This window comes from Limanda limanda, chromosome 8 (genome assembly GCF_963576545.1).
Source record: "Limanda limanda chromosome 8, fLimLim1.1, whole genome shotgun sequence".
Lineage (NCBI taxonomy): Eukaryota > Metazoa > Chordata > Actinopteri > Pleuronectiformes > Pleuronectidae > Limanda > Limanda limanda.
This window is the reverse complement of record NC_083643.1, coordinates 28,669,389-28,741,477: the sequence shown is the minus strand read 5'-3', so window position 1 is coordinate 28,741,477 and position 72,089 is coordinate 28,669,389. Positions and strand designations below refer to the sequence as shown.

At 39.8% G+C, this 72,089-nt stretch overlaps 2 protein-coding genes across 2 annotated transcripts in view; one reads left to right on the top strand and one right to left on the bottom strand.

Moving 5' to 3' along the window:
- LOC133009562 (transmembrane protein 263-A-like) overlaps positions 1-6,572 on the bottom strand; it is a 7,871-nt gene extending 1,299 nt beyond the window's left edge. Inside the window, exons 1-3 of the mRNA XM_061077084.1 lie at positions 6,488-6,572; positions 4,199-4,328; positions 1-3,595 (exon numbers count right to left, since the gene is read on the bottom strand). The exon at positions 1-3,595 is cut by the window's left edge and continues 1,299 nt beyond it. Of these exons, the coding sequence (XP_060933067.1) occupies positions 3,315-3,595; positions 4,199-4,328; positions 6,488-6,493 (417 nt within the window). The 5' untranslated portion in view covers positions 6,494-6,572 and the 3' untranslated portion in view covers positions 1-3,314. The remainder of the gene's footprint in view (positions 3,596-4,198; positions 4,329-6,487) is intronic.
- Positions 6,573-17,826: 11,254 nt separating this feature from the next.
- Positions 17,827-60,177, top strand: LOC133009763 (anoctamin-1-like). The gene is made up of 24 exons (XM_061077297.1): positions 17,827-17,931; positions 22,590-22,967; positions 29,841-29,939; positions 30,234-30,385; positions 31,541-31,595; positions 31,902-31,950; positions 33,061-33,116; positions 33,570-33,611; positions 34,023-34,087; positions 35,740-35,874; positions 36,930-37,090; positions 37,283-37,365; positions 44,373-44,447; positions 46,543-46,611; positions 46,779-46,980; positions 47,531-47,642; positions 47,809-47,866; positions 48,658-48,758; positions 51,028-51,170; positions 54,082-54,234; positions 54,944-54,996; positions 56,375-56,559; positions 57,777-57,882; positions 58,782-60,177. Exons 1-24 carry the CDS (start codon positions 17,827-17,829, stop codon positions 59,034-59,036), a joined length of 2,892 nt encoding a protein of 963 aa, XP_060933280.1. The 3' UTR covers positions 59,037-60,177.
- The last annotated feature ends 11,912 nt before the right edge of the window (positions 60,178-72,089 follow it).

Here is a 72,089-nt window from a genome sequence, read left to right as displayed (position 1 = left end):
CAGTCAACCCATAAGATGGCAAAAAAGACAATGTTATAGAAATATGCCGTAAAAATACACATCATGTTCCAGGAAATAAATTCCTCTCAATACTAAATAAGACCATAAAGTCACTTTGAAAAACAAAAAAATGATAGTTGAGGTAAGAAAATGTTCATCAGCAGTCAATGGCTCCTGAAAATAAGCTACATGTACATATAATGTTCTGCAATGGAAAGTGACACAAACTTCTTTCATTATCTGCTTCGTCTGTATTTGTCACTGATAGTCCTCTAAGTGAGAAACTGCTGGCTGCGTGTTACGCTGCAAACAGTGAAAACAAAGGATGGAAGCCAAACAGTAAGCTTGGCAGAAATTACCCCGACACTCAAGAGCAGAGTTTTTGTTTCAACATTTGTGGGTGTATTTTGTATCAAATAAGTATGTGTGTGCGTTTGTGTGTGTGTGTGCACTTATCAAACACACAACAACATTCCTACATTGTGCAACATACATTTGCTTTTATAATTAGCCCAAATGATGCTTTATCTTTTTACCACCACCAAGTAGTTTCGGTTTTCATCAGCATTTGTTTGTGGAGGGGATGGGGCATGAACCAAGGTACAACCCAGTACATTTTGGAGTGGATCCAGATATATAAATTTAATCAATTATTTTTGTTTGTCTATGACTTAAAATGTACTTCTGATATAGAGTCTAACTTTACTTCATGGTATCATACACTTTACTAAGTGGCTGCTGTTGGATACTTTCAAACCTCATTTTAAATAGTGTTGTTCTGTTCTTTTTTTCTGTTTGCTAATGTAATGACTCAACTCAAGAGTTTCCAGCAGATAATATTCTTCAATCTATCTTTAAAGGTGCTAAATATAAGAGCTTCAGTCAGAATTGTGGTGACAGGACAAGCTGTAATGGTACGCCCTCAGAGTAGAGCTACTTCTTCAAAGCAGACTGAATGCTACAATGACTCATTTTAGAGAGATGGGCCTTTAAGTCCTAGTGGACCTTGCTCCAGGAGACAGCACATGGTGAGGAAGGAATGAAGTTTGATGCTGAACCTGCAACTTTCTGACAAGTATAAATAAATAGATGGAGCAATTACAAAAATCCCAAATCACCTTCTGGGCTTTACAGACAGTCTTTTTCTATTTAAACAAATGATGCATGACATTCACACACATGTCAGTTGGACATGCTGTAGCAAATTCTGCATAAAACTTCTGTTTACATTAATGTTGTGATGACCCATACAGTTTAACTGTACTGCTGATCTACACATGAACAAGGAGAGGGGGATGTTTAGTAATCATCAGGATACAGGGTTGTACAAGTTCCTGATGCCTAAGATGACATTAAATTAGAGACACTTTTGCTTACAATTTGATTCTTAAAAGGAAAATGTCCACTGTCTTAAGGTTATATGGGGGAATTTTGGGGCATCAGTATTCAATTCTTCTGTTTACCGCAAAGGTCTCAATCATTGTTAACATGCTTCCCAGGAAAATGCTGTTTTTATAAACCAACAAAAAACAACAGACTGGTCTAAATAAGTCTTATTTTCCCATGTGGGAAAAAAATATGCCATGTTCCGGTTAACTTCTACATCAGAGCACCTAATGGCATTATTACCTCAGCAAACGTTTTTTCACCCTTGTCCATTTGTTTTTTGTTAGATTGTTCATTTTGTTGTAGTTTTTTTTGTTTGTTTGCCTGTTTGTTAGCAGGATTATAACAAAACGACATCACCGATTTCCATGAAACTTGGTAGAAGGATGGGACTTTGGCCAAGAAAAAATCTACATCTATACATTTTGGCGCAAAAACAGACTTTCTGTAACATTGCGAGACTGCGTTATGGACTCTGCTTGGTGCCACTCTTGTTGCTCCAGTATTATTTACCCATCCAACTGTCCCTGATGAACCATGTATTTTCAAAAGACGTATGCTAACTTGATGCTGACAAGACCAAATATATTTCTAAAGAGAAAATACACAGGATTCATCAGATTCAACAAAGAGCTTTGAAAAAAAATATATAATAATTTAAACACTGATACAAACTAAAAATAAAAGCGAAATATTTAAGGATTTGGTCCATTTGTTAGGATTTAGACTCAGTTTGATTTTCTTGGTAAATCATTTAATACATCTCCGAAGTTATTCCTGTCTCTAATGCTCAGGGGCCCTGTTCGCACCTGCTATTAACATCTCCTTCTGGTGGTTTCAATCACAAGTGGGCAGCTCTATATATCAGTTCACCTCTTGCATTAGAATGTGTCTCCTTTGAACAGATCTCACTTCACCCCTATATATGTAAGTAAACACTAAATACTTAATTCGTGAATACCTAAATATGTTGTAATCAGCCAGTCTGACGAGTGGGTCAAAAGACGCCAGCTGAGCAGGCGGTCTTTCAATTTGGCCTTCACACATTTGTGTGCATACTGCTCAAACAATGTGGCAACTTTCGAATGAGGTCTGAGTGATCAATGTTAAATGCGTCCTCAGTGAGTGTTGGGGGTTTTGACACTTGCACTCACAGCTGTCCACTTTGATTGTCAGAGGGTTAGGGTTAGGGTAGTGATGTTAATACCAGTCCTGAAGAGGATCAGTATGTCTGATTAATGGATGATGGTAACACTCTCCCCCCATTTATTTTTACATGTTTGTGCTCTTGGTTGTGCACAGTGTAGGTAAATGTGTTCAGACCATGTAACAGCAAGTACAACCAAAGTAAAACTGAGCTGTACTCAGACTCCTTAGTAACATACGTGCAACACTGTACTTGGATCCTATCGAGTTGAGGGAAAATTTTACGGCTGTGTTAGGCCTCTCACTTAATCTTGAGCTTTTAAACATGTGTCGATGACTTGCACTATGGCACATTTACATGAAGTTATACCTTTCCCTACTCTCCAGTATTGAATACTTGTTTCACTTGATTTGTATCTTTATAGCATGTCAAATCTTCAAAAATTAAAAATAAATAGCAACAATCCTACATGGTCTTAAAATATAAATTCTGAATTCAAATACAGGAGGTGATTTGATTAAGAGAGCTCCTTGTCATCTGTCTTCTCCGCCTGCGTGTTAACTGTTTCTTGTGTCATCCTACCTATAGCTAACTTGTCTTCTGCCTGTTGTCAGGGTTGTCTGTTGTTTGTGTTGGTATTTGCTGAAGTTGTATCACTGTTTTAATGTTTTGTGGTTTCGTACAGTTGTGGATGGGAAAATTAATGATGACATGTTGATCCATTCAAAGCTTCCGAGGTATTTTGTATACACACACACACACGCACACAACCCATCACACATCAGTCAGCTTTGTCCTTCTTCCTTGTTGTGACTTTACTTGCAACCGCAGATCCTACTGCTCCAACACCTCCTGTAACCACAGAGACACTTCTTTTGACCAGTCCTACACTGGCTGCTGGCACACTGGTCACAGCTGTCTTGGTGATCTCAAAACTTTTAGTTCCTACCCATGCAACACCGCCCAGGGTTGCACCAACAACGTTTCGAGTCATGCTGAACAGTCCGCCGCCCATTCTCCAAATGACTCCTGCCTCTGGCCTGGGGTGGTCCTTATCTGGGTCTGAGATAGATGAAGACAACACAACTACATAAGACATACAGGGTTACAAAATGTTTTCACTGAAAAAATGATCAATGGAAATCAGATATAGGGATCATAGATATTTTTATCAACCATTCATATGAATAAAAAAGCTTGGGGCAGAATTGTTGCTAAACAAATGCAAATACTGCCAACTCAATCGAGCCAAACTGAGCGCCCCTCCATCTCCTCCTCAACCATTCATTATCTAAGTTTACATATTCTGTTGTTTTTACCCACTCTGAGTTTACATTTGTGTCCGATAACACTGTGTGTGTGTGTGTGTGTGTGTGTGTGTATATGTCAGCATGAGAAAAGACAGAAGGAGAGTGAGCAGAGTCAGGACGAGCTGTATTAGGAATGGATGAGCACAGCTATGAAGAAAGACTTGACTAATTTAATAAAAGTATCAATCATGATATGGTGATCAGTGTTGATATTGTGGCGTAATTTCAAACCATTCAACATTTAAACTGTAGCAGGTCAGAGACATCAGCTGAATCGGTGTCAATGAGTGCGACTCTGCTCCCTGACCGGACTGAAACCTGTGAGTGGGACTGGACACATGATGTGTTTCCTTACCATGTGTATGTTCCTCTTTGAGATTGTGGAGAACTTCCTCCTGCTCTCTGTCCTCCCAGCTGTGATGGTTGTTGGATTCAACAGAAGGCGAGCAGCTCTCCTCATCTACCTCCTGCTGTGAAGTCAGCACCTGAAAGACAGCATGAAGTGTTGATATTACAGAGCAAATGGCTCTACAGAGATAAGGAGAGCACCAAAGTAGATATGACCATAAAGCATTGTCCTGACAAGCTCATCCAAACATGGGAACAAAAACACCTACTCAACGTACATCATAGAGTATGACACACATGAATAATATCTGGAATAGAATAGATAATATAAATAAATGAAACCAATGTTAAAACAAATAAAACATCTACCCTTAATTGATGGATAAGTAATTTATTATATAACTTCTTATAATACCTTTTATTATATTACTTTAACATAATTTTTACTGCACTGCTAAATAACAATACTTATTTATAATCCTCCTTTATAGTACTTTATTATAATACTTTATCATATTACTTAATAATTGTTTACTGCTTTCTAGTCCACTTCACAGTTGGTGCTCTTGTAGAGTATTGGCTGCAAGGACACGAATTGGAATATAGACGGACACGTCCACCCTGTGATGATAAAATGTACCCTATATAGATATATATATACAGACTGTTACGGACAGTGTTCTGTATGTCCTGTATGTATACATGTGTTGTGTTCTGTCTTGTGTTGTTGTTTTGTTCCCACATCCTTATAGACTGGTGATGCCGCCAGTGACTGGAAGGGGGAGCTCTCGGGCAGGACGTGCCAGTGAAGTGGCCAGAAGAAGAAGCATCATGGCCGCTCATCTCACCTGCATCCAATCTTCCAATCACCCCACCTGTGACAGATCTCTCGTCAACCCTTCCCCTTTAAATAGTCCTGTGTTTGTTTTGTTGGAGAGAGGAGGCTTTTGTGGTGAGCTGTGTCAGAGCGCTGATTGTTTTGTTTGGTCCTGATGTTTGCTGGTGTCTTGAGTTTTTACCAGTAGTTGTTTAAGTTGTAGCAGCCTACTTTTGTTTTGTCTTTTGTCTTTGTTGACTTTGTTTGTTGTGCGCACAGGGACTACAAGGGCAGGTAAGATACTCCGGGGTTTACATATCACACTCACGTAGGTTTACTGTTTGTTAAAACCTCAGGTTAGAGTGAGCACCACCCGCTGTACTTTTGGGTGCTAAGCACCTGTAAAGGGGGGGGGGGATTTCTTTGTGTTCTTTTTCTTTGGTGCCACTGTTAGTCCTTGTTGTTCCCTGTGTTGCTTTGTCTAAATAAATACTGTCTTTATCTTATATCTAGTCTTGTGTTTTGTGTGATTGCACCCTCACTTATTCAGACCTGTTGCATTTATGTTATGTCCAGCTACGAGCCACCAGAGGGCGTAACACAGACATTGTGATAGTAAGGACCAATCCTGATCGTGGTGGCTGCTGACCATGGACTATGATTACAACAAGACTGCTTGATATACGTACAATATTTCTCCTCAGATACTCGACCATTCCTGACAATAATTCATAAATTCATTGACTTTCCATTATGCTACAAAGTGTTTATTCTAATCAATGCTACAAATACCCTTATCTTTCTGATCTCCATTACTCGTGACATCTGTTGCACTTCTGTCTGTCCTGGGAGAGGGATCCTTAACATGTGGATCTCTCTGAGGTTTCTACGTTCTTTTTACCCTGTTAAAAGGTTGTTGGTAGTTTTCCCTTACTTGTGTTGAGGGTTAAGGGCAGAGGATGTCACACCATGTTAAAGCCCTATGAGACAAATTGTGATTTGTGAAAATGGTCTATACAAATAAAATTTGATTGATTATTGATATATTTTTAGAAAGGGGAGATTCATTTTATTAGTAGATAATTTGTCTAATGCTTTCAGTTAACCTGTTTTATGTTTCTATACGGCGCAGCCATACTGCATCACAATATCACATCTGTTTCTCACATAACCAGAGATATGAACATGGAGCCTGGCCAGAGTTCGTTCTGCATGAATTTGAATGCATAAAACACACACACACACACACACACACAAACGGAAGAGAGAGGGAGAGAGAGAGTACAACAATAACGAATACATAAATAAGCCTAACCCTAACCCAAAGACACAGAGGTGTGTTGTGTGCAGAGAACACTGTGACTGCAGCTGCGTTGACCTGACGCATTGTTACGTTACTGAGCATCTGCGGCTGTCCAGCTCCAGCTGTGGCCTGTAGCTCCAGCTGTTGCTCACATCAAACCAGGCGCTCTCTCTTACCTTCATCCCGTCACCGTGGCTGCTGCTGTTCACAGACGTGTCTCCGCTGTGAGCCTTGGACGACGCTTCTTCTGTTGTTGTGCTGTCAACCTCGGAGCGGAAGTGACGTAGTGTTTACTAAGTGCCGGCAGCTGTAAGGGCGGCCCACGGCCACACAGCGTCAGTAGTGAGTTACATTGGGTGGCTACTTGGGTTTATTGTTACAACGGTATACCGTATAAAATGTTACTTTGCTGAATATTAGAGGCATCAGTTATGATTGTGTATGAGAAGCGTCATCAAGCTGCTCAGGAACTCGTTCAATAAATTAACAGCCATCTGCTTATATTCTGAAAGTAAATGGTTTAAGAAATCAGATTCTTCTTCCGTGTCAGCAGAGGTGGCAAAAGTACTCAAATTCTTCAATCAAGAAGAAGTACAGAAATTCGTGTTCAAAACGATTCAAGTAAAAGTATTAGTACTGATTCAACCTCTTTACTGTAAAAGTAAAAAGTTCCCCTCTGAGGGCTATCCTTGAGCAAAACAAAATACAACTCATGTCACAATAGTAGTCGATGTAACTAACTTAAACCACTTTTACTTAAAAATATACTAAAAACTGAAAAAAGCTGTTAAAGCAATATTTTTTGAGAATTATAAACTATCCAGGACTAAATGTGTAAAATGTATTCAATTAATCATTCTTCGTTTAAATAAGGCCAAGGATGGGGAATTTTTTATTCCTCTGCATTATTGTTGACATTGTCGATGCAGATATGTTGGCTCTTTTCTTTCTTCCATGTTCAATAATTTCCAAAATTGGGATCAGTAAAGTACATCTTTTAAGTTGTTACTGCTTGTCATGAACATATGTCCTGCTCCTCTTCTCTGTGGTTGAGCCTCCCTCTCTTGGCTGTTTAATCCTGATATCTCATCTTTGCTTTTTTACCTTTACTTTTATGTATTCAAAGGGACATAAATTAATATTAGCACAATGGTTCATATAAATGTACCAGAGTTGGTCTCTTAGACAGATTTTCATCTGCAGTCCTTGGCAGGCTAATGTTACATTTCATTTTTTAAAGCAAAACAACAGACGCCACAATATACAACAGTTAGTCAAATGTTATCCTGATATGAATTATCTTGGCTGTGTTATTGTCAAAACTGCAATATTAAATGTTTGAGTCACGCAGCTTGTCTGGCCCAGGGGTTACACACATAATTCATTCAACAAAAAGTGACAAAACTGTATATAGATATACTGTAAATACTTTACCTACTGAGGGGGAGCCAAACAAGACGAGACAATACTCAAACAGTTTCTTGCTAAAAGTTTGGCTACAGAAGGGCTGAACTGGCCAGAAAATGTTCCCCCTATCCTTGAGAGGGGCTATTGACAGCCTTGACTCCGACTCTGAGGATCCCTGGCCCAAAATGGGCCCTCAAATTTACACTCACCAACTGGGACATTGACACTCTCCTTTCCATACGAAGACAAAGCAGAAAAAGAAACACAAAGGGAGTTCAACCTCCCCAGGATATATTTTCGTTATCTGGCTGAAAAAATCCAATCAGTCTTAGCATTGAAACATCTTTGGTTACAAAGATTGTAACTCAACTTAATTAATATAATTAATATACATAAAAAGACACCTCAAAGCGGTAAGTGAGCTGATGTTCATATCTTTAGAACAGTTACAGCACTTTTGTTCAATCCTGCTGTATATTGATATCAGCATATAGATGTACAATGACGTTTGTAAACAAGTCAGTTATTAAAGGACCCATATTTTACACCTTTCTGGGTTTTCATTTTAGGTATTGGTACCCCTAAGATGATATATCAGTGGTTTAAAGTCGAAAAATCTGCTGCATTGTGTATTTCCATGTCCTCATTTTCGTTCATTGGTTTTGAGTTGATGAGGACATGAAACTCAGCTGCGCAGCCAGGCTGAAAAAAGGAGGCCCTGCCCAGCTAAAGGTAGACACACAGGGAAAGAAAAGGGAGGTACAAAACCTGGTCCTACTAGAACCAGTCATTATTAAGAGTTAGGGGATGATGGCATTTCGATGATGAGTTAAAGGTGCATGGATGAATGGGTCAGAGAGGAGTCAACCACAATCTATGGCCAACCAGCAACAATATGGTCAGGAAGAGGACCCAAATGAAGACAGGCAGCAGCAAACAAACATTGCAAAATACATAAAGTGGATTGCAGGGCAACAAACCCAATTCTTACATTAAGCCCAGGATATGCCCTTAAAATATGCCATGATTACTGACAATGTATCTGATGAATCAATGCTCATTGTTTGGCTGCTGTACACCTGGAAGGTTTGGTATCTCTCACTAATCACCATCTACCTCTTTCTTACATTATAACTATTACTAACTAATATAAATAACAAAATATTTATATCAGTGTGAGTTGTCCTAATTGAAAGTGTATGTCTCCTTGTGCAGATCTGACACAAACACTGGATTCTTCTGTAAGAATGCAGACCAGATTGAAGGCAGTTGCAAAGATTTCCGTGTTTGTTTCCTGTACCCTGACACATTATGTACAACGACAGGTAAGTGTTGTCCCATCCTGTAACTTTACAACATACGTTGTAAAAATCTGTATCCTCTTTTTCTGATTATTTCCATTATTGGGAATTTTACCTAATATCCCTTCAAGTTTAAGGGATATTAGGTCAAATGTCCTTTTCCTTATCATTTCTATCCACTTTATTGTAAGTATTATTTCAAATGGCACATCTTCACTTATGTGCTCCTTCCTGGATGATAGCTCCAAATTGCTGGACACCATGTTTGGATCGAGATAACCCCTGTGGAACTGGAGACCCTGGAGATGCTCAGAGCTTTGCGGGGTGAAAACCCAGGAAAGATCTGTAATAATCCACTTCAAATCCAGGTCCACTACATCTGTGGCCAGTGTAGCTTCTACAGGAAATGTTATTTCTTTGTGAGTACTCGATTCACCCATTGCTTATGCAATTTTACGAACAATATATTTGATTAATTTGGACTTCTTTTGTTTTTGTAGTACACCTGGTAGATTGTTTTGTCTTTCAATCATGTCCATCAACTCCAAAACATATTGTTTATATGTTATGTGTTCATAATCTTCTACATTTAGTCGCAAGCTTTAAACGTAGATTGGCTTCTTTTGGCATATCGTAATCAACCAAAACATTGTATCAGTGTGTGAGTGGTCCTGAATGAACACCCTTGTCTCTTGTGTAGATCTGACACAAACACTGGATTCATCTGTAAGAACTCAGAACAGGCTGGAGGCAGTTGTAAAGATTATCAAGTTCACTTCCAGTGCCCCACAGACTTCTGCACTCAAACAGGTTTGACAAATGCTGTAATGCTTGTATAAACCTTTTAACATTTTTTCTTTAACTGGTGCGATAGTTGATTTTGTCATCTTCTCTTTCGTTCCAGTTTGCTTGACGAAGTGGTATGATCGCGACAATCCCAGTGGAACTGGGGACTGGGAATATCTGAGTGACATGCGAAAACAGGATCCAAAAGGAATCTGTGACAACCCACTCTACATAGATGTTGTTACAACTGACACAAATACCCCATTTACCTCTACAGGCCAGACCCACTATGTGAAAGTTGACTTGGACTTGACTAGGAAAACTAATACTTCTGACTAAGACATTGAAGTACAGTGCCTTGGGTGGTAAGCAATGTTGCTTCTTGGTGCAAACCTTCTGTATATGACACAAACACACTCACACACGCACAATGACATGTCTTTCACCATCAGAACGAGCATCAGCAGCACAAAAGAGTAGGTGTTTCATTAAAACATCCATTAAATAAAGAGTCTTGAGCAGAATTTGGCCTGAACTTGGTAGGTACTGCTGTTGTTGTGCATGTTCACGCGGTAAGCATTCTATCCTTAGGATTTCTGCAGGTTACAATTTTTTAAGACTTTCTTTAAGACCATAATTAATTAAATGTAAGACCCAAGTCGTGTACTTTCAAATTTTATTGATTCTGACTCTGCTTATCACTTCCAGTTTTGATTGACTTTTTGATTCCAAAATGGTGAAGATTGGTAAAATGCTTAGATAATAAAGCATGTAAATACTTTAAAAATAACTGCATCAGGGACTTTGAAGGAGCAGAACTTGTCACTGTTTCTTAGAGGTTGTTTACCACCTCAACATTCAAAAACCGTTTTTGCAACTAATTGTATTAACATTTAACTTAAAAATTATAGTTCACACCCTCAAGGGGGCTAAGGAAAAACGAATTGTATATGATCAGAGTTATGCCCACAAAATGATCACAGTAAACTGTCTCAAGCCCCACCCACCTACCGTGGACCAGTGGGCCCAGAGGCTCCAGGCTGTGAATTGCATGGAAAGTTTAACAAGCCTACGACTCCGGATGGACATTTACTTTGCAAAGTGGACACCTGTGATAATGTCACTAATGAAATGAACATTCTGTTGACATTTGACTGGACAAGCTGGACTGAATGTGAAACTATGTGAACCCATTGGGATAACTCTTCTGCCATTTGTGTTTTATTTTTATTTTATCTTCACTTGTAATATTGTATGACATGCTGTGTGAGACTCACTGTCAAGGTACTTGTTCTAATAAAAGTTAGAAATTATTTTTTTTAAAGTTCCACACATGTTGTATTTCTTTGAACACATTGTCCAGTGGCCTCACTGATCACTGAGAAGAAATCAGTGATATTATGTCAGTTCAGATTAGCAATGATATCTCAGCAACAAATTAAAAAACAAAGATCAAACTTTCTGAAGAGCTCGGTGACCGTATACACTAACTTTGAAATACAGGTATTTTTGCTATTGACTTTTAACTGATATAATCCCATATAATGTTGTTATTTTATATATTGATATTGATGATTATACTGTTACAATAAACAAGGAGCTGGAAAAAACAATATGAAAACCTTTTCTCAGATAGTCCCCCCAAACATTTTAATCTTTCTTAGACCATATCTTCCTAGGATCACAGATACAGTACATGATGCTTTTGTTCCATGGGATTCTAATGTGTAACTGTTGTCTCATGACTCACTTTTCTGGCTCTACTTGACTGGAGGTGATTGCATGGTCTAAGCTAAGCATCTTTCAGACCCTGTTTTGTGTGTTGACAATGGTTAAAATGAGGCCCTGACAGATACCCTCCCAAATTATTGTGTCACCAAGTTTGGTGAAAATCTGTTGATGTGTTATTTGGCACACACACGCACGCGTGCACACACACTCACACACACACACACACACACAAACACACACACAGGGAAGACAAAAAACTAAATTTCCCTTTGAGCACTGCAAGTTTATACAGTATCTTTATTAGTTTTGAGAAACTTATTTATTTACTAACTGTCTTAATTAATTTTTCAGCTACAGTCCAACTCAAGGATTTGTCTGTCGCAATCAAGACCAGGCAATATATCGGTGCCACGACTACAAAGTTCGCTTTGGATGCCCCTGCAACTGTTTTCTCGCCATAAACTACATGATAGACGCAAAATATAGCATTTACTCAGGATTATTTTTGCTGTCATCATGTTCATTTAAAAGCATACACATTAGGGTAATGGGTTTCATGTAAGGGTTAGGTACTTTTCCAAAACGAGCAGTTCTTGAGGCTATCACTGGAAGTATTGTTAGTTTTTCTTTTAACCTTTATTGTTGCACTTCCAACTGACTGAATTATTGAGTGCAACATATTTTTAACTATCAGTTGTTATGTCTGTATCTAGTCAACAACTGACCGTCACAATTAGTATAAGGCAATAATAAGTCCACAATATTTATTGTCAGTTATCACATTAAAGTGGAGGAATTTTAAACACGTCCCCTTATAAAAAAATGTATGCTTTTTTATCATGTTGTGAAAAATGTTTCATACAAAACAGCAAGCTTGTTTTTTTAAGCTTACAATGAAGTGCTTCACTTTAGAATAAAAAACATGATAAATAGTGTGAATTAGGTTAACTTATGTGTTAAAGTAGCTTTAACATCTACTTGTCTTTTTTTCTTTCCTCTTAACTTGTTCAGTGTGAGCAGTGACCAATGTTCTATAAGTGACCATCGATCAGAAACATTGAATAAACATAACCCTTTGTTACCTTTTAAAAAATATATATATATATTTGTGAGTACTTCAGGCTTTATATTAAAAACATTCTGGCAATATTTATGAGCAATTTACCTGTGTTAGAATTTCTACATTAAAGTGATAGTTCACCAAAAAATTATAAATTCCCTCATTACTCACCACTATGTCGATGGAGGGGTGGGTGAAGTGTTTGACTCCACAAAACACTTTTGAGGTATCAGGGGTAAACAGCATTGCTACCAAAACCAATACAATTGAAGTAACTACTGGCCACAGTTTCAGATGTAATAAAACAACAGAAAAACACATAACATGTCTCCATACTGCTCCTGTCGTCTCATCCAAGTGTCCAGAAGCCCAGACATTCAAAAACAACTCAATACAGCGTCATTCACACCATGTTTTTAGCATGAATGTCCTCTGATATCCTCCTCTGGAGCCACATTCGCACGCACACACTGCACACATGCCCTTGCCCAAGGGTACGCATGGGGTGCGCAGTAGCATATCACTACTTCCGATACTGGACATAGGCTACAAACATGATGTAAATGTCACCATTAGGGTTATGGTTCTAATTTGAATGTCGGGGCTCAAGGGCACTTGGAATATTTCTGTTGCTTTATTACGTCTGAAGAAGAGGTCACTTTGGCTGCAACACTGTTTACCTTTAGAATCCAAAAGTGTTTTGTTCACTCAAATTCTTCACTCACCCCTCCATTGGCATAGTGGTGAGTAGATAATGAGTGCATTTTAATTTTCAGTGAACTATCCCTTTAACAGAGGTAGCCAGTGCCCAATTACTCTTGTTTCCACTATCGGTCTGCAAAAGAAGGAAGTGCAGCAACTGTGATGACAGCACAAACAGATCAAGCTTCAAGTCCAAAGCCCTCCAAATCCAAAGGCCGAGCCCAGAAGAGTCTCTAATGTCAACTTTGACTCACTGCCACCTTTCACATACACTCACAACAGCACTGCTTTCCAAACAGCAATCACAGTAAACCAAACTGTATTAGAAAGTTAAAAAATATATGAGAAACAAGAGGAGAGCCAAGCCAAAGTGGACAACAATGTTATCTGTCCCTAAACAGAGATTTTGAATAGGCAGAACATGTCACAACTGTCAATGAGAGAAAGCAGAGGCAGACCCTGATCATGGTCCACAGATAATTCATGGCAACCAAACATAAGGAAACAAAAGATGTGGTCACTGTTGGACAGGTGAGGTTAAGAAAGCGATGCCCTTTTCTTTTAAAATGCAAACGACTAAATTAAATCAGGGGCATTTACTTAATTCAAATTAACAATTCTGCCTTTTGATGACGTAAATTATATCTCAGGATTAAAGATACTCTGAGGAAAATTAGACAGGTAATATCTTACTGCCCAATACGTATCAACACACTCACACAGTGTTTGATCGTTTTTAATAGAAAATAGTATTTCTGCCAAATTTTGCCAACACGAAACTAAAATTGAATTTGCAAGTAAAAACTCGGTGTCTCAGTTATATGATGAATCTTTCACTTATGTTGGGGGAGGGGTAAGTTATGAGCAGATAAAGATAAAGGATTATGCACTAACCATGATCTACGTTTTAACTTGCGGTTCACACAAGTCTATATGGTAATCACTTAAGCAGCTTTCGGACATTCACTCCAGAGAAACCCCTAGTAAAATATCTGTAGAAAGTCAAGACACAGCAAGAGAGCCTCCGCAGGATTTACTGCGAGCAAGTGGAAAGGTTGATGATGTTAATAACATGTGACAAATGCAACAGAAGTAATATGTTACTTTCTGGATCTGCCTGCAGCACCTCCCCTCACCTGAATGCTCTGTTGTGAACACGTTTGAGCTGTGATTTCTCTGCCTTATACACATGAACGTGTGTAAGGCAAACTCCCCACCCAATCACTAAGTGGTTGGTAAAGTAAGTAAGTCATTAGTCTAGCGCTGCTAACTCAACACTCAAGAAGAAAGTCAGGTTGTTGATTCACCATTATTTATGAACTAATCATTATAGTATTATTCCTAAATCATTAGTCGGTTCTTATCTGCTCAACTCATGATTATTATCTAATATATCATACAGGATATAAATATTAAATAGTTAATATATATTAGGACCTTCATGATTACATCCTCACTTGCTCCGTGGTCACTACTCACATTCCTGAGTACTCTGTAGTTAAGTGTACCCACTTCTCTATAGACAGTTTCATTGTGAGGCTCAGTCAAAACTTGTCTTGTATGATGTCTAAGGTTTAAGCCATTGCATTGAAAAGCTGAATCACAGCATGTGAACACAAACACCACTTCCTTCTATTTCCTGTGAGAACTGACCTTTAACCCCTACATCTTGCTCCCATGCATCCAGTCAGACACATGCTGTCCCCTGGGAGCCTCTGCTCAAGGTCCCTGCTTTCCTTTGCTTAATTCTCTGTATATTTTTTAACTCTTAAAATCTAAAAATATCCTTGAGTGCGGATGTTGCTGCCGTGTTACATAAGCTTGTAGAATTGAAGTGTCAGGAATGAGAGGTTGTACAGAAAGTTTCTGGATCTCAGTTCTCACAAAGTAAACAATTGAGGAAGAAAGAACAGTTTCCTTGAGTGGATTCACAGACAAAAATCTACACAGAATTAACTTCAATCTCAATGTTTTGGACAGTTTTTATTGCTTGAGGAAAAACGTCATAGGTTTCCTAAGCTCCACTTTAAAACCAAATACTAACAGAAATGAAGTCAATTACTCAAACTATATTTAGTCTATATTCCAGAGTTATATGAACCAAACCATTATGACCATGCCTACTGTAAATAAGAATGTCCCCTCATCCCCATAAATGTATCATGGAACATGTCCGCTTAATTTTCGTACACAGAATATTCTCTTTGCCACTGTTGTGACTAATTTATTGATGTATTTCTTCAGCCAATTAAAATGCTGTAGATAATATATACTGTTTCTAGTGCAAAGAATTACAAGTTAAAGAATTCCCCATCTTTTTAGAAAAAACTGCCAAGGATTGTTTGTGTTTTTAAACAGACTTATTCAGTAACTTTTTTTTCTGTCCCGTGGCCTCATTTCTACAACATTCTGTAGGATTGTTTTCCAAAAATATGTAAGACAATAGACAAAAATAGCCCCAAGTCAAAATAGAATCAGATTTAGTAAACTGTTCATAGATCACAATCAACTTGTGCACAGGTGTGATCTCAAAAACATGTATTACTTTTCATGTTCAATCAATAACATTTTTGTAGAGCCCATATTCACATTTCACAGTTTGTCTCATGGTTCTTAAGAAGGTGCAACATCCTCTGTCCTTAACCCTTAAAAAGAGTAAGACAAAAATTCATTTAACAAGGGGTAAACAACATAGAAACCTCAGAGAGAGCCACATGCAAGGGATCGAACTACCAGAATAAAAAGAAGTGTAGTGTATGCTGAGTAACAGAGCACATCAACAAAGAAACAATATTTATAAGAGACAGTGTCTAACAAAAATGGAGAGGTGTATCAATGTTTAAAGTATTTGTACGTAACAAAATGTATGACAGAGATGAAGGAAGCAGAAATGATAGAGGTATTGTCAGTAATGCTAGAATATGTAAATGGTTTTGTATTTATGGAGCGCTTTTCTAGTCAAAGCGCTTTACAGTACAGTTTTGCATTCACCCATTCCCACACAAATTCATACAGTGCATCTATTAGCAGCACTTTGTTGTTCTATGGGGGCAATTCGGGGTTCAGCATCTTGCCCAAGGACACTTCGGCCTGCAGATGGGGAAGACTGGGGGTTGAACTGCCGAACTTCAGGTTGGAGGACGACCGCTTTACCCCTCAGCCACAGCCACCCTATTTGAGGAGGTTATATTGTACAAGGAATATAGTTGTTATCATAATCTAGGATCAGGTGCCACCACGATCACGATCCTGATCACATCCATGATCTATGTTCCACATTGAGCTGTTACTTGTTCTCCATGCTAGCGCAGGGTGGTGGTGCATATTGAGCAGTACTGGCGACTGAACAAACCAATTAATATCTGCAACAATTACCTTCATAACTTGGTGTTTTTACTGGACACACAAATATGCTAAATGCATTAATCTGTTATTCAAGCTGCACTTCCTGGATTTAATTTCACGACCATTAGCACCTAAAATATTGATACTTAAACCGGTGTTTCAGCAACTGAAACAACACATTTAACATATTTTCATTCTGCATATCTGCAAACAGCTTCTTCAACACCTGGCTTTCTTTTTCTTTCTCCTGTTGTTTTGTAATTGACATGGTTTTGCACCTGTTTTCTTTTGTTGTGACCTCATATATTGTACCTTGTGCCTTATGTGTTTATTGCTCCTTAATTGCTTTCTACGGTGGCCCTGAGAGGTCAACGCACTGCAACTTAAGAAAACACATGCAAGTAGACAAAACACAAGCAAAGTAAGAAACATCTTCATCAATTTGACAACAAAACACAACACATTATACACAAAACACAAACTGCAATCATTCAATCCTCCTACGGGGTCCTCACAAATGACCATTAATTGATTCAGTCTGCGGCACACACACATACACTCAAATACACACATAAAAGCTCCTGTTGTCTTAGGACTGTTGTTTGGACATGTTTTTAGGTTGTGAGCCATGTAATGTATTACATTTGACCTTGCAGTGATTAGTAGCAACTTGCAAAGTGCCAAACAGAGAGAGAGAGAGAGAGAGAGAGAGAGAGAGAGAGAGAGAGGGAGAGAGAGAGAGAGAGAGAGAGAGAGAGATATGTTGGCTGTGTATTGGGATGGTTGATCTTGTCGTGATTGCAGTTGAGCAAAGACAGAGAGTGAGGGAGTTTCATCAGTTTTATCGTTGTCTAAGTTTAGATCTTGGCTCACAGACCGCTTCTCAAGTAACAGGGCTGCAGGCTCACTTCAGCCACTCCACACTGAGACAGCAACAGAGCTCCTCACAGAGCTTTAAAGGGAGGCGAGCAAAGCCCCAGACGAGTGGCAACTCAGAAGAAAATCAGAGGAGAAGCAGAGGAGGGGAGGGGTTCCTCAACATCAAACGTTGTCATATAATGAGACATTTCAAAGAGGAGACACAGACGTAGAGAGAGGAAGAGCACAAAGTGGACTATAAGGCTTGCAAAATATTCCTTACCAGATCGGTTTATCTCTGTTTTCGACCTGCGGGGATTGGACAATGACTGAGGACGCAGAAGTGGAAGTCAACCTGTCTCCGACCTCCAAGTCTGAGCTACAGGCTCCACATTTTCTACGAGATGTTATCTTCCATGGCAAGTTTAAGGTGAGCCTCTCCATGAGAGAGAGAGACAGAGCATGCAGAGGCTGACAGGCAGAGATAAGGCAAGACAGACAGAGCAACTCAATTTATTCTGCTGTGCACAGTATGGACAGTCCTGACACATTTTTTCACATGTAGTATGCCATGATTTTGGATACCTAAATTGTAACAAGTTTCAAAATATGTATATCAAATTAAACTAAGGGCCACAACAACCAGTTTAATTATTGTTGTGTCCGTCTGGTGTTTGGCCACAAATCCCAAAATCCTAGGAATTTTACAGAAGAAAGAATATAATTGGAATTTTTCATAAACAATCCTCAAGACAGCACCTAACCATTGTTCTTATTAAAAGTGATAGAAGACTTTCATTATTGTGGCAAAAGCAAAACAGAGTTGTAAAGGAGAAGTCATACGATCACATTGATGACATTCCCCCCTGCACCATCACTGCTAATTCAGTCCAATAGGAAGATCAAAACAAGTTCAGGTTCATTCTGCTGATCGCACTATACTGCTCTTTGCTGTCCAGACCGCCACTGTATTGTAGGTCTGGGCAGCAAAGAGCCCATAGAAGAGCTGGATTAAACTGCCCGAAGGGAGGGAACATGGGGCATTTTTAATGAGCCTTCTGTAAGCAAAGATGTTGCAGCGGCCTTAATATCAGTTGTGGTCAGGTGCAATGTTGAAACATTGCTATCTTGAAGCAGTAGTCGCAATGGTTTAAAAACATTGTCTCGAGTCACTGGTCATATTAGCAACAAGTAATATGCATCTACATAGACACAAAGATCTGCTACTTGACAAATCTGGCATTAAAATAGCAATCAGCAAAGGTTCTGTTAAACTTGTTTTTTAAAGAGCATGTTATATAACAATATGTTTGGTTTATTGCATGTTAAGTCTAAGCACACCCATGATTTATTCAGAGACTACGCAGGACTCTTTTGAGCCATGTATCTAGCACAGCAAACTTTTTCTGGCAATAACCAAAATAAAGTGATTTTCAGATGTCCCAAATGTGCTCCACAAACGTTATACTGTGAGCTTAGATTGTTAACACAGAGTCCTTCAAATTTTTATGAGAAATAACATGTGTGTAATAATCGGTTCTATATACCACAGATCTCAAAAGGTTTTGGTGGAAATTACCAACGGACTGAAGGCATCAGAGCTACTCTCAGAAACATGCCCATGTGGTACCCATGTTTAGGGGTGTGGTAATAATTAATCATTCTTATTACATAAAGTTGGGCTACTACCAAGGATCAGATTAAAACAGAAGATTTAAACAAAAGAATGGTCATAATCAAAAACAGCAGAAGCTGATGCTCAACTCTTAAAGATCCAGTGTGTAATATTTTGGTGAAAGGGATCTATTAGAAGAATTTGAATATAAATCATCCTTGTGATGTTTTAATGTGTGTAATCATCTAAATTGTTTGAATTGTTGATGTCTTTACCCGAGAATGGTCCCTGTAACTTTAAAAACCTTGATATTTTTATATCGGTAGCGGGATATCTCTAGGGAGGCGGCCATGTTTTTTAGTGTCCAGACTGGACAAACTAAACAACGTTTTTAAGACAACTGAGGGCTGACACAGGTTCTCTTTCATGTTTGGAAGGGTAGGTTGAGGTGAGGGGTATTCAACATGCAAATTCACCACTAGATGTCACAAAATTATACACACTGAACCTTTAAGTCAAAGTCTAAAAATGCTAGAATTATACAATATAATCATAATTTTAAGGCACAATAGCTAAATGTTTTCTAGATTACGCTTTGCTCTTCAAGGTCATTTAGGGTAAGATATTGGGTAATTCAGGTATTTTTCCAATTGCAAACTGTAACCAACTATAGCAAACCAACTCTATTCATGACATGTAAACGGATCTTCAAGTGTAAATAGGTGGAGTAAGTTCCCGTTTAAATACCAGTGTAATTTGATCTGTAGATACTTTTCCTCTCATATGCAGCCAGATGCTAAAAGTAGACTTCAGAAGAAAAATACTGCAATAGGCTCAGCTCATGACTCTCCTGACAGATCATAATTTATACACTATTTTTTTCTTTTATAAAATGTTGCCACCAATGCCAGGGCACCCAACTAATTCAAGATGGCAGTGTGCATCTGGTTACAAACCACCAATCAAATTGAATAAGAAGAAGAAGAAGAAGAAGAAGAAGAAGAAGAAGAAGAAGAAGAAGAAGAAGAAGAAGAAGAAGAAGAAGAAGAAGAAGAAGAAGAAGAAGAAGAAGAAGAAGAAGAAGAAGAAGAAGAAGAAGAAGAACCCTGCTGCCCTAGATGATACATGGAAGACATTCAGATCATTGACGAGTTTTTCTGTCAGTGAATCATTGTTCGGGAGAGAATAAGAAGAGAATAGAAAGAAAACAGAGAATTTGAAAACAGATGTTTGACGTAGCCGCATTGCTCTGTCTAATCTCGCTCTGCCTCCTCAGACTAAATTCTGCTGTGGAAACTTCTAGTGATGTTCTTATTAATTAATTCAATCTTTATTCAGAGCAGCACATTTATCTGTCGCTTGCTCGCTCCCTCTTTTCCTCTCTCTCTCTCTCTCTCGCTTTCTCTCGCTTACTTGCCCACACACACATCCACACATGATTGGACACATGCATAGATATTCAGTCTGAGTCAAAACCACGCAGTTGACGCAACGATTAGCGCGAATGAGACAGAAGCAGTAAATTGCAGACAGAGCCGATAAAAACTGTAGAAAATAACTTTTCACGGTCCAAACATGTATGAAAAGACCCTTATTGACACTGTAAGTGGACTTAGACCTGTGTATGGCTCCCTAGTGTTTGCCCAAGCCTTGGTGGTGCTGCGACCGGGCTGTGCGCCTTCTCCCGGACACGGAGCTGTCGTGGTCTCTGCGTCATTAGCCAGGGACTGTTTATGTTTATTAACCGCAAATCATATCATCTTCGCGATATTAAACAAAGTTGTCACATATTGCATATTTCCTAATATCTTGCAGCCCTAAGTTCCGCCACCATCTGGTATAGAGAATAGATTAGAATCACTACTATTTACAATATTCCCAAATACAATTTTTTTTAAATACATTTAAAAAAGAACAGACTATATATAGTTGGTATCGTATGACTTCTTTCTGCCTCAACTCCATCTGCTGGAATGTAGCTTCACAGTGCAAACCAAACTCAAAGCTCGATCCAGCATAGCTTGTTTACAAACCAATCAGAAGCTTTAACCCACCCCTGCCCATTAATGACTGAAGTTGACAGTTTTATTTTTTTCTGTCCAGCAGGTTACGCAAAGTATGAATAAATAAATAGATACAACTCGAAATATATGAATACATGTTTAAATAAATATGAAAATAAAATTCGAAATAAATAAATAAATGTATAAATAAATGTCAAAATACACATTTAGTCATTTATTCAGGCATTTATTTATAAAATTATTTATTTATTTATCCTTTTATTTATGTATTTATATAATTATATATGTAACTATTTATATATGTAGTTTTGACCCAGAAAACCCTCCATACTTTCCAGGCAGTAGCTGTTGGTGTATAACTGAACGTTTTTTGTTGGCTTTGCCAGTGATTTATATCTGCTGGTGGCGTAGTGAAGACAGTATATCACAAGGGAATGTTGGTTACTTTCGCCTTTACAATGAAAATGTTGTTACTTAGTATTACATATTGTAGGTTAACATGTAACCAAAGTGAATGAACAGTTGTCACATTACAGTTATCAATCATACAGCAACATCATAGCTACCCTGCAAACAGTTGAGTGACTTTTTTCCTCTCCATCCTAAAGAAATGCGCATGCTGACTAATCAAAAGTTGTTACGACAGGAGACTGTGGAAACACTACCACTTTTGTCCACAGAGGCGCCAAAATCAATTAACATAAGAAGATCTTTGAAGTAAAAATTTGTATAAAAAATGTGTATATGTATGCAAGCGGCTTGGCATCTGTTTTGTTAAGGATCCAAGGAAGGGTAGTGTAGAATGTGGTGTGATTTGAACATTAATAATAATTATAATGATAATGATTATAATAATAATAATAATAATAATAATAATAATAATAATAATAATAATAATATCGATGATGATAATATTGTAGAAAGAAACAATGATCTGAGACATAGAGAGCCCAGCTGGAATGTTTACATTTTAAATAGGTTTATCTTATATAAGCATTGATTATACTTGTTTAATTGAACATTAATAAGACTCCTAATGGGAGCAGTGGTGCTGTGCCTTGTGGAGTTTTCTTTCTGTCTTTGTTAGGTTTATTGGCAGGTGGCAACCAATGTCAAGGTGCATTACTGCCATCTACTGTGTTGGTGTACCGTCTTGTGCCCTGACTTTGCTGATTTATTGTCGTTCATGTTGATATGTCACCACCATCTGCTGATCAGTGAAATAGTTTAACACTATGACCTGTGCATTGATCAGAATGGGAAAACACTCAATGGGGAAACACAATTTGTTGTTTTGCTAAGTCATTTGAAATGTTTTGCTTTGTCTTCTGGATTTGTTCTTATCAACAGACAAAAACAAATGAAATCTTGCATTCATAAAACAGTGTTCATAAGACTGCATTTGAAATCCTCACCCCTCCCTTTTTATAATTCTGTGCATTCTGCCAGCTGCTGAAGGCTCTAACCCCAGAGGAAAACACCCATTGTCAGCACGGCCTCTACTTCCAGGACGGTCAGCGGCGTGTTGACTACGTCCTCACCTACCATGTGAAGAAGCCAGGTGGGGGCCGCTCCTGTCGACACTCAGCACACCTGCTGACGGAAAATGCTGTTGCCCGCAGCCTACGACGTGTCCCCCATGCCCGTGACGAACGTCTTCGACGTAACCAAGTGCCTAGGCCAAAAGACTTGACATCAGCCGGAGCTGACGTGGAGCTGGGCTGTCCTGGAGAGACATTTAATGGCCAGGAGGATCACAAGGCCTTCAGGAGGGAGGAGTTTGAGGGGAAACTGAGAGATATGGGGCTGGAGCTGGAGAAAGATGATGTGAGTTTATATCTTTATCCATTTACCCTCTCCGGAAACACATAGTCTACTCTATTAACATGTTTCCTTATTCTGTTTGCAAAGCAATATCATAATAATACAAGGTACTGTCATAAAGTGGATTATTATTATCACTTATTATTAGTAGTGCTGTCAGTTAAACGCGGTATTAACGGCGTTAACGCAAACCCATTTTAACGCCGTCAATTTTTTTAAAGCGAGATTAACGCAGAGCTGCAGCTGCAGCTTCAGTATCTGTGTTCCCCTCCAGTCTGACCTGCTCTCGCTTTTTGTTTTAATATTTCGCCAACTAAAATATATATTTTTAAGCTATTGCAGCGTCCCCGCTTACACAGGACACGGAACTTCTTCGTGGTTTAGTAACTTTTATTATCCTCTACACGAACATGTGCACTTCTCGCTCTTACTCCGTCACTCGCACACATCAACAACCCTTCACTTCCTCATTGACCCCCAATCCCCAACAAAACTAGCCAATGAGGGCCTGACATACCCAAACAACCCCATCCTATTGGTCCAAACAGTCACATGTCCCACCCCGACCCCTTCACTGACCCTCAGGATATCAGATCGCTCCTTCAACACAGTGTTTTACTGAACATACGTGAAAACCAAACATAAACATAAACCCAGTCCGTTACACTATTAGGCTGCAGCTATGTGGTTTTATTTATTTAAAAATAGGGTACTTCTTATTTCATACATTTTCCACAAATATGGGGAGGACTCAAATAGCCCTACAAAGTTCTGTGTTTAATTTATTTCAAAGTAGGCTGACACTTGCCTGTGTATTTTGTTTGTTTGTTATTTTGTTGCTTGTCTGTTTGAGTAGCTGGCTGAAAGCAAAGAAGTAGTACGCTTACCTTTTATTGGTAACCAAACTGTTACGGTTCATTGTTTCTGAAATAAGAGGCCTGACTGCTATGTTCACAGCAAACTTGAAAAAAATAAAATATTAAGCCATGGTTTAACTGCACTATAGGCTGAGTCCTTGTTTACCTGAAATGTGCACTTTATAATTTTATTTTGTACCGCCCTGTTTGGCAATGTTGTTTTTCAATAAAATAAAACATTTGCATGAAACAAGCCAATCCACTTTTCCATGTTGATAAGAGCATTAAAACGAAAAAAAAATTATGTAAAAAAAATAAATGAAGGGACATGGATACAAATTTGCAATTAATCGCGAGTTAACTATGACATAAATGCGATTAATCGCGATTAAATATTTTAATCGTTTGACAGCACTAATTATTAGTAAATTATTACATTTATTAATGACATGTTGGAAATTAAATAAATTAGAAACACCTAACACGATGTAAGTTAAGTAAAGAGATTAGCAAAAAAGTGTTCAAAGTTCAACATTGTAAACAGAGAGAGTGAGTAAGTGGGGTTGTATGTCACTGTGTGTCACAGGCCACAGTGTTTGCAGCTCTGCTTCAGCCCACAACTGCAGGGCTGACTCTCTCACACTGACTCTGTATCTGTACCCACGAGTACCTGTTCACACAAACCTATCATCTGTAAAACCCTTTCTTACTCAATTGATTGGATTCGGTCATGTCTTAAGATGGTTCATGAAAACTCTGCGTCATGATGCGTTCTTAAACTACAGAGAAATAAAAACTGCATGAATTATGATCTGTCCCAAGTGTCATGAGCTGAGCCTGTTGCAGTATTTCTCCTTCTGAAGTCTACTTATAACGTCTGGCTGCAGATAAGAGGGCAAATATCTACAGATCAAACTACACTGGTATTTAAAAGTCAACTCACTCCACCAATTTTACACTTGAAGATCAGTTTACCACTCATGAAAAGAGTGGGTTGTTATAGCTGGTTCCAGTTTGCAGTTGGAAAAATATTTGAATTACCCAATATATTACCCCAACAGACCTTGCAGAGCAAAGAGTATTTTTGTGGCTTAAAATAATGGCAGCATTTTTAGACTTAAACTTAAGTCACAGTATGTCCATAAGCCCATTAGCAACAGATATCTCCACCCTTGAAAGGAAATAAGGTGACCCTATAGCAGCAGAAGCTGGTCTTCTGTCATTGCCAGTGAAGTGGCATAAATACTCTAGTAACACACAAATTTATCAAAATATCCAAACTATTCATTAGAAATGTATTTTTTTAAGTCAACTGACTCTCTGCATGTTACAAACGGGAGTCTCTCATTCATACAGCATTTTAAAAAAGGGGGCAATATAAAGTAGATTCAACAAATCTTTAAAAAGTCATACTATTTCATAAACTTTTGAAATCCAATTATTTGCAAACAATTTCTCATAAACACTGTGTTAAATCCATGCAAGAGTATTTGTGCCACTTCAGGGGTGGATGTGTGTAAAAAAAAATTGTTAGATTGGGTATTTGTCAGTAGTTTGCATAAAATACAAAATAAAAACTATAAGTGGAATGCAGTGAAAGCTGTATCAGGTGAAAGAGGAATAATTGAAGTAAAGAAAGTTGTATGGTCTTAGATTTGAAGTCAAAATATATATTGTCAAACACATAAGACTAGGATGTAAAAACTAAATGGAAGTGCACAGAGTTATCTGAGCTTCAGCCACACATCATTGGAAACACAGCACTGTGGTGAACCCTCAGCTGAGCATCTTAGGAGAGACCTGAGCCTGATGGGACCCATCAGGACAGGACATTCTGGGCCAGGCTCAAATCATTTCAGTTTTCTTTGTGTAGCGCTAATCGTTGTAGACATTATCTCAAGATACTTTACATAGAAGGTCAAGCGAGACCTTAAGGTTCAGACAAAAATGTTTTGAAAAATATTTGGGTTCAGGTCCTGCCAGAGCCAGCCTGTGTGCAGGGCTCCCTGTGTGGAGCAGTTGCATCACCTGAAACATCTCTTGTCTCAGAACAGAAATTTTAAAATTAACAGGCTACACTTAATTTTAGACAATATTTTAACTAAAAGCTGCAGCAATTAAACATCAGTGAGTAAAACCTAAAAATGTGTGTACTTTCTTCTTCAACATTTGCATGCATTTAAAACAATTATAATAAACACTGAAACTTTCTAAAGATAAAAATTATAAAATATGATTGCAATTTAAATCACATTAAACAACTGTAGAATTAAAAGAAAAAAACAATCATAATAAACCCAGTGAAATGATGCGCAGCTAAATTTGTATCTTACTGTAGCAAGAATGAAAAATGTTCTAAATTGTAATCCTATTTTGTGACATATATATATATGCCTGACCTCACCAGTTTCCTAAAATGTTACTATTGTCGTCTGCTGTCTTCATGTGTTAGATAGCAACCACTAAGACTTAAAACGAATGTTTGTATAATTAAGCATATCACCATGGATGTATTCCCATGCTCTAAATATAACTACCAATTAAAATAAAAACAACGAGGCATGCTGGTGAGTGATCTGCTGAACCTGTTAATCAGTAAGAACCCATGAGGGACTCAGCAAGAATAAAAAGGGAATGCATCTGCGATGAAGTAGTGGACTATTTTATTGCTCAACATCACACCAAGCATTTTATTGGTTGGGGAATTTTGCCAGGGTCATTTCACATAAATCCAAGAGCAGAAATCTGAGAACAGACATTTTAGGAGCACCTGAGTATGGGTGAGGAAAAGTGCCCAAAGTGAAGCACAGGACAGTCGAGCAACAGTAAAATCTGAGTCCACACAAACAGCTTTGCACATGAACATGGATCATTAGAGAGGGCTGGGTTGTTAGAGCGAGCATTTCCAAATCTGAACACGATATAAAGAAACAGTTCTCTTTCAAATTAAAGTTTTATGCCTGCTAATAATGTTGGAGGAAGGTAAACAAATTCTAATGGTTTGTTGAAACTCTAACTGGGTGTAAGTTATTTCTGTCGTAACTTATGTGAAGAATTCGGACATTAGTTTATAAGTCTGAACAGACGTCTTTGAGTACTGTAATGGATGGGTGTGATCTTAATATCCCAATTGATTAGCATTGCTCTTTGTACATTCTTCATTTATTTGGACTTGGTCCTTTGTTGCATATTGAAAACTCGGAGCTCAAAGCTGTTCCCATTATGTTACCTATTTTTGAAGGTATGTAAATCTGAGTATAACTTGTGTTTAGTTGTGATTTTTCAGCAGAATTGTGTAGACTGAAGTTGTCTTCCCGAGTAAACAGCACTTTCAGATAACTTTAGGCTTGTCTTTGGCTTTGTTTCTATCGATATGAAGTTAGGAGGCATCTACTTCTCAATTTGAAGGAAGGCTGATTCTGTAAAACTATTTGCATGGTTGCGGATTAGAAATATCTGAGTATCAGCCATGTAAAAGTGTAAACTGATATTCTGCATATGTATAAGATGTCCTAATGCCAGTGTATAAATAGAAAAGAAGACTGTCTACAGCAGTGTCTTGAAATGGCTGACCTGAGGTTACCACTACTTCAGAAAAGGTCTTAATACCTGTTTCACTAAAGCTGGACACAAGAGTGCCAAACGCAATTCTCCCATGTTTGATTTAAGTCTGCTTTTTGGTTGCTTCCATTCCTATAGAGTGTCATGTAGGCTGGAGTGTAGAACCCTCAATTAAAATTACAAAACCTGCAAATGGGAACTTGAAGGTTTTCATGGTTTTGCTAATTGTGTGTCAAGATTTTCAAGAGAGAGAGGAAAAACCCTTACTTTGGAAGATATCCACTTAGGATGACATGCACACAACAATACTTTAGTAGTTACTCCCTAGGGACCAACAGACTTTGTCTATTTGAGTGTCTGCACCTGCATAGTCTGGTCACATTAGAGCTATTTGGCTATTTGCATTGGTATAACACGCAGATACTCTTTATGAGCCCTGATGTTTGTGTTTTCTCTAGAAAATGGAGAACTGCATATTGGATTATGCCATTTAATGCACTGTTTTCTAGCAAAAAGCTTTTTGGGGGTTCAGATGAGGTTGCATAAAGAGAGAAAGAGTCTGAAGTGAAAGAGGTTGTGGCGGAGGAATGGGTCAAGAACAGGGCTTTCAGCCAGGGGGAAAGGGTTTGCATGAAATCAGTTAATATTTAATAATTTTTTGAGTTATTGAGTTATTATTTGTATTTTTATCTTCATTTTTCACACATAGTTTGATTAGATTTTCAACAAGGACCAAATATACCCATAGCACTTCTCCAATGTGACTCATTGAAGTGGTCCAGCAGAGCCTTAAACTACTTAATTTAATTAATTGATCAAGTCAAATTATACACAAATTATTTTCATCAAAACAAGCATAAATCAGATCAGGAGGGAAACTATTAGTCTCTATGCACAGCAGCAGTACTGGTGTACAGTTTTGAGTCCCTCAAATCAATACACACATAAATGGTTTCCTCCTGGTCCCACTACAACCCTCACTTTAGAAAGATTATAAACATTATGAACCTAAAATGTTATAACTAGGCCAATAAAAGAAGTCAACAAAAGGTAACTCTACTTAAAGGAACAACAGACTGTGATAATGAACAAACTTACCCCCCACAATGAGACATGAGGCGACATACTGTATATAGCAAATAACAAACAAGGGGTAAACAAGCACATGGTTTGGCCCGATGAGCTGGCTCCAGGTTTTAAGAGTCCTCATCACTGAGCCACTCCTTTTTCCAGCAGGAAGGGACCTCCCCCACCAGCCACAGTAACTCAAAGACAAAGAAGCAGATGATTAATATAACAAACTATCTCCGGTGTAACCCTACAGTGTTAAAATGTGTGCACCTCATCTAAACAATGTAAGGTTACAAGCAATTAAACAGATTCCATATAAGCAAACTGGGATGTTAATTGTTTGGTTTGGCTCAGTACAAAATAAATGTGTGTAGCAAACTGATGAGGAGAGAGAGTGTGACTTTGGAACATATTACCCTATGTGGCCTTGGCCATCACACAGAGGAAGATATTCTCACAAAACTTTTGCATTTTGGGGAATACCCAAAGCTGGAGATCATCCAAAACTGGAGTACCAAGAAAAAAACAACAGACATGAGGAGAACATGCAAACTCACACAAATTTGGCTTCGTCCAGCCATTACGTTCAAACCCTCTTAATGCTAACCACTGCACCGTGTTTCCCTCGTATTGATGTTCCCTATCTATTGAATGTGTATCTATTGTTAAATACTATTGTATTATATAAGGATTTGTCCATTTATGAAAGATGTAGTTTGATACCAACTAAACTAAATTTGAACAAAATTAAACTCATGCAAAGTATAAATTATGAGGAAAAATTTCATTATTGAAAATATAAAAGTAGAAGAGAGCAATGCAGTTTTACGAAAAAGTTAGACACATTCTGGATCATAAATCATTGTCCGCTCTGTATTTTATACTGGTATTACCATAATTGATTAATCTTGATGAGGTATGGGAAACATAAAGTCATAAGGGATCGTACAAAATGCTGGATATTGGGAACACACCAATAATCTGTCCAAGAACGGAAACACATGAATCTAGTAGAATTTAAGTTATTTCCCCAGTAACTTACAAAATGATATATGGACAAAGTGGGCTACAACTGAGAAGGACATCCTATATGAAACATTATTATATTTGCACCAAAAAGTATGTGCATATCAATCTGTGGAGTGATTATGTGGAATGGAAGGAAAGAAAGGGATGAAATCAAACAAAACAAACTTCAGACTGTACAAAGACATAATTCATGAGAAGATTGACCTATATAAAAAAGACAACAGGGAAGTGTTCAGGGAACACTCTTTGTTATTGCTCAGAGTTTTGAAATGAAACATGCTTTCCATCTGTAACGTTTTTTGTCTTGTTTTTTTGAAATAAACATAACTGAGCTCTATCTGTGTGTTATTTGTCTCAGACCAAGATTCCAGGCGTGGGTTTTGTGAAGATTCATGCTCCCTGGAAGATTCTCTGTCGAGAAGCTGAGTTCATGAAGCTAAAGATGCCCACTAAGAAGGTGAGACTCATTATTTCTGAAGAGGTTAACACTGTTCAACTTACTCAATTTTACTGCCTACATGCACTCTAATGAGACTTTACATCCACTTATGTTGTCCCTAACACACACACACACACACACACACACACACACACACACACACACACACACACGCTCCTGACTTGTACCTGCATGATTTTACACACTGCACTGCTGCCACATTTTGATGGATAGATAAATGCATCAGTAAACATGTTTACAGGTGTGAATATACAACTTAACCTTGAGTGTGTGTTCTGTGGGGATTTCTAGGTGTATGAAGTCAAGCAGTCGAGTGGTGTCATGGAGAAGATCAGCTCTCTGGTCAGTAAAGCTCTGGAGCCTCTCCACCCTCATGTTGAGGAACATCAACCCAAGAACATCAAACATTTGTCACACACTTTCTCCAGAGAAAAACAACACCTGTAAGCATAACTTTATTTCTTTCACATTTTGATTGATCACAATTTGAAAAAATTGGACCCATGTTGCCTTGTAACACAATTGCCTCGCAATTAGGGAAGCTTACTCTGAGTAGGATTTACTATGGAAAAGTCTTACTTAAGTTAGAAAACTGAAACAGGATTAAATTGTTTCCTGACCAGCATCAATGTGATCTGTTAATTTGTTACCCTCCTGGTCAGGGGAGGTGAAGGAGGACCTTGAGTAACCAATGTTACTGCAGAAACATTAGCTTGAGTTCTGCTCAACAACAGGATTCCTTCTCTGTTCCCCCTAAGACGTAGAAAAAATATGACTTCAGAGCAGCCAAAGAGCTCAATGAGAGAGCACATGTGGCACCTCACTGTTAAACAGCTTGACATTGTAAAAGGAATCAATAGAGTTTATGTGGTGCAAAAAGTGGAGTAGGTTGAGCTAGGACTTCTGTTTACATGTAACAACTGTGTGACAGCCTCAGCAGGACCAACTTACTGTGCATGTAGCCACAACATCAGCTGTCAGGGCCACTGATGAAATCCAGCAGAGGGCGTCAACGTAATAAAAAGCAGAGCAGTCAATAGAGGATTTATATGGCAAGCTAAATGTAGCCACTTTAACCCAACGCTCTGTTTGTGCAGCTGTCATAATGTCATCTGAGGTTCTAGTCCAGTGTGAGTAATTTGAGTTTCCTCTGTGACGTGAGGGTTGAAAATACACATCCAAAATTTGAATGCCTTGCTGAGACTTGACTTGAAATAAAACCTCAGCAAGGCATTCAAATAAATGTATCTCCCTGTGTGTGTGTGTGTGTGTGTGTGTTGGTGTATGGGTGTGTGTGTGTGTGTGTGTGTGTGTGTGTGTGTGTGTGTGTGTGTGTGTGTGTGTGTGTCTGTCTGTGTCTGTGTGTGTGTGTCTGTGTCTGTGTGTATGTGTGTGAACAAACCGCTTCTATATTCTGTTGAACTATCTTGTGATCAGAGATCAAAATAAGAATTGTCAGTGTCCACAACTGTTGTGTTTAAATTAGACTTTACATCAACTGAATGAATACTATCCACAGTCCAGGAAAACAAACACTCCTCTACCTCTGATAAAATGTCAGCTTCAACTTTTGTGTGTGTGTGTGTGTGTGTTAACAGGTTTGACTTTTCAGACAAAGATTCCTTCTTTGACAGCAAAACCAGGAGTTCTATAGTGAGTCCACTGAAGCTTTGTTGTGATTTATCCAGATGATGGAAAAGAAGTATTCATTCTGTTCTGACATTATTTCAGTTAATGAACAAATGTAAAAACATACATTTATAGTGGACAGGATAGTGTTGGGCAGGTAATTCTCTCTCTGTAAAATAAATAATTAGTAGTTTGGTCGTGACCATTATTGAAGATTAGAGCTATACCATTATGATTACAAAAAATAACACTAAAATATTTTGTTGTAATTATTTTTCTTGGACAGCAAAGATAATTGAATAAACTTCTCATGTTTTCATTCACATTCAGGTTTTTGAAATACTAAAAAGAACAAAATGCAAGGCCAAGTACAGCATGGGTAAGTGTGGATCTCTCTGACATCTCGACAAAATGTGTGCCAAGTATTTATAGTGAGATGTACCTTTTAAAAACATATTATATATGACCTATTGCAGCTTTTGTAGCCCAATGAATTAAAAAACAAAAAATGAATGAATAAACTACAATTAGCTACTAACTACTACTAACTTCCACTAAAATACAATCATTTCTTCAACTTTTATAGCTTGGTGGAAGGCAAACTAAATCACTGAATCGTCACTAATCTAACTAACCAACCAACAAATGTAAGTTCACCACAAATTGTCAAAACCCTGACATCAAGTCTTACAACACACCTATTCACATTCCCACACAACACAAGGGAATCCCTCATGTTGAACAGGACTCAAATGAGCTGGGGATGGGAGGTGCTATATGGTGATGAAGATGATGATGATGGCAGGAGTGCAGTACACTCTGAATCCCAGTGGACAAGCTCCCTCCCTCTGGGCCTGGGGACTGTTCAATGTGGAGCCCCCAACTAGTCAGTCCCATTCCAGGGATCAATTGAGGATGCCTCAGTCTATAGTGTGTCTAAGCTGGAAGTAGCACTAAGTGGATCTTGAACTTCTGCATGTTGGGTGGCAGAACAGATGCTGTTAGCACAGTTACATGATTGACAAACTGGATAATCTGTTGATTCTGCATAAAGGAGTAAACTGGCCTGTTTGTGAATGGATCATGCACATGTAGCAGGTTGACTTGGATTCACTTTTTTAAATATAACAGTTAAACAAAAACTTAAAATATTTTCTCTTGTCACATGTGGCTCCCTCTGATGTTTCTTAGTTCTTTTTAGCCTGTAAAAGGTTTTTTTTTGGTAGTTTTTCTGTACTCTTGTTGAGGGTTTAGGGCAGAGGATGTCACACCTTGTTAAAGCCCTATGAGACGAATTGTGATTTCTGACTATAGGCTATACAAATAAAATGTGATTAATTGATTGATTGTCTCTTGGGTCCAATCTTGTATTGATATTTAAGCACTGACTATTATGGAAGAAAAATAAATCATCTCTGGTCACATTCAACGAGGTAGGATCCAAAGATGTGAAATGCATATAACATGTGCCTCTGTTTTCCCTTGGCAGGTATCACCAGTCTTCTTGGTAGCGGTGTCTATACAGCAGCTTACCCTCTTCATGATGTGAGTAGTAATGCTACCATATAATTACAGATGATAGTTCAACAGTTTGGTAATATACTTCAAAGCTCTCAAAGGTGCGTTACATAGTGAAGGATAAAATAAGGAAACAATCAATATACTCTTTAATACAAATAAAAAGAAAATGGTTAGAATGAGGTATACTAAGAAAATAAAAAACAAACTAAAAACATGGGGTGGGGGGTTTAGCCGGGGAAGGCCAGTCTGGGGGGGTTTTGAGTTTCTTTTTAAATGATAGCAGTGTAGGAGCCTTTTTTATGTGTGGTAGTAATGAGTTCCACAGAGAGGGGGTGATGACTGAACGCCCTGTCAACCCAGGCTCGGCTCTTGATCCTAGGGACCTGAGGTTGGCATCAGAAGATCTGAGGTGTCGAACCTGAGCTGCTGAATTCCACAAAAGATTTTCAAAACTGATTCTTTCCTTTCCACTTACAGGGGGAAATAAATCAGGAGAGTGCAGAGTCCAATGATAGAAAGGTAAGAGAGTTTTTTCTAGAACCTGACAGGGTTTCAGCTCATCCATCAGTTTCTTTTCTGACCCATTCTTTTTATTTTACTGCCCTCATTATGTAACTTTTGATTGAAACAGGCAGCTCTTAAAAACTCAATAATCCAACTGAACACTATCCCCCATCTGCATTCAGCATCTAAAGAGCTACAGGGAAGACAAAAAACAGCTGACAGCAGGATGAGATTTTGCCTTGTAGCAAGAAAAAAATTGTTCACCTGAAATATTGTAGTTCTGTTGGTTTTACTGAGCCTCTGTTGATGAATACATTGGACAAATTTATATAAGAGTAGCGCTAACTTTTGTAATAATAACAGTTATGTAGAAGTGGCTAGAAGTGTCATACAATACAATTAATGTAAATAAATTGTCTTCTTCAGCTTTTGTATGAGGAGTGGGCAAACTATGGTGTCTTCTACAAGTATCAGCCTATCGGACTTGTTCGGTAAGTTCCTATTTCTGTAGGTGATTTTGATTATTGGCAATCATCCTTTTGAGGTAATAACTGAGTTATAATACAATAAGGTTTTTATTTTGAAGAACTGCTGTTGCAGCTCATCAGTTTGTAGATATTACAATTGTATATAATAGGATTTTCATAAATATATTGTCTTAACTCTCCAATGGGTAAAATCTGTAAAGTTGGGATTTTGAATATAAGATGATTAGGTCATCTATGTGTTTTGTTAGAAATTGTAGCTCTTGCATAGCCTGGGTGCTGGACGAACTTAGCCCCGCCCACAACATTTTTTGGTCTGGAAGTTCGGTCTGGAGTCGCTCCATTGGGGTCAGCAGTTACGTAATCAACTACGTCATCAAACAGCATTGGGTTGACTTTGTTTTCCACAAACATGCCTGCCGCTGGAGAGCTGAGATGAATAGATGCTGCCATTGAGTCTGTTTTAGAAAACATCGACAGCTCACTAATTTTGAAAGAGGAACAGAGAACGAGTTCAAGGCATTTTTAGATGGAAAAGATGTTTTTGCCGTCCTTCCTACGGGATTCGGGAAAAGTTTAATTTATCAGCTGGCCCCGATGCGTCGCTCAACATACGTCACATACTACGTTGCTCTGATTGGTTGTAGGTCTATGCAATTGAGCAAAGAGGCATTTTTTTTCCTGGTGCGGTTGAAGCACGCCCCATAATCACAGCCCAATGGAGCGCTCTCCATTGTCTCCATTAGTCATATTCTGACTAGAATTGAGTATGACAACGTCAGGCTAGCTCTTGCATGATGTTCCAACTATGCGGAACATGTGTTTAACATTCACAACAGATGTCGTCTTTGATTGATGAACACACAACGAATGTCATCCTGTATCCAGGCCAATATAGTTTTAACCTAGTAATAATACAATATGGATGATGTTCATAACTCCTCTGTCTTCTTTATTAATGGCCTGGATTGTATAGTTGGTGAGGATATTTGAACAGATACAGACAAAGGAAGACAGTAATTCAGGGAGTGATGAGTACAACATAAAACGCATTCATTGTCTGCTGGTTTGTTTTTATGCTTTCTCACCTCCTAAACATGACAAGTACCAGAATTTATACAAGGAAATGGGAGCTTAAGTACTATGTCCCCTATAACTCTCTTGTTAAAGCTTATGTTCCTTAAACAGAGGCCTGAGTTTGCCATAATACAGACTGTGCCTGAGAGTTTTCACAAGTTAGTGGCCAAAACAACAGAAATAGTACACATATAATAAAATAAGACATATGCATTTTACAATTTTAACATGAATCTTTCAATTTCAACTGAAAGCAATAAAATTAAGTAGCATTTCAACAGACAACTTAATAGTACAGAGTGACATTGAGAGGGGCAGAAAGGCCCAGTAATGGCAAATGTGAATGAATGTAGCACAGACGACATGAGTGAATTTTCTCTTATGCGTAACTTTTATTTCTGGTTATATTTAAGTCTTCTAAACATGTCGTTTCTTCCTCTACCTGGATTGTATTACTTATCTCACCAGGACCTGAAATAACACCACGGATCAGTCCCTTCCATTTTACTGCATAGCTCTTTTTGTCTGAACAAATGAAACCCTTTGCATCTCTATGCGTGTGTATGTTTGTGTGTGTGTAGAAAGTACTTTGGCGAGAAGATTGGGCTGTACTTTGCCTGGTTAGGCCTGTATACCCAGATGCTGATTCCTGCCTCTCTAGTCGGGGTCATTGTCTTTCTCTATGGATGTGCCACAGTTGATGACAACATACCAAGGTAACTGTGTACACTTGCACGCACACACACGCTTGCACGCACACACACACACACACACACACACACACACACACACACACACACACACACACACACACACACACACACACACACACACACACACACTCTTTGTTTAACAAGCACAGGAAGGAGAGCTGACATGATGTTAGTTGATTGTCACAGCAAACTGAATATGTGATGCTTCTACTTAATGTGTAGGAAACTGTTTTGGGCCTTAGTCTTATGGTTAATACAATGTTGTCTTAACAATCCTCAGATCTGCAGACAAATCGAATACAAAATGTGGTGACATCACTAGAGTGGTTCTGCAGCTTGTACACAATTTATTGTCATAAAGGAACAATATTCTGGACTGTATATTGTTAGAATCAATACTGTTTTAAGTGAGTTGATATTCTTAATGACATACAATAGAGAAATTGAAATCAACGTGAATGAAGAAAGTAAAATGAGAAATACAAAGGGGGAGACAAAGGAAGCACATTGATGAATGAGTTGAGAAAATAGAGGGGCCTCCTCTCCTTCCTCTACCTGCTTCTCATCATCCACAGGATATTATGACACACACTACCGGTACATATTTGCACTCACTGCAGACATGCACCACACACGCTGAGCAGAAGTGTGAGGATCAGTAAGACAAAGCAGAACCCCAAAGCAGTCAGGAAGTTGTCCGTCTAATGGAACTCAAGAAACACTTCAGGAGGATCTGCAGGTGATATTAATCATCCAATATTTCAGATCTAAAAGAAAGCAAAGAGAATATATATATATATATATATATATAAATATACCCACACACCACACACACATATTGTATACCTGCATAAACATATATGTGTGAGTGCCAATTTGACAAATATTGAGAGACCACAAATGTTAAGACTTTCTAGGAATTAGCATTTGGTTTAGGTTATAACCATCACAGCTAAACCATCATTTAGCTGCGATGGTTAAGTTTAGGGTAAGGGGCTTTTCAATGCATCCCCCTTTGGGAATGTAAAACAGGTGTTCGTCTGTATCTTGTTTTCCAGCATGGAGATCTGCCATCCAAAGAACAACATCACCATGTGTCCTCTGTGTGACAGAGTGTGCAGCTACTGGAAACTGAGCACAGCCTGTGGGACAGCTCGGGCCAGCCACCTGTTTGACAACCCTGCCACTGTTTTCTTCTCTATATTCATGGCTCTGTGGGGTGAGGGAACACTAAACAATTCACTTTGCTTATATAATCAGTGTCTACCTTATGAGGCCCAACTAGCTATACACATTTTCAGCTGAACTGACTCATATAGCATTGCTAATATCAATTTTCCCTAATGCACTCACTCAGGTGTCAACATGTATAGTTTAGTGTCTGAAACTGATGTCTTTCTCTGCCTCAAAGCTGCCATGTTCATGGAGCACTGGAAGAGGCTGCAGATGAGACTGAACTATGAATGGGACCTGACGGGGTTTGAAGATGAGGAGGTGAGTGGCGCTGAAATCATATCAGGTATAGATAAGCTAACTATAGTTAACAAAGAGTATATATATTGATGTGTATTACAATAATTAGCATTTTAAGTTTTGAAAACTGATGATACTAGTTTTATTTTAAGCATTTATTTTTAAAGGATGGGTAATTCCATGTTTTGATAAGTGAAGTGATTATTATAAGTATAAGCTTATAATGGAATTGAATCAGGTTTTATCTCACGTATGCATCTCCTTTCAGATTATAGAAAAAATACATTAACCCAAAATATTTTCAGCAAATATGACAACTATTCTCTACAATTTATACTTGAGGAAATACATTTTTGCCAGAACCAGGCAAATTGTAGGAGGATAAGTGGGGATGCCATCTATAGCTACAACCAAACTCAATGTGTGCAGCCATCTGCCTCCACCAGTTGGGGTCCCAGCCATTCCCCTGACCCCTATGAGAGAAAAGGCTGCGTATGCAGATAGAGAATGTGTGCACGATAGTATAGTTAATGCTGAATAAACTAAATCACGTACCAGCAGTTTATATGTATATTTTATATGGGCTTTTGAGGCCTTAATTTGATAGGATAGAGAGAGTTACTGGTGAAAGAGGTCAGAGACAATAGGGGATGACATGTAGGGCCACAGACTGGAATTGAACGGGTGAGCCTAGCCTCAGTGTGGTCCCACCTCTACCAGGTAAGCTATACGCCGCCCATCATCATGCTATTTTAAATTGAATTATCAGTATTAACTAAGTGATGATCAAATGCACACTCAAATTCACCATGTGCATACGCAGCCCTCTCATAGTGGATGAAAGGGGATTAGAAATTGACAGGTAGTTTAGGGGTTGTTTTTGAGGAGGTAATTTTGATGGCTGGCATCCCCCTCATCCCCACACAAACCACTGTTTGTATTTGTGGTATTTTCTAAAGTGCATAATATTTGCGCTATAACTTTCTTATCATGGAGCACATAAGTGGAACACAATACCCAAAGAACTGAGCAACATCTAGAACTTCCCTCTTCATTCTTTAAAACAGTTGTTATTGGACATATGTCATCATCTGGAGAAGTGCTTTTGTTTTGCTACTCATTTTACTAAATATTGTGTGTTTTGCTCTATTGTCTATAATACTGTAAGTTATTGTATGTCTTTAACATCAACCTGCAAGGATGGTACATATACATGATTGACTTAAGTGTGCATCTTGATTAATTTGCACATTCCCTTTATTGTTTTTTTACATGTAATATACACATACATGTGTGTACTTTATACAGTATTTATTATCACATTTATAATATTTGTGAGATGTGAGTGTTTTTGGTTTTTGTTGTGTTTCACTCAATTGTTGGTGTATTTCCTCCTCATTTGCTGCAATGTTTTGTGGAGCACATTTTCAAAATCAGCAGAGTATTCAAGTCCTCTTCAACACATTCAAAACATGCCATGTTATGTGCAATGGTATAATCTGACTTATCTTTACTAACTCTGGAATCACCTTACCCCACCCCCTTTGTCTCTGTCTCTCTGGGTTATTTTTCACAGGAAGCTCTCAAGGTTTGGATACATTCCTGTTTCTAGATTAATTTATCTTTTTTCTCTTTGTAGCCTTTCTGCTGCTGCTGCAAATCTCTCATCATAACATATCACAAAAAAAACCTGTAAACTGTAAATGATATTTGCAAATGTAGTCTGTGTCTACAACACATTGTGGCTGCAGTTTCCCTACTTCAGCATTTCACTAAATTTGCTTACTTTAGATGTATGTAAATTAAACATTCACACCTAATGCCTGCGAAACAAGTACAAGTGCTCACGAATCAAAGCTCAGGAAAGCAGTGGTCCACTTATTTTATGTCCACTTATGTCTCAGGAGAGTGAACGAAGATAAAGAACTTGGACACAAGGAGCACAAAGACCTGACCAATCAAGGTCATTTGGTATGAAAAGTAATCATTGACCATGTTTCCTTCCATGCATATACTTACGTGCACATTCACCATTAAAAGTTTGTGTACATGAGATAGAAATTACGAGCACAGTCCATAAATATTTGGAGAGCTGTACATTTTTGCTCTTCAGATTCCGAGCTTCACTACATTTAGTTTGAGATAATGGCTACTGAAGTGTAGAGGCTCTGCTTTGATTTGAGTAGGTTTACCTCAGTGTCGAAGAACCGTGTAGGGTATACAGTATCTCCCTTTTAACACATAGTGCCAAAACTGCAAGGGTTCAAAGGTAATTGGACACTTGGCCACTGTCTCGAGCAGCTGGGTGTTGTTTCAGCGTGAGTTCATTCACATGAATGACTGACTGGCAGAACTTACGTTTGCCATCACATATATTCCCACTGACCCTCAAGACAGAGAGGTCATCTCCATGTGCCTGGAAACAATGGCTGATTAGTGTAGCACTGATCAAAGTCCCATGTTTTTAAATGATGATTCAAAAAGCAACAATTAGTGTGTGTATTCTTACAGGCGCACTGCAGTGGACCAAAGCGCTTAACATACTGCAACTTAAAGTCAACAACTAATTCACAAAAAAAGACGAGTAAGATTCAGTAGTTTGATATATTCATTGTGAAGGAAGAGTTCCCACATGTGTTTCGAGTATGATCTCAGTGTTTCTGCAACTCCTTCCATCTGTATTCTTTCACACACACGTGTACACATGGTTCTCTGTTATAAATATGTGCTCCGCTCTAACCTCATTTTCACTCCCAATCTCTAACATTGAAAGGATAAATATGTCCAGGATCAGCTCTTTGCTCATCCAACACTACTAGGGAAGTGTATTTGTATAGTAAGTACTTTACAGAAAATATAAGAGGCATCATGACAAATTGTGGAAGCAAAATAAGAGACCACATTAAAGAATAGAAAAAGGGTTACTGTGAACATTACTTTTAGTTTTTTTACTTGAAGTAATAGACACTAGAGTAATGTAAAGCAACTGAGAGAACTTATACCAACTAATCTGGCAAGGACTGCCACGAGCACTATTTGTATTATTGGGTTGATAAGCAGATGGAACACAGATGTGCCCACAACACACACACATAGGACACACAGGGTAGGAATGGACACAGGAAAATATGGGAAACCCTGTGGCCACAGCAAGAGTATAACAACTGAATGCTGCTTTTCTATGTTTAGTTTGGACTCTGCAGACAAAGAGCAGACCTGTTCCAGACAACCGGAGGGGTCCGGATGGTTGATAAGATATAATAAATCAGAAATGTATATACCTACTCAGTGCTGTTTAAACCAACAGCAGGATTGTTAAGTCATTTCTTTGGCTGATAGAAAGTCAGTGTCAAGATCTGAGAACTTTGTTCACTCACAGCTTTGTACAATGTTTGATAAGAAAACTGTAAAGAATAAGTGCAGTTGAATTCAGCAGTGGTCATTATACACCACTGCAGCACACAGCTGTGATTGCTTTGAAATATTAGGATTATTATTAATTACTTAAATATACTTGGATTAATTCAACATGTTTAACTGTAATCCTCACTTGCAGTGATACTGACAGAAAGTCAGTTATAATATCAATAATTTAGTTTATATGGATGATACAGTTTCATTGGGTGCTTCATGTTGCGATCACGGGTTGTTATTTATCAGTTTTGATTGGTTGTTCTTGTAAGGAGGTTGGGTCTTATCTAAAATGAGCATTCCAGAGGGGAGACATCAGAGAGGAGAGAAAAGAGGAAGAAGACTGATGTACGGTTTATTTTCTGTCTGCATTTATTTGTTAACGATGGGGTGACCACCATGTATTGGTGCATAATTCTTCATGTGAGAAAATAGGAGCTTGGATCAGTGCAGACTGAGTCGACCACACAGAGTGGAGGTCTAGCAGAAAACTAGCTGTTATGGGTGATGCCTTCATTGTTTCTTCTGTTGGCAGCAAAGCCATGTCTCCTGCCAGTAGCTGGTGTATACAGTGAGGCTTGCTGGTAATTCAATTCTGTTGTCCAGCAGCAAATCATTTTCTCAGCCACAGTTTACAATCAGGAATCAGCTAAATGATCAGAAACGTCCTTTTATTATCGCCCCATCTGTACCAAAGAGCATCGTGCTCAGATCAATCTAGAAAACCATATGTACACATGTGTTTATGTGAGAGGCAAACAAACATTGCAGATCTGTCTTTTCTAAAACAGAGAATGAGAGGTTTTTGCTTCTGCTGTGTTCCTTAACTGTAATCTTCTTATAGCAAGATTTAAGTAAAAAAAAAATGAAAATACACATGGCTACAACATTATGTTAAACGCCGTTTTTCAATGACATGACATGACATAACAGCCCAGGGACCACACTTACAAACTATGTGTACACACCATATGCCACACACAAGCACAACCGTCCGACTAGAGCATCTGATGCATATGGCAGTCGCCAGTTCACAGATGCAAATCCTCCCAAGACATTGTGAGCTCATGTTTTACATTAAGATCAGACTGGGAACAAGGTGCTTTCTGATTGTTTCACATCTGAGTCACTTTGCTCTCTTGATCGCTGCTGCCTCTCTCTCTCTCTCTCGCTCTCTCTCTCTCAGCCACACCGACTGGAGCCTGGGAAAGATGCAAGCACACCACATACTACAAAAGGGGACAGGCAAACTACAGTACAAAGGATAATTTGATAATGCAGCTGTTTATATTCTGACGTACTCTGTTGAGTTTTTTAATTGGATGGATTTTAATAGAACCCATGCAGCAAACAGACTCTAAGAAGTTTTTTTCAAATGTTAATAAACTGTTACTTTTGATTTCATGTAATTGTGGCAGGAGTAAAAGTTTGGGCACTCTCCTTTTTTGGAAAATAGTTAGAACTTCATCAGCTCATTCGCCGGTCAGGACCTGAAATGCAGGACTAAAACAATCATTAGAAACTGTCAGCTGATGGCATTTCCAAAACTGACTAATTCTCTGATTCTCCAAACATTGTCCGAGGTGTCATCACGAAATGGTAGTTAAAGGGCCACTGTTGAAGACTTGTGGCAGACAAGGATAAAACTGCAGGTCGACTGGACAGAAAGGCAAAGACGAGCCTGTGTGACAGCAGAAACCTTGACTGCAAACACTGCACAAAAGCCATCTGATTAACGGGAGGACAGACCTATTAGGGTGGCCAAACTTTTGCACATTCTATAATTTTTTTTTTTTTTTTACCATTTTAACTTCATGAAATTAAAGTTTAACTAAGCATTGACATGTGTTTCAGGGGTTTTAAATACTGATTCTCTGCTTCCTAAATAAAATCACCAAAAGTTATAATTTGTCCTTAGACATTTGCAGACGTATATACATATATGTGTGTATGTATACCTTCTACTACAGCACACAAGCTGCAGTGCCAGGGGCAAGTGTGAAATCAACACACTTTTACTGTCATAAAAAGAAAAAAAAACATTTTATTGATTAATGTCAAAAATTGTGCAAAAAATGTCATATTTACAGACAAATTTAACATACATTGATTCACTAACATTTTCCAGGGTAAGACAATCCCTTTCCCAGGCTCCATAAACTGCAGCTTCTACAATTACCATCAACCTTTATAATATCATAACATGCACTCTATTCAAGTCCTTTCACCTCAAGCTTTTACTCTGTTCACTTTAACTCTAGCTCAGTGTTCCCTTCACTGTCTTACAGTCCATCACATTTATGTTTCTTTTCAAATCTGTTTGATATTTCAACACTTGCAATGTTTAAGTGGTGAGTATAACTGGATATATAACTCTACATGTGTCCCCCCGTCTCTGCATCCCGGAAGCTGTTGGTGAAAACAGCTGCAACTTGCCAGGGGTAGGAAGGGTTGTTGGGTGATGTCGGGGTTGAGAGGTGTCATCTGGGTTTGTTGGGGTGGAGGGGAAGGAGAAGTGGTTGGTTTGTGGGGGTTAAAGGTCCAGTGTGTACAATTTAAGTGAAAGGGATCTATTAAGAGACATTTTATATAAAATAATCCTAGTGATGTTTCCCCCTAGAATGGGCCTTTACATTGAAAAACGTTATATTTAAAGGAAGGGGGGGGGGGGGTCCTCTCATGTTTCTTGTAGTAGCCCAGACTGGACAGTCCATGGATGAGTGTCAACGGTCACTGACGATATCGGACGATTGAGAAATAATCACTGTTTTCAGACATAAAAACACACATGTGGATATTCGTTTTGCAGAACATGCAGCATGTGTATCAAATTTGCCAACCATTACTTGGCTGTCTGGTACGAAGCAGCCTCTTCTTATTTTCCAAACATAATGGTTAAGCAGGATTCTGCCAGGTCCTCCACATGCACTCCAAGTACCATAATCACTTGGATTTGGCCTCAGGTGCACTGCAGCCGAAAGGCACTTCTCAGCAACCCATAATGCATGAACTGGTGTAGCGACACTAAGCACAAGGCTCGCAAACTTTTAAGGGATTTTGCTTGTTTCATTTGAGTTTGGACAAATAAATGTTATGTGATAAATGTTGGATCAATACATAACAACCTTTCTTGTTTGAAACGTATGATTGTTGTTTCTAAGGAAATAATGACACCTCATCTGCAACAAAGCACATATTCATGTGCCCAACATCATCATCACATTAATATCAAGGCAAAGTGTTTACGTGCAAAATAAGCATAAATATTCCAACGAAGACAACTTTTTTTGTTGGATGTTAAACAAATCAGCCTCCTACAAATTTCCATTCCATGTAAGGCAAATACAAACAGAGAAAAGGGACTGCCACCCTAACAATAGGACCTACTGATTACACGAGACCACATTTATGTGAACAATGAAAACATTCCCCAAAACTAACTTCAAGACCCATTGAAAATACTCACACAGTATTGAAATATTTTACATTCACTCGTTTTAGCTTATCAGACTTCCCATCTGTACAATACACATATCCAGTTGGTGATTCCATTTTGATTCAAAATCTTTTCCATGTGTTTCACTTTCATGTCATTTCTCTATGTGTCACTGTTACAGGACCACCCCAGGGCTGAATATGAATTCAAGGTGATGCAGAAGTCTATGTGTAAAGATAGGAAATCCCCACACAAGGTAATAACAAATAGGCTCTGCAAATTTGTATCTCTCAAGTTGTATGTGTTAACCAGTGTTGGGAAGGATACTTTCAAAACGTATTCCGTTACAGAATACAGAATACATGCCCAAAAATGTAATCTGTAACGTATTCCATTACATTAACTAATATGAGTAACGTATTCTGAATACTTGGAATACTTCCGGTTTGTATTGCATTTTTTAAGTGTATGATTGCGGCGTTGTTATAGTCAGTGGAGCAGCAGCAGTTTAAACTCTCTCTCCGCAAGATGCGGCGGGCCAGCTGGATGTCCGGCTCCCATCCTCTCCCACCTCTGTGCCGGCCCCACCGGACGCTGAAGGACCCCCCCCCCCCCCCCTGCGCCAAGGCTGCCTCGCGCAGTGCAGCGATCGTTTCGGCGTCGAGTCTATTTTTTTTTTCGCTTGATGCGAGCGTATCGCTCAAGGAAACACACAGAAAAATGATTTTAAACGATATTGATGACATATTATATGATATAAATGATAAAGTATGCATCCCATAGTTTGTATTCCCCTTCTGTTGTCCTGGAGTTTTAATTTTACCAATTTTACCAATCACATTATTAAATGCCCCCCTCTGCCCATCCACTACAGACACACAAGCAGTCATAAAGATAAAAAGAGAGGGGGGGGGGGGGCGGAGAATACGTAATTTACCCTCGACACCCGACATTGAACGGAGCAAACAGCGGAGAAGTTCTTGAAGATAGATGACATTAAATTGGGACGCTGTTGCAGTTAATGTTGGAGCAACAAGTGACCATATGCTTTTATACTTCTGGGTCAACGGGTGATATTATTAGCGCTGCCCGGCGCTTCAGCGTCCGGTGTGAACCCGGCGTGCCTCGCTGGTCTCCTGCAGAGCCATGACAGCGGAGCTCTGGAAGCGCAGGTCGGTCTTCTCTCACCAGGCGCTGGAAGGGCAGCTTGCGGATCAGCAGCTCCGTAGATTTCTGGTAGCGACGGAACTCTCTCAGAGCCTCGGTCCCGGGCCTGTAACGGTCCCGAGCGGGTCGCGGTGAGGCTCTTTCACGCCGCCGGGGTCCGGGCGCTCTTACGGCAGCCCTGGTCTCCAGCTGCTTCCTGGGGGCTTTGCCGCCGGTGGATTTACGAGAGAGTGAATAAACTCGAGAAGTACCGTCATGTAATCCACTGATTTCAACAATGTAACTGTATTCTGAATACCATCTATTTATTTTGTAACTGTAACGGAATACAGTTACTCATAATTTGTATTCTAAATACGTAACGCCGTTACATGTATTCCGTTACTCCCCAACACTGGTGTTAACTCACATAACATCACATACATTATTTGGCCATACTCTTTAAACCAGGTTACTTGGTTGTATCACATTGACTTTTCTTTGCACTTGCATATAATGTGTCAATAGCTGGGACAGGGTCACGCACATCATTGCATTTTAAAACCTGAACTGGTATAACGAACTTATATGCAAAATCCACTCCTGCTACTTCAACAACAGACAAAAGGTAACTGCACCAGATGCATGGTTAAAAAGGCTTGTACTTAGTCTCTTAATACATCAGAATGTTTTTGCTGTAAAATGTCATAAACCAATCAGAGTACCATCTTCTATTTCCATTAAATAGATAGATAGATAATGTGCAATGCCAAGTCAGTTCATTCCACCTCATCCCATCAGCACTTTTTGCAGTCCCGCCACAAATCAAAGTAGCTGCTGCCTCCATGGTGACAACCTTTCCCTCCCTGAGTCGTGGAGTAAGATGAACTCTTTCTGCAGGAAATCACATGTGTGACGTTAGTCCAATATAAAATGTCATCACCTCATCATTGTATTTTATCATTAGAGTGCTTTTTGACCTCTGTACTTGAGGTTCAGACTGTACTACTCCTTTTCTCCAGTTCTATGGTGAAAAATCAGCTGAGCTGTTTCTGTTGCCATCGTCCTTGCTTTGTTCAACATGTCACAGAAGACAATAGCTCATTGTCAAACGCCTCTTAATGTTGGAATATCTGTATTTACAACACTATTCACTAAATCTGGATGGCTCAGTTTTACTGAACATTTTTGTGTATCTACTTTAGGTGGAAAAGCTCACCTTTCGAGACCGCCTTCCTGCCTACATGACTAATATTGTCATGATGCTTTTGATGGTGAGGAAAGATGTCTTGACGTACTGTGCAGGTAATGAGTGTGAGGTTGACACCAGGCCCACACTCACCCTCACGCTTATGTTGTAAATCACTGATGAGCGGTTTATTCCCTTTCTCTCTAACTCCAATTATCCTGTGTTTAATTCTGCAAACCTTTGCCTTGCCAGATTGGTGTTACATTTGCCATTGTGTTTGGTGTGATCCTCTACCGGATCTCCACCAAAGCTGCTCTCCACATGAGTTCCAATCCCATTACACGAAACCATGTACAACTGACAGTTAAAACCACCGCAGCCATCATCAACCTGGTGGTCATCCTCATACTGGATGAGGTGTATGGTGCTGTGGCACGATGGCTCACTGTGTTAGGTAAGTTCAGTGAAAAACTGGCAAAGGCAGTTAACTGTGTGAAAACAGGCCGCATGTCATCACAATGAGAACTTTGAACCTTTTTTTAACTGTTTTGCACGTGTACTTGTAAAACCTGATCATGGTTCCCATTGATAAAGGTGGGATATAATTATTTGTTTGTTGTTGCATTTAAAACAGTTGTAAAAAAAAAATGATGAAATGAAATGTAATTGATATAAAGCCATTTTAGGATTGTGGCTCTCAGATGTGAAGTGAACATTAGGTACAGCAGTGGACATTTGATGTGATGCATTTAAATAGAGTATGGCTTTTATTGCAAGAAAAGCTTTTATAAGCATTAATAAATCAAGAGAGATCATTCATTTTAATCTGGGAAAATATTTATGCCAGAGAGACTTGGTGCAATTCAGTATGACAAAAAAATATAATAATATAACAAAATCTCACTTGCCTGTAATGTTTTGTAATGGAGGGTCTGTGCTCAGAAGTACTGTTGGCCTATTTATCATTTCAAGTCAAAATGAAAGAATCTAATGTTCACTTTTAGAGGTTCCTAAATCAGACAAGAGTTTTGAAGAACGACTCATCTTCAAGACCTTCATCCTGAAGTTTTTCAACGCTTTCACCCCCATCATCTATATTGCTTTCTTCAGGGGCAGGTTAGTGATGTACTTTGTACATGAGTAGGAATATTTATATAATATTTAGTAAAATGCATATATATTGATGACATTTTTTGAATTTAAAAATAATTGCAATGAAAATAGTTTAGGGTTAAGACAAGGTTATATCCTTTTAATGCCTTTTATTGATTTTCTCCTCTAGACTGGTAGGCAGGCCAGGCAGCTACCTGTATGTGTTTGAGTCCTACAGAATGGAAGAGGTAAGGTTTACACATTTGCAAATTAATTGCAAACTAAATTCTTCCTAATCAGACACTAGGATTAGAGTTGATATAAACATCCTTGTTGTGTTGACAGTATAATTCTCTGGATATAAACTAAAGGTAAAAAGTTGATAAAGTTATTATGATATAATCTTAGACTTATACATAGATTGACACACAAGTCACTAAAGGGGCACACTTAAATTAAAATAGCACAAATCAAATCAGGACATCAATCATTGTGACCCTTCACTTTAGCCTTCTTATTTACATTTATGGAAAAGAGTTATTTATCTAATTTATTTTAATTAGACTACACATATATACAGCATATTATCAGAGGCTATATGATCATATGAGAAAAAGCTGGTAGGCAGGATGAAACCAAAATAACTCCTTTATGGAAACCATATTAGCTTAAACATATCTGGAGTTTGTACAGAATTTTAAATGACACCTACATTTGAATGCGAAAAAATATGCTCCAGATTTATGCTATACTGCATTTTGTGTATTGTGCATTTTAAATAAATTTAAAACAAAGCGAAGCAATCTAGTCCTGATTGCGTTAGTACTCCCTTTGTGTATGGAACATTTTATGTAGTGTGTTATTATTACTCCACATATTACAACCAAATGACACTTGTGCAGCAGCCTGTTGGTCTTGTTTCTGTAACTTCTGCAACAACACACACAGTGCTGCTGTATATTTCGTGACAGGTGTCTACAGATACATGCAATTGATTTTGGAGAACACACTTAAACACAGGACATGGAATGTTTTGCAGTGTGCTCATGGAGGCTGTCTGATGGAGCTGTGTATCCAGCTGAGTATCACCATGTTGGGAAAGCAGCTAATTCAGAACAACCTTTTTGAAATTGGAGTACCGTAAGTATGCAAAATTTACACGTAATGAAGCTTGAACATGATAATCACTGCAAAATTGTACTGAAGAAATGCATTAACACCAAATTAAATTATTAAACTTCACTCATTCACACTTTTATATGTCACAACTTAGAACTGCAACTAAATTACACATCCACATCCATCAGTAATTACAAAGATAAAAACACATTAGGGAAATGATAATAAAGAATAGTGTTTTTTATTGTAAAGATTAATAAACTAAGTATTCATACTTTCCCACTTTTTTAATATATTCATGACATTATGCAATTTAATGATAAGACAAAATGATGATAAAGTACTCGATAGTCCCTTTAACAGAGTTGCAGAGGTCCTCTGCTGGGAGGGGAGAACCTGCATCAACCACGACTAACTCCAGTATTTAAAGAACTCATGGAGCATGGAAAGAAAGATTATCTGCTATCATGAGACACAAATTAGACCCTTTAAACAAAACTCCATACACAGTGTCTGGTTAACAGGCATCATCATCTGGCTAATCATTTGTCAGAAATGAGAAAATAATTTAGACAGCCAAATACAAAAGGTTCTAATGAAAACCTGCTCCACAGTGCACGTAACCTGAGACTAGGGCGAACCGAGGCATTAGGCCAAAACAACACTTGAGTGACTTTGGGAAAAGTATCTGATTTAAATGGCCCAGGCAAACTGCAGTCTTCATCCTTGTCTTAGATCTTTTTAAGACGTGAAGATCAAAGGTCACAGGTTTACAGACACTATCTGTTAAGATGAATGATATCCCTAATCCAGGTAGAGACTGCAGACCCAGAGAACTCAACACTGCTTCCAAAGAGTCTTCAACGAAATAGCCTACTGAAATAATGTCATGAATCTGTACTGAAAACGGCTTTGAGTGGTCATCAAGACTAGAGAATTGCTATGTAAATACAGATCATTTGTATAAAAACAGACTATTTAGTGACATCTACTGGTGAAGTTGCATTTTGCAGCTGAATACCCCTCACCCCACCATCCCTTTCCAAACATGAAAGAGAACCTGTGGAAACCTTCCATGGTCATAAAAACTCAAAAGGTGTTTAGTTTGTCCAGTCTGGGCTACTGTAAAAAAAATGGCAGTCTCTGTAAAGGGGGCCCATTCTAGGGTAAGAAAACAACAATTTAGATGAAACACACTCGAGAGAACATCACTAGAATTATTTTTTATTCAATTAATGCCAAAAGATCCATTTCTTCTAAATCTTAAACCCTGAACCTTAAATGAGTGTAGATCAGTGGTCACCAACCTTGTCGAGCCCAAGATCCCTCTTTTATTCCAAATGTAAGCCAGGATCTACCACCCTGATATCTTCCGAAAAACTTAGGAGGGTCATATTTATTATTTCTGTTAAAGGTTATATAAATATACAAAAAGAAAGGCAGTTATTCAACTTTATCTATTTAATGCTCAATATTCACATTATTATCAATTCATATTTACGGCATCTGTTTAATGCAGAATATATAGCTTATCAGTTCAACAATATGTTTTGCAGAGGAGCTGCTACTGCAGCACAATGTTTTTACATAGGCTTTGCGTTGAATATGGTGGAAAATATGACTATTTCCTTGCATAAAAGTTGTCCTGTGTACTCAAATAAACACAAACACTATACTGTATGAGTATACTGGATTGCTTACAATGCATACAGGAACTGCTGTGATAAACATTCAAACATAATTTTCTCTGATTATTCTGCTGTGAACCACAATGTCACAATGTATTTTAAACAGATTCCAAACTGGTTTTAAAGTAAAAGCACTCCAGCGTTTCACTTTCTGAATACATTAATTTGATCTAATGGGGCTTTGATCGTTACCATAAGACCAGAAGATGCACGTCTTCATACCATAGAGTTCTGACATTTAGTTTAGTACATAATCAGACTTGTATTGAAGGAAATGCAGGTGATAAACCAGCAGCCCCACAGCCTGTAGCGGGCACTCTGCCAGTGTGATCAACAGACAACCAACACACAGCTGATCTGGGATTGACAGTGAAGGTTTTAGAGATCGACTGGTCGCTCTAGTCGATCGCGATCGACGGGTTGACGACCACTGGGGTAGATTCATGACAAAAAAACTGAAATGTGCAAGTATTCATTGCTGCATACTACTAAGTCAATAATATGTCTGCATGCTTGTTTGTTCACATGTGTATGTGTGTGTGTGTGTGTGTGTGTGTGTGTGTGTGTGTGTGTGTGTGTGTGCAAATGTGCTTGTTCCTCAGCAAGCTGAAGAAGTTGATTCGCTACATTCGGTCAAAGCAAGGTGCTTTTCAGGAGGAAGAGAGAAAGAAGAAGCTGATGAGATATGAAATAGATCACTTTCTGGAACCATTTGCTGGGTTAACACCAGAATATATGGAAATGAGTCAGTATCACACCACATACATTCACACACAAACAAACACACACACACACACACACACACACACACACACACACACACACACACACTCACAGTCATAACACATTTAAAATGTTCAATGTTTTCCTCAATGCTGCATTTGGATCTTCATAAATTTACCAGTGTTATAGGTCTGTGGATTAGATGGAACATGACAAAAAGTTATGGGGTGCCGTTTGTCAAGCAGCTCACGCTGAAAATAACAGCGACATTTTGTAACATTTAGCTTCAAACCATGTTTAAAAAACGTGTGAATTTTTGAGAGTCACTTTTTTGCACATTTACAACAATATTTGTCAACTTGGAGATATTTTAAATATTTAAATCCAAATGTTAAATGTAACACTTAAATGTTAAATCTAAATGCTAAATCTAAATCTAAATGTTAAATTTAAATCTAAATGTTAAATTTAAATCTAAATGTTAAATCTAAATCTAAATTTTAAATTTAAATCTAAATGTTAAATCTAAATGTTAAATCTGAATCTAAATATAAATGTTAAATCTAAATGTTAAATCTTAATCTAAATGTTAAATCTAAATGTTAAATCTAAATGTTTAATCTAAATGTTAAATTTAAATCTAAATGTCAAATTTAAATCTAAATGTTAAATCTAAATCTAAATGTTGAATCTAAATGTTTCGGGTGAAACTAAATATTTAGCTAATATGCAAATTCAAATGCCGGTAACAGGAAGTAGTAACAAAATAAAAGCTCGAGGAAGTCAGAGTGTGTTTATTACGGAGCCCCCCAGGGGACACGGGGGAAAATGAGGACAGCAAAATGACTTTTGCGAGATCCCGAGAAAGTTTAGGACAATGTACATCCGGGTATCTCATAATAATGACATATTAAGTCATTATTATGAGATACGGGTTGTGGGCAGGGCGCCACAGAGCAGGGCTGAGCGGCTGCGGGGACAGTCGCCCTACTCGCGGAAGTGGGCGACTGTGCATTGATACAGAGACATAACAGGATCGATCCATGTTTTCTGCTCCGTTCATTGTCTTAGCGATGTGCTGCCGCTGAATAATTATAACCAACGCTGCTCCAGGATCAGAACAGACGCTCATTAAAGGTCCGGTCGCCCTGTGTGTGTCGGACTCTGCTTCCGCCTCACTTCCCTCTGTCCCCCGCTCACTTTACACTTTAACAATAAACACCAGCACTGATCACAAGTTATTAGGACACCTACAGGACTGATGTTTACTTTGTGTTTGTTTGAGCTCATGAAACACATGTTTAAACACCGTGTGCACGTAGTCCCCCGCTCCACACAACACGAGCAGAACGTGACGCGCAGTCAGGACTGTCAGCGTTAAAGTGACGGAGCGATCCGAAGTCATGATCGGTCATCATCGGATAATAACTAAAAAATACATGTGATTATCAGTTTTAGTGAAGAGGAACAGAGACAAGCATACACCCCCCCAACACACACACACACACGCACACACACACACACACACACACAGTCTCTCATGACAGACCCTGCAGTCAGTATCTCATTATTATGAGATAGTATGAGATCATAACATCAGTCCTGTAGGTGTACTAATAACTTGTGATCAGTGCTGGTGTTTATTGTTAAAGTGTTAAGTGAGCTGGGGACAGAGGGACGTGAGGCGGAAGCAGACACAGACACACACAGGACATCGCTAAGACAATGAACGGAGCAGAAAACATGGAGCGATCCTGTTATGTCTCTGTATCGATGCACAGTCGCCCACTTCCGCGAGTAGGGCGACTGTCCCCGCAGCCACTCAGCCTCGGCTTCCCTGCTCTGTGGCGCCCCGCCCGTCATTATTATGAGATACCCGGATGTACATTGTCCTAAACTTTCTCGGGATCTCGCAAAAGTCATTTTGCTGTCCTCATTTTCCCCCGTGTCCCCTGGGGGGCTCCGTAATAAACACACTCTGACTTCCTCGAGCTTTTATTTTGTTACTACTTCCTGTAACCGGCATTTGAATTTGCATATTAGCTAAATATTTAGTTTCACCCGAAACATTTAGATTTAACATTTAGATTTAGATTTAACATTTAGATTTAAATTTAACATTTAGATTAAACATTTAGATTTAACATTTATATTTAGATTTAACATTTAGATTTAACATTTAGATTTAGATTCAGATTTAACATTTAGATTTAAATTTAACAATTAGATTTAAATTTAACATTTAGATTTAACATTTAGATTTAAATTTAACATTTAGATTTAGATTTAGATTTAGATTTAACATTTAGATTTAAATTTAACATTTAGATTTAAATTTAACATTTAGATTTAGCATTTAGATTTAGCATTTAACATTTAAGTGTAACATTTAACATTTGGATTTAAATATTTAAAATATCTCTAAGTTGACAAATATTGTTGTAAATGTGCAAAAGAGTGACTATCAAAAATTCACACCAGTTTTTTAAACATGGTTTGAAGCTAAATGTGACAAAATGTTGCTGTTATTTTCAGCGTGAGCTGCTTGACAAACGGCACCCCATAAAAAGTAACCTGAATGAATTGTTTACTCCACTTTTAAAGAATACAATTGCAATCTGTGAGAAAATAAATTGAACCTTAAAAGGGGAGCATTTTGGACAGTGTAACTATTTTGTGTTTGCTTGGTGCTATGAAGAGGAGAACCAATGCTGAACTAAATCCAAAATAAAAGATTTTGCTATTTGTGGTAGGAATTCTATTAACCCCTTCTTCCAGTATTAATCCAATGTTCTTCGCCATGTGCATAATATACTATAATATAGTTTAATGTATAGAGCTTCTGTTGTCCAATTGAGGCTGGTTTTAAACAGATATGGCTGACAGTTGGTTGTGATAATTTGATATTTTTGTCTATCGTCCTCTGTGTCCAGTCATCCAGTTTGGTTTTGTTACCTTGTTTGTGGCGTCCTTCCCGCTGGCTCCACTCTTTGCTCTTCTCAACAACATCATTGAAATACGACTTGATGCAAAGAAATTTGTGACAGAGTTGCGGAGACCAGTAGCAGCAAGAGCCAAAGACATTGGTGGGTGACATTCATTTTACTGCAGACTTGGAATACACAGACACATATCCAATATTAAAGGAAAACAGTGAGATCTTAGGGCAGGGGTGTCCAAACTTTTTATCCCGAGGGCCACATACAGAAAAAAATACGAAGGTCTGGGCCACTCACGCCGCCACGCCCCCCTGCCCTGGAGCGGACTGATGACAATCGCGTCGCTCAGGGCGGGGGGGGGGGGCGTAACGGTGTTAACTGAGAAGTACAATACAGTGGGCCATAGTCCATTACATTACATTTAGCTGACGCTTTTATCCAAAGCTACTTATATTAAGTGCATTCAAGGGTACCCGAGGGTACAAACCCAGAACAACAAGAATCAAGAAAGTACAATTTCTTCAAAAATAGAGCAAAAGTACAATAAGTGTGTATAAGTAAGTACCATTGAAGTGCTACTTAATTGTTAGTTTAAAAAAAAAAAAAAAAAATTTTTTTTTTTTTTTCCTTAATTTTTTTTTTTTAATTTTTTGAGGCGGGCCAATTTAAAATGGATGGCGGGCCGCAGATGGCCCGCGGGACGTAGTTTGGACACCCCTGTCTTAGGGCAATGTTGTCAATGTTGTTCTATAAACTTGCTCTTCAAAAGCAACAAGCTGTGAGGACTCTGAGGACATATCCTTTCACTGTTTTAACGCTGAAATCCAGTAATCTATGCATATTTTTATATCCACAGGTATATGGTACAACATACTTAGAGGAGTGGCAAAAGTGGCTGTCATCATCAATGTAAGTAACATATTAATGTATTGACTTATCCTAATGCATATCTGTATGTAGTCCTGGCTATATTTTGGCTCTGTACTGTGGGTTTAAAATGATGCAGGGACAGACAGACAAAATGGGCCACTGTTTACACATTGAGATGAAAGCCCTATAACACTGAGGATGCAGAATATCAACAGTTTAGCATTAATGCCACAGTGAAAGGTTTAATTTGAAAACTACGTTATATTGGCGACGAAGTGGACATCTCCACGAGTGACTGTCATGTAATGATGAACGTCCCCACATTCTATCACTGCACAAAAGTAAGACCAAAATATCCTGGATATGGGAGCTGCCTTCTTGCGCTGGTAAGGTAATTTTGAGCCTGAAATATCTGCAGAGCATTAGTCATGGAGCCCAGCTGGGATATTGATGTCCTGCCAATACACCTGCCTGACAGATCACCAATCAATGACTTTTCCCTCCATTTAAATAGTAAAAGTCAGTTTATCAGAAATAAACTAGTAGTTTGAATCTTTTAGTATGTACGATGTCCAAGGGACAAGACTTATGACCTCTTCGGCAGCGATCCACTGTTATTTGGCCTCACTTAAGGGAGTTGTTATGTCGTTATTTATTATATACAGTCATTGGTCAAATCAAGGAAGAGAAATTTTCTCACAATGGAGAACTGCAATGGTTGACACTTCTTTTCCTTTGCCTATTAACTGTTCAGATTTATTGTCATTCAGCTCCTCTGATGAGTCTTTCTGTGACACTTTGGGCCTTATGCTGGTTATACAACGTCAAACAAAAATAAATTAGCCAAGAAAGACACAGGCTCTCTGATGATGTGGGTGCAGCTCTCTACCAAATCATCTTCAGATTACAAGTGTATGTGATTAAATTAAATGTAGCTATATGATCAACATTTGTTAAATATAAATAAATATAAATATAAATATATTCAATTCATTTACATTTTATTTGAAAATAACCAAAATTTAATTTCTCTCTACTCAGCACTACGTTACATAAGCAGGGCACACAGGAATTGGGCATGAATAGAGGCGGTCTTCATAGCCCCCATGTTGCCAATTGGAATAGTTTGGCCATAGAAGGACACATTCATTGGATCCTTGGTTGGCCAGGAATGAAAGCAGGCATTTGTTTTCCACATTTGAAGGAGCCTTCAAAATGGGATGTCCAAGTTGACCGAACCGCCAATCAGTCTTCAAAATCCAAAGGATTCAGCCCCTGAATTGTTTTTTTGTTTCATTCCACACAGTTTTGATTGCACAAGGTATATGAAATATATATTCACATTAGTCTAACTTCTATTCATGTTTTTGACCTTTGAACCCCCACCCTACCACTCGATCCCCTACTCCAATTCCAGGCATTTGTTATCTCCTTCACCTCAGACTTCATACCTCGGATGGTCTACCAGTACATGTACAGTCCAGATGGCTCCATGCATGGATTTGTCAACAATACGCTGTCCCATTTTAATGTCAGCCACTTCCAGGACGGCAAAGAACCTATGGATCCATTGCAACTTGGCTACCCTGTTGAGATTTGCAGGTGGGAAATCCATTTCAGTTCAAAGTTGTCAATTTCTTGATGAAACATGTAAGAGACATGAAATATAAGAGGGCTTAAATAACTTTTATTTAGACAGGATATTAACCAATTGAGAGCAGAGCTCTCGTTTACGATGGTGCCCTGCATTTACATAAACAAGTAAAATTACAATCGGAGGAGTTAAATGTCTTAAAAAAAGGGATAAGATAGCCACATCAAGAAAAACAGCAGCATTCATCAACTTAAACTTTTTTTAACAAAAACTTAAACTATTCTTAGGTTAGAAAACGATCTAGCCAAATTGAGTCCTGAAGTTTATTCCAACTATGAGGAGCATTGTATTTGAATGCATTTTTACCTAGATCCGTGTGCATTAAGGGTTTGTCAAGGGTGATGTGTTGTTGAGAACGAGGGTGGTGATCCATATTTCTTACTTTTAAAAGGGATGATAAATAAAATGGTAGCTTATTTAGCATAGCTTTGTAATAAAAGTTCTTAGGGGCATTTAAAAAAAACTTTGAATGGAAAAATTTGCACAGGCCATGTTCTTCATTCACTTTGAGCTTCTGTTGGTGGCTGTCACTTTTTGTTTTGTATATTTAAACACTGATACACACAATTTTGTAAATACTGTTATTTTGTTGAAGTGTTCTGATACACTCACCATCTATTGCACTTCTATCCATCAAAGGATTCCTGGCTCTCTCTTGGGTTTTTACCTTTTTTTATACCTCTGTGTCGGCAACAGCCAGTGGGCAGAGGAGTTATGATGCCCACTTGTCCATCTGGTCCAATTTGATTCATAGAGTAAATTATTATTTTTGATGATCAGAGATCAAGGGAAAGGTCATGGTTGCCTCAGAATCATGTTTTTTGGCCTTTGAGTGAGATTTTTCAAGACCATCTTGAGGGAATTTCTTCCACTTATTATCAGTTTTCACTTGGAAATAATTAATTGATTATATTTCAGTGATCAAAGGTAGGTCATGGACCTTATCATTATCTGGAAGAAAACATTTTTAGGTAGATATTCCACTGGTTGGTCGAGGCATACAACCACATTGTGTTATTTTGGGTTTTGGTTGTTTTGAGTTTTTCATTTGTCTCACTGAGGGTTAAGAGCAGAGCCTTTGACACAATGTTCAGCCCTACGAGAAAAAATTTGATATGGGAATATGGGTTATCCAAGTAAAATGATTGATTGCTCTTCACTAAAGGTATAAGGACTACAGAGAACCTCCTTGGTCAGCCACTCCATATGAGATCTCCAAGGAGTTTTGGGCGGTGCTGGCTGTGCGACTGGCCTTTGTTATTGTTTTCCAGGTAAGTTGACACATGCAAAAAGTCATAGAGATGTATGTATTTATTATATAATTAAATAAACGCTGCTTGCCCCTGGCCAGTTTGCCTGTAATGGGTGAAACAATGCTAATCTGGCTTTTTATCTGGATGGATTTGCTGTTAGATCAGTTATCCTCACCAGTCCAGGCCCTATTGGGTACTGGACTGTACCACCTGACAGCAAATTCAGCTTGGTATCAACTGTGAACTCTATAAGCAGGAAGTTAAGACTTCAACACAGAGCGAAAGAAACATCCTCCCACAATGACATAGAAGCTGGCCAAATTTTTTTGCTGATATGCTGATGTCATACTGCCATCTAGTGACGCTCCCTTCACACAAAGTGTGTGTTGTAGCAGTAAATTAGAGTGCAAACCTTCCCATCATGATGGAAAGATTAAGCAACCAACTGACAATCCTCCTACTTACACTAACCCACACATGCTCGGTGTACATGAATGGTCATGTGGTATGTGTTCTCAGGTGTGTTAATATGTGTAGAGATTACATCTAATAATCTGAAACCCTCGTCTAGATGGAGATTGTATTAATTTTAGAATGAAAACATATTAGTGTGGATGTAGCTTCACTCAAACATAGTCTTTGTCAACTTTTGGAATTTTGTATTATCATGTTGTGTCTGCAGTCTTCCAAATTTATTTTGCATCCAAATTTGACACAGGCTTTAGTGATTTAATGTTTCTTTAACTTCACGTTTTAATATATCACATATAGTCCAATATACACAGTGTAGGATTGATTAATAGATTATGCATTTGAAATTACATTTTAGTTGTAACAACTAGTTCTTTAATAATTCATTAGAGAAAACACAAACAAATACAAAAAAAAACTGATTCTCTTCCATTTATCACCACCAGAATGTTGTGCTGCTGATGAATGATGTTGTGGACTGGCTAATTCCAGACATCCCTAAAGACATCAGCCTTCAGATCCACAAGGAGAAGATTCTATTGGTAGACCTCTTCATGAAGGAAGAGCAGGGGAAGGTCCTTATCCTTGAGAGCAGATCCTCTACAGGAGGCAAGGAGAACTGCAGCGGTAGCAACAACAACAACTGCACAATGGCCCACCCGCGCTCCGGACTCCTAAACAACAACACTATGAGCTTCTAATGCTCGTAACAGTGATTTCTTAGTACAGTCTTAGTTAGCAAGTCAAAGCTTGCTAGCAGCCTGCTTGCTCAGGCCAACCTAAACTCTTTGTTTTTGTTCTTGTTCGAAACATTCCTTCAACTGGGAGATTTGCTGGCTGATGAGGTGTAAGGAAAATGGGGCCAAATGTGTTGCAGTGTGTGTGGAGTGCTATCAAACTCAAAACTACTTCGTACATATACATTTGTGAAATTGTACAACAATCTCCAAAAGTGTAATCAGTTTTGTGAATGGAAATCTTTAAATGTGTACACAAGCATTTTTATTGCAAAATATTTTTTATTGCAAACAGTATTAGAGAACATAGAATGTGGATATATAATTTAACATAGAAGGGTATCAAGGCATGCCATTTCTGTTTTAACAGATTTTATTCAACCTCAATCAAAGGCCATCAGAATAATTGGATGAGGTTGTTGATGTTATACCCATCATGCTAGAAAATACACATCATATATATCCATCACAGGGCTGACACAAACAACCAATTACACTCACATACACATTTACAAATAACCTGCATTTCTTTGGAGTGTTAAATGAGTGTTGAAATTGAATGGGTATTTGGCTTTAAGAGCTGGAAAAAAGAGTACTTCACCTCCATCTCAGTTACACTTGTTTCTTGACTGTTTTCTGAAATGTTTTTTTTATGCAGTGTAGAGAACTGCACCATGGGAAGCATCCGAAACAATGATGCTGTGGAGCTACAGAAGCCACTGCACTGTACCCAACACCTCTGGTACAAAGAAACAGGGCTTAGCCAGGTTTTCTCTACTTTCCATCTGTCGAGGAACTGCCAGCGTGATAGGATTATTAACTTTGTACCTGAAATCTGTTTTTGACAATCTAAAAATGACTAAAGCAAAATGGAATCAACAGTGTTTCTTCTAAGTAAATCAGATTTTTATAACTTATTACAGTAGTTTACCATGTTTTGTATTTTATTGTTGAAGGCAAGATAGCAATTTTCTGGTTTCTGTAAGCAAATGTATATGAAACTTTAAAGCCTGATTTATTATTATTTTGAAAATGCTATACCGACGGTTATGGAACTGGTAGCTATGTAAGGATAAGATAAATAACCTGAACTGGATTAATCTTTTTTACTGCATGTTGTGACCGTTTATTTCTACGCCAGTGGTCATCTCAGTTCCATTTGTAACTGTAAGCCATATCTTACACTGCGATTCAGTCACTGTGTTCCTAATGCCAGTTGTGATGGGATCACAAAGTAACATGCTGAAGTTAGTGGGACTAAAGACATCTGATGAATAATGGGAAATAATACATTTTCAAATATAAATATAATTTAGCATTTGGAGCATTGTAGCTGGAACATAGCACTGTACTACTGCAGTGTGGTTATACATATAATGAACACATCACTTAATCTTTTTTCTGTGCTGTATTCTGAGGCAACAAACAGTCGCAGCTTGACCAACCACACTCTTACACACCATGTGAGGATATTGCTGTCTCAACAGCCCTCAGAAATTAATACCTCATATCTGATAGAAAATGATCAAGGACCAACTTGACACTATGGCTACTGGGCAGAACATGGCTTAAAGGGCCCATTTTGTGTAAAATACATTTTCTGGGCTTTTACTATCCGTAATTGCTTGAAGGGGGTCAGTAGGGACCCTCAAAGTAAGAAAACAGTCACTCAGTCTTTTAAAAGATTTGTTATTGAAACGTCCTGTTTCGTACTTCCTTCTCGTATAATGTAAATCGGGATCACACTCGTCTCCCAGCCCCACCCAGCTGATACCAGTCCAGCCTCCGAACCCATTAGCCCGGCTCCCAACCACCAACCCTCCATACCAAACTCGACACTAAGCAGAAATGTTACTCCGTATTGAAACTCCGTACTGTAACTCAGTACATTACTCCTACATTGGCCGACTGTCGTGCTAAAACTTGAACAAACATGAGGACGGTGTAACTTATTGTTCAGAAACATCCTGTTGTAACCGACTGTAAATATGTGACTGGTCTTTTATAGCTGTATCCAAACATTACAATGTGTCTTTCAGCTGTGTTTACCAGAGTAAATAAGCCAGAATGAGACTGGTAAACCGGATCACTCAAAGTGCAGTCAGCCAATCAGAGGAGGGGCTGAAGAGGCAGGCAGAAGCAGCCTGTTCTGTCTGCAGCTCCAGAGAGAGGCAGAAGAGAGGACATGGAAACACACATTGCAGCAGTTTTTTCAACTTAATACACTGATATATCATCTTAGGGGTATACCAATACCTCAAATTAAATCCCAGAAAGGTGTAAAATATGGGTAATTTAACATATCTTGCTATAGACAAGCTAACATTACTGCTACTGGTACATGTAGACAACAACAAAACCTACCTTCCTACCTACCTACCTACCTACCCCTAAACGTAACCCAAACCCCCGTTGAGTAAGACTACCCATCTGTTTGCACTCCAAATATGAGGTGCCATGTTTATTTCACAATGGAGATTCTCAGCAAAAGGATGTTTCAATCATCTTGCATTTTCAAACTTGAATGCCATACCAAAGCAGCACTGTATCAACTGCCTAATACATTTCTAAACTCCAAAATTTGTGAACACGATTATAATCTGTCTGACATCACCCAATTTGATAGAATATATATATATATATGTCGGTCAGTTTAAAACCTTCTGATTTATGTAAAAGGTCCTACAAGGAAAATTGTTGTTGATTTTGTGCTCTCTGTGGACATAAGCGGTAGTGTTTCCATTGTCACCTGTTGTATAAACCTTGGTCAAGACATTTGTTTTATAAGTTGTGAAAAAAAAATATGAACCCTTTTTAAAGAAGTCTTTTCACAATATTAGACCTGATTTAACATAACCATTGAGTATTAAATTTATGTAAACAGGTACGAGAAATCCATACTTCCCCATCCTCTTGTGGGCAAATGGAACATCCCACCTGAGACAATACCAAGTCACTCAATGTATAGGGGCTTAAAGTAGGCTGGAATATAAAGCCACACCATTACAGAGCTGTTTCCAGGATGTATAGCAATGAGGTGATGTATCATAATTCTCATTCTGACCTAATCCATCTTGTTTGTAAGAGACGTGGAGTTGGCGAGCAACAGAATCAGGAGCGCTGCCTGTATGATTTAGCCTTTAGCCTAGCACATAGCCCAGCTCACATCCCTTGCCTCCGTTTCCACTCCCTCTGTCTAAACGTAGGCATTTCCAGCCTGACTGTTATAAATTGCTGCTGTGATGTTGCAGGTAATCTCTTTTCTCCCTGATTGTCTCATTTGCTGTTGTAGGTCATAAAGAGGAAGCAATATTAAAATAAGATAATTTCATAACCAGCTAAAAACACCTTGTAGGGGCTTTAAATACCAAATTGACAAAAAAAAGTGTATTAGTTTTTACTAGGTGTTCTTAATAAAATGACAGCTGATTGCAAATACAATATCTTATTTTAACTTCCCAAAAAATGTGTCAGATTTCAGTCACCATGATAGCTCTGATGGGTCAGATGCCCTTCACAGGTCACGATTATAATGTTGTACACAAGTATGTCATCCAGTTCTTAAAGGTAAGCAGAGGTACAGCACTAAAATTGGGGCGCATATGCAATCTTAGTGTTTCCCTTTCCTTTTTAATATACCAATTGCCAGGCCTGTATTAATAATTAAATCAGGAAGTGGAAACACATTCATCTGTTCTGGTTATTGAGAAAATAGATCCACAGGCACATGCTGAAAATCACTCCATTGTGCCGTTAGCGGAGAGGCTGCAAGAATGGTTGGAAAGAAGACAGACCATAGTCAAATGTTGAAGTCATTTAAAAAGTCTCTGGTGTTTCTGTTTGGTTCAGAACAATGGCTACTGTTACTAAGCAGAACATGATGTTGTTGGAGGTCATAGAAGTTGAAGAGCAATTACTTTTTCTTGAAGAACTGCAACGATGAAGAGAAAGATGCTGTCCGTGTTCGTTACTTCAACTCAATTCAAAAATCGCAGCAGGTCTCCCAGAGATGTGATGCTACCAATCACAGGTCTTGCGGTCTGCGTCGCAGGTGCATGGTAGGGTACGACAAAGGGCTCTGCGTAGGGTACACGTCTACGCATAGGTTTAATGCAGAAGCATGAGTTCGGCTTTTGTAATTCTGCTTTTATGGACTCCAGATCATGTGTAATTTATATTATTGTCATGATACAGTATACATAGAGGTTTCGCTGATAACTTGTATAAATAATAGCCAAGATGATGCATAAGATACTTCCACTCAATATAATATATTATTGCTGTGCCTTGTTGAATGATAGATGTACAATGCTTAATTCAGGAAGACTGCACTAGCATGGAGACATGTACCAAGGAATCAATGCTCAAACATCCCAGCATCATATGAGACGGATAATCACCATACACATTAACAAAGGTAAACATTCAGAGGCTCCTCTACAGTTTCCTACATTTGACTACACATCTCGAAAAAGGACCAGCTTTACAACTCGTAGCAAAAGTTATTTTGTTCCACATTTAGTTCCAAACAGATGTTCCTCTACATACTGCTAGTGTCACAGCAGGGGCACATCATAAAGAAAATACTCATGGTGTAGACAAAAGTCTTAGCTATTTACAGTGTCTCATTATTGGAAGCCTTACTACATTTGTTAGTTTTGAAATACATTGCATTATCAAACTTTAAACTATAGACTTTTGTTAATGTAACCAGGTATTTTTTAGAAAGAAAAAACTTACTTCACTCTCCAGAAATGTTCATAACTGTTTTTATATTGTACTTGCTCTGATGTTGCTTGTAGTGCAACATCTTGTACTACGAGCATAGCTACGATGCTGTCTCTACTGCTTTGTGAAATTTGAAGATAATTTTTCCATGTTGCTGAATAAATATATTTCTATAACGTCTTATCTGTGGATATTGTGATTACTATGCATGGCTTACCACAAATACACTGGTTGTGGGTCAGACTTATTACACATGAGACTGAGAGCTCAACTCCCTGCAACATAAGAACACATGCAAATGGAGAAAATATTTACATCAATTAGGTAACACACATAAAGCGTTAAGAAGAGGGGCTGCAAATACTCACAACACAACCAAATCCCTAATACACCAACAGAACTGTTTCTAGGGGATACTAAAAATGGGGTGAACATTTAATTGTTCATTACTCATTAAGTTTTTATTTTAAGTTGGCTATTCCTCACTGTTGTTGGAAACTGAGATAAAATAAATAAATGAAATGCTTTAGAAAGTCCTTGTGCAAATTATCAGCCTGCCAATTCAAGTACAATATCCAATAAATGAATAGGGAAATGGTAGTTAGCTATACAACTTGCTAGCTTCATCTTTTCCGATCAACAACCTGTCAATCTGAAAAAGACAACGTATGTTAACCTGTTTCTCAATTAAGTATATTTGTCAGATACTTGAATTCTCAGTGTGTTACACCCCTTGTTCATCCCTTTTCAGCATTTTACATCTAAAAATAAATGTTTAAGGTACCTGTCCTTTACTTGGCTGCTGTGGCTAAGGGGTAGATCGGTCGTCCTCCAACCAGAAGGCCGGCAGCTTGATCCCAAGGAAAAACAACATTGCCAAACAGGGCGGTACAAAATAAAATTATAAAGTGCACATTTCAGGTAAACAAGGAGTCAGCCTATAGTGCAGTTAAACCAAGGCTTAATATTTTCTTTTTTTCAAGTTTGCTGTGAACATAGCAGTCAGTCCTCTTATTTCAGAAACAATGAACCATAACAGTTAGGTTACCAATAAAAGGTAAGCCAACTACTTCTTTGCTTTAAGCTAGCTACTCAAACAGACAAGCAACAAATAACAAACAAACAAAATACACAGGCAGGTGTCGGCCTACTTTGAAATAAATGAAACACAGAACTTTGTAGGGCTATTTGAGTCCTCCCCTTATTTGTGGAAAATGTATGAAATAAGAAGTACCCTATATTTAAATAAATAAAAACATATAGCTGCAGCCTAATAGTGTAACGGACTGGGTTTATGTTTATGTTTGGTTTTGACGTATGCTCAGTAAAACACTGTTGAAGGAGCGCTCTGATGTCTGACGGTCAGTGAAGGGGTCTGGGTGGGACATGTGACTGTTTGGACCAATAGGATGGGGGGATCGGGGATCAATGAGGAAGTGAAGTGTTGATGTCTGCGAGTGACGGAGTAACAGCGAGAGGTGCACATGTTCGTGTAGAGGAAAATACCAGTTACTAAACCACGAAGAAGTTCTGTGTCCTGTGGGACGCTACAATAGCTTTAAAATATATATTTTAGGTGGCGAAATATTAAAACAAAAAGCGAGAGCAGGTCAGACTGGAGGTGAACACAGATACTGAAGCTGCAGCTCTGCTTTAACTCGAGTTAAAAAAATTGACGGCGTTAAAATGGGTTTGCGTTAACGCCGTTAATAACGCGTTAAACTGACAGCCCTAATAATTTTATGTGTATATTTATAGAGGGCTTATATTCTTAGCGCACACAGACACACACACATACACACAGACAGACAGACAGGGTAGCGTTTCTGACAGAGAGGAACCACATCAAATCACGGGAGTTGTTTTTTTCCAGAGTTTTTGGGACGGTAGACATGCCAGATACCCAAATTAACGTGTAGAAGCACTACAAAAGTGGAATTTTCATAATATGTCCCCTTTAACTTTAGTATTCGTTTTCTGAAGACTTCTTATTTTTACTTACATTTTAACACAAATATCTATACTTTCGACTTCTTACAATTTAAAAACAGGCTTGTTACTTTCATAGAATGTATTTGAATGGAATACTTTTTTTTTAATAATCACGTGCCGCCTTCCCAACATCAAGACAGGCCTTAATCTAAATGAACACACACAAACATACATGGTGTATAGAGCATTTGATGCAGTATTCTTCTGATCAGCTGGCTGTTGATTTGGACATTTCTATAAAATGACCTGAAACAAATTAGAAAAAAATATTCTCAGAAAGGTCAAACATTATTCTCACATTGTTTAAGACATTCAATAAAATGTTAGTTCAGAGAGGAAGGTGTTATGACCATGACCCTTGTGTTGTCCTTGCTTCCCCCGGCTGTTGGCCCCCTCACATAGCCCACCCCAAGTTAGGACGCACACGTAGGGCAATAGACAAGTGAGCAGCCCTTGCAGATGTATTTGTTACACCCGCGGCACACAGTGTGAGTTTTACAGGCCTTTATCCTGGGAAATATCTGACATCTCTTCCTCTTACTCACACCGACCAGGGCTGCTGCTAGGGCTATGGAGGAGGCCGGACGATCGGGTTGAGCATCATCGTGGTCAAGAGCTCTCTGTGCGGCGGCGGCTTTTACAACCCTCACAACCGTGGCGGACGCTTCTGTGCGGTGGATGCTCGGGGGAGTAACAAGAGCCTTTCCCAGCTGCTCTAGGAACACCCTCCGCTTTTTCCGCTTGCCGGGCATCAAGTCTGGGTTGATCTCTCGCCATGTCACGCAGGCGTTGTAGGAAGAGACGTCGAGAATGTTGTGAAAGACAACCAGGGGCCAGCACATGGTCATCCTCCTGCAGCTGTACGTTCATATCACCTTGTCTAGGTTGTCCACGCCACCTTTGTTGCAGTTGTAGTCCAGGACGTTGACCGGTTTTCCGTCCACGCGGTCCCTGACGTTGGCCTGTTAGAATGACCTCCCCTTTTACATCAGGATAGCAGAAAGTCTACACATCTCCCGCCGCAAACTAAAGACTAGGGATGCACCGATCCGCTTTTTTCACCTCCGATACCGATACCGATATCTGAGGTTTAGTATCGGCCGATACCGATCCGATACTTATTAAACAGTCGGATTCCCCTGGTCCACACCAGTTCTGAGTCAGCTGCTAGGCGCCAGCCGAGGCGCACCGCCGGAGGGGCCCCCCCGCGCGACCGGCGGGGGCCCCCCGGACCGGAGGGTTCCCCTAGCGGGCGACGTAGCTGAGGTGATCCCCGAGAAGAGAAGGGCCCGACGTCGGAGGGGACCGGGTACGGCGGTCGGCAGCGGCGACGACTCTGGACGCGCGTCGGGCCCTTCTCGGGGATCACCTCAGCTACGTCGCCCCTCCGGCGGACACCACCCCGCGGTCCCAAGAAAATGACAAAAAGCCCCCCGCACCAGCGACGCCGTGAGGCGCCACCGGACCCCCCCCCACCCCCCCCCCAGTGTGCTGTTAAACTCATAAGTGACAGGGGAGAGCTGATCCTTACGCTCGCTGCATTTTGTAAACACGGCGTGTGTCACAGTTCCTCTGTGCCTCCAGTGCCCCTCCCCTTCTCGTTTCCCTTTTTCCGCAGGTGCAGCACATCTCGGTGATGACAGGCTCTCCAGGCACACCTGCACTAATCATCTCCGGGCTTTATCTGCCCTGGCTGTGCTGCGAGTCATCGCCAGTTCGTCCCCGTCACTACAGTGGTAGATACTCGTTCTCGGCTCCGTAACTGTCTCTGGATGAGACCTCTTGTTCTAACCCCCGTGTCTTTCCCTCTGTTCGCCAGGACGGAAACCCTGAACCCTTGAGTCTATCTCCACGCTGAAGACCTCACGGAGATCTCGGCCGACCTGTCTACCTCCACGCTGAAGTCCTCACGGAGTTCTCAGCCGACCTGTCTACCTCCACGCTGAAGTCCTCACGGAGTTCTCAGCCGACCTGTCTACCTCCCCGCAGAAGACCTCACGGAGTGTCAGCGGACCCGCCAATCTGTTCTCTCCTACTGCAATAAACTTCCTTGAACGCACCACCCTATCTGGCTCTGTTTTTACTCTGCTCTGGGGTCCCGCTCGAGACCTCAGTCGTCACAGAACGAACTGGCCATTAAACCATGGACCCCGCAGAGTCAAAGGAACTTCGCCACGCCATCTCAATGCAAGGGAACCTGCTCGGACAACACGACCAGACGCTCCACGGACTGGTAACCTCCGTGAACGCCGTTGGAGTCCTGCTGACACAGCTTAACGAGCGGCTTAATCCCTCCTCCGGCTCTGTCTCGGGGGAACCATCAGCCCCGACACATTCAGACCCTCCGGGGGCTTCGTCCCGGGATCCTCACATCCCCACACCAGAACGTTACTCCGGTGAGTTGGGGTCTTGTCGGCGCTTTTTGCTCCAGTGCTCTCTTGTGTTTGATAATCAGCCCCTTATGTATAGTAATGACCGTGTTAAAATAGCTTTTGTTGTGAGTCTCCTCTCGGGTCGGGCTGCGCAGTGGGCCACGGCGCTGTGGGATCGAGACTCACGATTCAATTTTTCATTTGATCAGCTTCAAGCAGAAATGAAAAAGGTTTTTGACCACCCAGTTCGGGGCAAGGAGGCAGCCAATCGCTTGCTTTCGCTCCGACAGGGGACACGCTCGGTGGCGGATCACGCTGTGGAGTTTCGCATTCTCGCTGCGGAGAGCGGCTGGGATTCGCTCGCGCTGCAGAGTATGTTTTCGCACGGTCTAGGGGATAACATCAAAGATGAATTAGCAGCTAAAAATGACTCTGAATCCCTCGATGATTTAATTTCCCTAGCCATCAGACTAGATAACCGCCTTAGAGAGAGAAAGCGAGAGCGAGCAGGGCGCCAGCAGACCCCAGCTTCACTACCCCGCACCGCATTCAGTTCACCTCCACCATATCCTGCTTCCAGCTCCTCCTCCAGGGAGGCCACGGAGGAGCCCATGCAAGTTGGGAGGGCCCGGCTCACGGCTATTGAGAGAGAGCGGCGTTTCCGGGAGCGGCTTTGCCTGTACTGTGGTCAGCCCGGCCACACTCTCTCCTCCTGCCGTCAACGGTCAAACGAGGAGGCTCATTAGGAGAGGGGGTAATCCTGGTGAGCCACACTCAGTCCTCCACGTCTCTAACTCCCTCCAGAACATTATTAGAGGCAAGACTAATTACCAATGAGTTATCACTTCCCCTCAAGGCTCTTTTGGATTCCGGTTCGGATGAGAACTTCATTGACACGGACCTGGTCTCTCAGAGCAACATTCCTCTCGTTCCCCTCTCTCAACCTAGAGATGTGAGTGCCTTGGATGGTCGACACCTGGCCCGGATAACCCATCAAACTAAACCCCTCACCTTGGTGGCATCAGGTAATCACCGGGAGATCATCCAATTCCTGGTGATCTCCTCACCCCATTCTCCCCTGGTTCTGGGTCAGCCCTGGTTACAGCTCCATAATCCCCACGTTGACTGGAGGAGAGGCGTGGTGATCGGATGGAGTACACATTGCCACGCCAACTGCCTTCGTTCAGCCAGCCCGTCATCATCTGTTCCTCCGTCTCCTCCTCCTCCTCCTCCTCCTCCAGACCTATCTCTGGTTCCCTCTGAGTACCACGACCTCCAGGAGGTGTTTAGTAAGGACAAGGCCCTTACCCTACCCCCTCACCGACCTTATGATTGTGCCATCACTCTCGTTCCAGGATACACACTTCCCTCCAGCAGACTCTACAATATATCCAAGCCCGAGAGAGAGACGATGGAGAAATACATCCAGGAGGCACTCAGAGGAGGACTCATCACGCCCTCTTCATCCCCGGTGGGAGCAGGTTTCTTTTTCGTTAAAAAGAAAGATGGCTCCGTACGGCCATGTATAGCCTTCCGCGGGCTTAACAACATCACTGATTGACGCTGCTTTCGGCCCATTACATGAGGCTGCTGTGTTCTCCAAACTAGATCTCCGCAACGCCTATCACCTGGTGCGGATCAAACAGGGGGACGAATGGAAAACGGCTTTCAACACCCCGCTAGGACACTTTGAGTATCGGGTGATGCCTTTCGGACTCACCAATGCCCCTGCAGTGTTCCAAAACCTTGTTAATGATGTTCTCCGTGATATGCTCAACCGCATTGTCTTTGTTTATTTAGATGACATTCTCATTTTCTCACGGAACCTGCAGGAGCAAAGAGAACACGTCAGGTTAGTGCTGCAGAGACTATTAGAGAATAGACTGTTTGTTAAAGCTGAGAAATGTGTGTTCCATGCTCAATCGGTTCCTTTCCTGGGATATGTCGTGGAGAGGGGTCAGCTTCGGACGGACCCGGCTAAGGTTCAGGCAGTGACCAAATGGCCGACTCCCGAGACCAGAAGACAGCTGCAGTGCTTTCTGGGCTTCTCTAATTTCTACCGTCGCTTCATACGGAATTACAGTAAGGTAGCCACACCACTCACCAGACTCACCTCCTCTAAAATCCCTTTTACCTGGTCCCCTAGTGCGGAGAGAGCGTTTGTTGAGCTCAAGACGCTGTTCTCCACCGCACCTGTACTGGTTTACCCGGATCCCTCCCTGCAGTTCGTGGTGGAGGTGGACGCTTCAGACATTGGGGCCGGGGCAGTCCTCTCCCAACGTTCACCTGGGGACAGTAAGTGGCACCCTTGTGCCTTTTACTCTCACCGTTTCTCTCCCGCCGAGCAGAATTATGATGTCGGTAACCGGGAGTTGCTGGCTGTCGTGTTGGCGCTGGGAGAGTGGCGCCACTGGCTGGAGGGAGCTGAGCACCCGTTCATCGTGTGGACGGATCACAAGAACCTGTCATACCTCCAGTCAGCCAAGAGACTAAACCCACGACAGGCTAGGTGGGCTCTGTTCCTGGGACGTTTTGACTTTACATTAACTTTCAGACCTGGTTCCCGCAACACCAATCCAGACGCCCTCTCCCGGCAGATGGCCCCCTGACCCCCGTGACCCCCAGTCAGTCTCCGGAGACCATCCTTCCTCCATCGTGCATCGTGGCAGCGGCTTTTTGGGAGGTGGAGTCCCGGGTCAAGGAGGCCCAGCTCACGGATCCCGGTCCAGGTAACGGTCCTCCTAACCGCCTTTATGTCCCGGTCCCCCTCAGATCCCAAGTGCTGGTATGGGGACATGCGTCAAAGCTAGCCTGCCATCCTGGGAACCAGCGAGCTCTGGAGTTCATTCGACGGCGCTTCTGGTGGACCGGCATGGTTCAGGATGTCCAGTCTTTCGTCGCTGCGTGCTCAGTCTGCGCCCGTGGAAAGGCCTCTCATCAACCTTCCTCTGGACTCCTCAGACCACTGCCCATCCCGAGCCGTCCATGGTCCCACATCGCTGTGGATTTTGTCACAGGCCTCCCCCTATCAGCAGGTAATACTACCATACTCACCATAGTGGATCGCTTCTCTAAGGGCGTACATTTTGTTCCTCTCCCCAAACTCCCTTCTGCGCTCGAGACAGCTGATCTCCTCACCCAGCATGTGTTCCGGTTGCACGGTCTGCCCCTGGACATTATCTCCGACCGTGGACCCCAGTTTACCTCTCAGGTGTGGAAAGCATTCTGCCGGGCTTTGGCGGCATCGGTCAGCCTGTCCTCGGGTAATCACCCCCAGACTAACGGACAGACCGAGCGAGCGAACCAGGATTTGGAATCAGCCCTCCGCTGTGTTTCAGCACGTCATCCCTCATCCTGGAGTGCTCACCTGGCCTGGGTCGAGTACGCCCACAACTCCCTCACCAGTTTGGCCACAGGTATGACCCCATTCACTGTTATGTATGGTTTTCAACCCCCCCTGTTTCCCTCACAGGAGGAGGACGTGGCCGTCCCCTCCATTCAACTCCACCTACGCCGCTGCCGGAGAGTCTGGAGGGAGGCTCGTGCTGCATTGGTTCGCACATCAGCCAGAAATGAAAGGATTGCCAACCGCCGTCGTACTGCTGCCCCTACGTACACGCCTGGACAAAAAGTATGGCTGTCCTCTCGGGACCTTCCGCTCCAGGTGGAGTCAAAGAAATTGGCTCCCCGATACGTCGGCCCTTACGAGGTGGTGAAGGTCATCAATCCGGTCACAGTACGTCTCAAGCTTCCCGCCTCTCTGTACATCCGACCTTTCACACCTCCCTCATCAAGCCTGTCTCCACCTGTCCGTTGAGCCCTCCGGCCGAGCCCCCGCCACCCACCCGGCTCATCGACAACCATCCAGCTTACACAGTCTCCAGCATCCTGGATATCCGTAGACGGGGCAGGGGGTACCAGTATT

What these genes read in the sequence shown, in the direction of transcription:
- LOC133009763 (XM_061077297.1), top strand. Translation starts at nt 17,827, where the DNA reads ATGACTGAGGACGCAGAAGTGGAAGTCAACCTGTCTCCGACCTCCAAG. An exon ending in CAGCCTATCGGACTTGTTCG is followed by an intron (nt 34,088 to 35,739) that starts GTAAGTTCCTAT and finishes GTGTGTGTGTAG; the next exon opens with AAAGTACTTTGGCGAGAAGA. An exon ending in GTTGATGACAACATACCAAG is followed by an intron (nt 35,875 to 36,929) that starts GTAACTGTGTAC and finishes CTTGTTTTCCAG; the next exon opens with CATGGAGATCTGCCATCCAA.